This window comes from Ictalurus punctatus, chromosome 9, assembly GCF_001660625.3.
Source record: "Ictalurus punctatus breed USDA103 chromosome 9, Coco_2.0, whole genome shotgun sequence".
NCBI lineage: Eukaryota > Metazoa > Chordata > Actinopteri > Siluriformes > Ictaluridae > Ictalurus > Ictalurus punctatus.
In genome coordinates this window covers 31,777,314-31,849,402 of record NC_030424.2, presented here as the reverse complement: position 1 = coordinate 31,849,402, position 72,089 = coordinate 31,777,314, and the positions used below count along the sequence as shown (strand labels likewise).

Below are 72,089 nucleotides of genomic sequence, written 5' to 3'. Positions count from 1 at the left end.
TGTGTGTGTGTGTGTGTGTGTGTGTGTGAGACTCTTCAAAACGTTTGAGTCTAAAGAGGAAGTGCAGATTCAGTAATGAAGAGTAAGTAAGGGATGACATGTTTGGGGTTGTGCTGTTAAAGGAAACTAATCAACAACATGCAGGTGTGATGAAGCGGAGTTACTGTAACACCCTGAAGTTAGTTATTTTCCTAGAACAGCACATCCCTGAATGTTTTATTCCTCTTAAACCACAGCAGTTTACCAACAGTTCCAATGTTTTATTTATTTAAGAACCACACATCATACTTTTTATCCATTTACAGCTACATTCAAAGTTAGTTCCTGTTGTCACTTACGTTATAGCAGCTATTAACACTCGTTCCCTCACCATCCCTCTCTTTAATCTCTCTTTATTCTCTCTTTATTCCCTCTCTTTATTCCCTCTCTTTATTCCCTCTCTTTATTCTCTCTTTATTCTCTCTTTATTCCCTCTCTTTATTCTCTCTTTATTCCCTCTCTTTATTCCCTCTCTTTATTCTCTCTTTATTCCCTCTCTTTAATCTCTCTTTATTCTCTCTTTATTCCCTCTCTTTATTCCCTCTCTTTATTCTCTCTTTATTCCCTCTCTTTATTCTCTCTCTTTATTCCCTCTCTTTATTCCCTTTCTTTATTCCCTCTCTTTATTCTCTGTCTTTATTCTCTCTTTATTCTCTCTCTTTATTCCCTCTCTTTATTCTCTCTTTATTCCCTCTCTTTATTCTCTCTTTATTCCCTCTCTTTATTCCCTTTCTTTATGCCCTCTCTTTATTCCCTCTCTTTATTCTCTCTCTTTATTCTCTCTTTATTCCCTCTCTTTATTCTCTCTTTATTCCCTCTCTTTATTCTCTCTCTTTATTCCCTCTCTTTATTCTCTCTTTATTCCCTCTCTTTATTCCCTCTCTTTATTCTCTCTTTATTCCCTCTCTTTATTCTCTCTTTATTCCCTCTCTTTATTCTCTCTTTATTCCCTCTCTTTATTCCCTCTCTTTATTCCCTCTCTTTATTCTCTCTTTATTCCCTCTCTTTATTCTCTCTTTATTCCCTCTCTTTATTCTCTCTTTATTCCCTCTCTTTATTCCCTCTCTTTATTCCCTCTCTTTATTCTCTCTCTTTATTCTCTCTCTTCAAGTTAATAAGTTTAAAAAAACGTAGCATGTGGTGTTATTGAGAAACAGTAAAGAAGTGTAAACTCCTCTATCCTGAAGATGTGGGAAAACTTAAAGTTACAGCTTTACCTCTGACACTGGAGACTCCTTCCATAAATGTTACATAAACACATTTCTCCTTACAGAAAACTTCATAGTGCCAATGATTACAGGGTCCTCTGTACTTGTCGCTGTTACTATAGAAACGATAACATATTAGAACGAACATATTAATATAAACCTGCGTTACTGTCAGAGCTGCTTCACCTGTACCCCGCCCACTTTGCTCCACCTCCTGTTGCTGTAAATGGCTGTAACTCGCTGAAAACGAGCAGCTTCCGGATGTTTTATTGCATCTTGTTTCTGTTGGCGTGAATAGAGTCTCTCTCTCTCTCTCTCTCTCTCTCTCTCTCTCTCTCTCTCACACACACACACACACACACACACACACACACACACACGCTAAAAGCGTTAATGGTTTAAAAGCTTTAAATGTCAGACTGTTTGTTCCACACAATTTATTTATCCAGAGTAGCATTGTGAAGCTCTATTTGCGTGTGTGTGTGTGTGTGTGTGTGTGTGTGTGTGTGTGTGTGTGTGTGTGTGTTCTGTGAAATGTGTGAGTGTGAAGAATGAGCCATGGTTTGCTCACACAGTGTTGCCATGGAGATCAAACTAACAGGCTTTCACATGATACACAAACACAGACTTCTAATCACACAAACACTCGCCTTGTGTGTGTGTGTGTGTGTGTGTGTGTGTGTGTGTGTGTGTGTGTGTCTGGATGTGGTTTAAAGCTATTAAGCTGCATCTGATATTCATTTATTCATATTTATTCACATCCTCCTCCAGCCAGAAACTTTAAAGAGTTAACTCTAAAGAGACTTTAGATTAGTGGTGTGATGCATCGGTACAACAATAAACCACAATAATGAGATCAGAAATACTTATAACATCAAACATGAGTTGTGTGTGTGTTTTCTATAGAGCAGTGTATAGTTATGTCATATGTGAAATGCTCTCCCTATAATAATAATAAAATAATAATAATAATAATAATAATAATAACTCTCTCTGATGTACAGGTGAGGATGACGATGATGAAGAGTGCGGGGAGGAGAAGCTCCCATCGTGTTTCGATTATGTCATGCACTTCCTCACTGTGTTCTGGAAGGTTCTGTTCGCCTTCGTCCCGCCCACTGATTACTGGAACGGGTGGGCATGTTTTGTTGTATCAATCATCATGATTGGCGTGCTGACAGCGTTTATCGGAGACCTGGCGTCTCACTTCGGCTGCACCGTGGGACTGAAGGACTCTGTCACTGCCGTGGTGTTCGTCGCTCTCGGCACCTCCGTACCAGGTCAGTGTCGAATGGGAGTGAGACGGGCGAGAGGGAGAGACAGATTCCACTTTGTGAGAAAACGTGTATGTACAGTATCTAAGAGATACAGAAAGAAACAGCATATCGTTATGGTAACAAGCTAACAGACTAAACTAGCTATATGCTTTGCTAATCCAGTGACAGCCTCACAGTGAAACATTAGCCAGCTAACAGTTTTTAACAACTTATGTTATGGTGCTCTTATCTAGGATTGCGTATGTTGACTAGTTAGCTAGCTAACTACCGACTTGTTAACTAGCACCCAGCTGTTTTTTAAAATATATATATTTAATTTTGTCCTCGAATGACACTCCATAGTTTGTGAAAGTATTTACAGCCAAAACGTAAAATTCAGCGTGACATACTGTAGTTACATCAAACAGTCAGATGGTGGCGCTGGACTTAACACCGCTCCTCACTCGAGCCGATATCACGCAATTAACATCCGCTTAAGTTCAAGATCAGAATCGAGCGTAACTGAGACACACCTCTGTTTTAGACAAACTCCGCCCCCATATGCGTAACTCGCGTAACTTATGAAAAGTCAGTACTTATGTCTGAGCTCTGAATACTGATGCGTGTCATTTCAGTATTAAATCCTCACTGCATCAGTCGAGCTGATAGTGTAATGGACCGGCCCTCAGTATGGCAGAGATTCAACAGAGGAGAGGAATGTGGGCTTTAGCAAGGAATCCAAAAGTCTATTATGATTGTGTGTGTGTGTGTGTGTGTGTGTGTGTGTGTGTGTGTGTGTGTGTGTGTGATGGATTGTTTAATTCACAAAGTGTGACCAACTGATTAGCTTCATCAGTCATGACACTCAGCAGAGAGTGCAAACATGCATTTACACACAAACACACATGCACACACACAGAGTAAGAAATGGGCTGTAATATATGGCTGCTGCAGTGTGTGTGTTTATTAGTCCCGGCACGTAGTGCTGAGAGAGCAGGAAACAGCCCAGGGGTTTAGTCCCACCCCCTTTTATTTCCCTCTTTTTCCTCTCTCTCTTTTCTTCTTAGTTCACACCTCTGAGGTTGATGGATTTTTCGAAGAAGGAAAAGAGCGTGTTTTTTTTCTTTGCTGTAATAGGTCTGAACATCTCCTCACTATGCACTTAGCTAAACTCTGAATACGGCCCTTCAAATGTCCATTTCATGATTTAGACATGCAGCTTACACCATGCTAAAATGAAGGCTTAACTTCCACTGTGTTAGCTCCATTAGCTTTTAGCTCTATATTAGCTGCAATGCAAAATGAAAGATTCAAACCAAGGACACCAAATATGACTTGGCTGCTTGTTACCATTTGTGGACATTTTATTTTTGGATGAACTGGTATATTTCCAAATCCAAAAGTTTATATCTATATGACTTTTGCAAATCCACACTCTGTATCTATCTGTGTAACTATTCAATTCAAACTTTATTTTTTTAAACCCTAACTCACAGTAACAATAGTCAGAAGGCGGTGTAGGTGTATAATTGTGAGATTTGGCACTTTCAGATCTGTAATTGTTTTGAAGTGGTTGGAAGTCTGAGATCTGTGAACGCTGACGGCTCTCCCGCAGGGGATCGTGGGACGCGGCGCTCGTTGCCACAACGCCTACATTACCGTTAGCAGCGATAGCGGACCGTCTGGTCGAGACTCGGCCCAGGATCACCATGGTAATGCCATGGAGACGGTGACGATAAATGAGAAATAAAGGAAGCAACAGATTGGAAATGCTGGTGTTGTGAATCAGAGATGGCAGCTTTTATTGCCTGCTGAATTCTGTGTGCTTGTGGTACTTCTGTCCTCTCTGTTCATAGTGTAATCGTAATAGCATTCATAATTTACCTCATAATTTACTACCTGTAACACAATATAACACACTATTTTATATATAACACACTTTATTTACCTCAGTGTAACTATAACATACTTTATTTACCTCAGTGTAACTAGAACACACTTTATTTTATACATAACACACTTTATTTACCTCAGTGTAACTATAACATACTTTATTTACCTCACTGTTACTGTAACACACTTTATTTACCTCAGTTTAACTATAACATACTTTATTTACCTCAGTGTAACTAGAACACACTTTATTTTATACATAACACACTTTATTTACCTCAGTGTAACTATAACATACTTTATGTACCTCACTGTTACTGTAACACACTTTATTTACCTCAGTTTAACTATAACACACTTTATTTTATACATAACACACTTTATTTACCTCAGTGTAACTATAACACTTTATTTTATACATAACACACTTTATTTACCTCAGTGTAACTATAACATACTTTATTTACCTCACTGTTACTGTAACACACTTTATTTACCTCAGTTTAACTATAACACACTTTATTTTATACATAACACACTTTATTTACCTCAGTGTAACTATAACACTTTATTTTATACATAACACACTTTATTTACCTCAGTGTAACTATAACATACTTTATTTACCTCACTGTTACTGTAACACACTTTATTTACCTCAGTTTAACTATAACACACTTTATTTTATACATAACACACTTTATTTACCTCAGTGTAACTATAACACTTTATTTTATACATAACACACTTTATTTACCTCAGTGAAACTATAACACACTTTACCCTAGTGTAACTATAACATACTTTATTTTATATATAACACACTTTACTTACCTCGCTGTAACTTTAACACACTTTATTTTATATATAACACTTTATTTACCTAAGTGTAACTGTGACATACTTTATTTACCTCGCTGTAACTATAACACACTTTATTTTATACATAACACACTTTATTTACCTCACTGTAACTATAACACACTTTATTTACCTCAGTGAAACTATAACACACTTTATTTACTTCGGTGTAACTATAACATACTTTATTTTATATATAACACACTTTATTTACCTCGCTGTAACTATAACACACTTTATTTTATACATAACACACTTTATTTACCTCGCTGTAACTATAACACACTTTATTTACTTCACTGTTACTGTAACACACTTTATTTACCTCAGTGTAACTATAACATACTTTATTTACCTCACTGTTAATGTTAAATACTTTATTTACTTTGCTGTAACTATAACACACTTTATTTTATATATAAAACACTTTATTTACCTCAGTGTAACTATAACACACTTTATTTTATATATAAAACACTTTATTTACCTCAGTGTAACTATAACACACTTTATTTTATATATAACACACTTTATCTCAGTGTAACTATAACACACTTTATCTACCTCAGTGTAACTATAACACACTTTATTTTATATATAACACTCTTTATTTTATATATAAAACACTTTATTTACCTCAGTGTAACTATAACACACTTTATTTTATATATAAAACACTTTATTTACCTCAGTGTAACTATAACACACTTTATTTTATATATAACACACTTTATCTCAGTGTAACTATAACACACTTTATCTACCTCAGTGTAACTATAACACACTTTATTTTATATATAACACTCTTTATTTTATATATAAAACACTTTATTTACCTCAGTGTAACTATAACACACTTTATTTTCCTCAGTGTAACTATAACACACTTTATTTTATATATAACACACTTTATTTTATATATAAAACACTTTATTTACCTCAGTGTAACTATAACACACTTTATTTTCCTCAGTGTAACTATAACACACTTTATTTTATATATAACACACTTTATTTTATATATAAAACATTTTATTTACCTCAGTGTAACTATAACACACTTTATTTTATATATAACACACTTTATTTACCTCACTGTAACTATAACTATAAACTATAACACACTTTATTAACCTCAGTGTAACTATAACACACTTTATTAACCTCAGTGTAACTATAACACACTTTATTTTATATATAACACACTTTATTTACCTCACTGTAACTATAACTATAAACTATAACACACTTTATTAACCTCAGTGTAACTATAACACACTTTATTTACCTCACTGTAACTATAACTATAAACTATAACACACTTTATTAACCTCAGTGTAACTATAACACACTTTATTTACCTCAGTGTAACTATAACACACTTTATTAACCTCAGTGTAACTATAACACACTTTATTTTCCTCAGTGTAACTATAACATACTTTATATATAACACGCTTTATTTACCTCAGTGTAACTATAACACACTTTATTTTATATACAATATGCTTTATTTACCTCAGTGTAATGATGGTATACTTTATTTACCTCAGTGTAACTAGAACACACTTTATTTACCTCAGTGTAACTACAGTTTATTTACAGCCCACTATTCCTTCTTTACTATTATGCAGTTGTAAAATTGAAAGCAACATTTTTGGATCCCCTATCTGAAAGTGTGACTTTATGCAATGGATATAACTGTTATGCAATTTTTCATGACCGATGATATAAAACTGTGGATGTCACTGCAGTATTTTCCACTAGAGGGCAGCATTCAAACCTTTCAAAGTCTTCCACCAGCTTAATGTATGCTTCTCTTTCTTTATTTTTTTCTCCAGACACCTTCGCCAGTAAAGTGGCTGCGATCCAGGACCAGTATGCCGATGCGTCTATCGGGAACGTGACGGGCAGCAATGCGGTGAATGTGTTCCTGGGCATCGGTGTGGCATGGTCCATCGCCGCCATCTACCACCAATCGAAAGGGCGTGAATTTCGTGTGGAGCCAGGCAGCCTGGCCTTCTCAGTCACACTCTTCACCATCTTCGCCTTCATCTGCGTGGCTACGCTCATGTACCGGCGCCGACCCGACATCGGTGGAGAGCTGGGAGGCCCGAGGACTGCCAAAGTGCTCACAACCATGCTCTTTGTCAGCTTGTGGCTGATCTACATCTTGTTCTCCTCACTCGAGGCTTACTGCCACATTAAGGGCTTCTAAACACACACACACATGCGCATGGAACCACACGCACACACACTCATACCAACACACTGATGTCCATATGAAGATGCGTACGCTCACACATTGTCACATATACACACACACAGGTTATGAAGAAGGACGGGTGCTAACATGAAGGAAGCTACATCAGACAGGACGTGGATAATTTATTTTATTTTCCCCATTTCAGAGTATAGATAGCTAACGCACAGGAAAATGATAAGAAAAGAATAAAGATGAATGAATGAGGGGCTAGTAACAGCAGAACTTTGCTAACCTCTGCTAATAAGATTTAGTTATTTTTGTTTCTTTTTTGTCGTGATACAACAACTGAGGAATGACTGAAATCGAATGAGAAAGAAATGAGCTATAACATGCTGTAAAATGTCCAATTTTATTTATTTCCTCTCTGCCACCTCACGCTCCTCTTTCAGTGCCTCAGGCTGAAAGACTTAATCTGATTGGACGCTTGTTGGCTGGTCAAAGATCCCCATTGGCTGTGAAGAGAGGGTGTGATTTTGCAGAGAATAATATGTAAAAAAAAAAATAATATGAAACTTGACAACCTTGATGACAAGCCAGTACTAAAACACTTTACGTCGTACATTAGCCCAGGTTTCAGGAAATGCTGGATTTGAGAGAACGGAATTCTGGGTAGCGTAGTTCTGATGACTGTATTTTATGAAACATGCACTACTACCCTCCTTCTGTGGTCTTTGTGGTTGATTTGACGTTTAAACTCTGTAAAGTTACGTGCTAAAACTTACTAAAAGTCCGATAAGTAACTGCTAGCTCACAACAGGCTAACATACTAACACGTAGAGCATGTTTATGGTGTTATTGCTAACAACAGAGTGAGAAAATCCTGGGAAATTTTATTCACCTAAACACTACAATAACTCTGACAACAAGATTATTTATAAGTCAGTCCTAACGCACCTTTAGCTAATCAACTAATTTGATTGTAACTTCATGTGAATGTAAAATCATTTAAAAAAAAATTATGAGCTACTAAAAACGTATACGGTTGCACAAAGTAGCATAGTTTCATTAAACGTATCTTTAACTTATAGCTTACAAATATTGTTCAGAAACTGTTGTAAGAAATCAGTTAGTTAAAGGATCGCTGGAAAAACTTGACGGAAAACAGAATACACCATCTGCGCTGGTGAAGAGGAAAGAGAGAGAGTTCACAAATCACAAATGATTCAGTCTTTTTGAACAAGTCATAAGGTGAATGAATCAGTATCGTTCACTAGACATGATTCGTTTGTGAATGAATCCATATTTTTTGAACAAATCACTGACGTGAAAGGATCAGGATCGGCCGTGTTCGGATCACAATTCGGTCTTTTTAAACGAATCACTTCAATGACCGAATCTGTACCAGTCACTAGACATGTTTCATTCATGAATGATTCCGTCTTTTTGAACGGATCACTGAAGTGAACGAATCAGTATCATGCACTAGACATGATTCGTTTGTGAACAATTTAGTCTTTTTAAAGGAGTCACTAAACTGAATCAGTATCGTTCACTGCCACGCACCGAGTCATTCCTTTCGTTCAGTTGCTGCTGATGGGCTTCGCTATTGCAAACCACAAAACTGAAACCTGAAGCCAAACCACTACATTTCCAGAGATTTTTTTACATAGGTTTATGTTATATTTTTAATCCGTCAGTGTTTTGTAAAAGTCTGTGAATTGTGTGGGTCATATGTGTAACAGCGTGTGTGCCGAATCTTTTGGTCACAACCGAGATTCGTTCAGTGAGTTATTGTTGACGTTCCAGAAAGTTCTGTGACGTTTCCTCGCTCAGTTCGTCTTTACGCTTTCGGATAAAGCTAGCTAGTCCGTCTCAGCGCGTAGCTAGCGCCCATTCTCTGTGTCCAGTGTGTGTTTCTTCCCCCATTCAGTCCATTCAGATGTGTTCATTAAATTAACAAACACGCCCCACATCGAATGGCTACACATTAAAATCTTTGTTAAAGATCATTTTTTGCGTCGTTTTGTAAAACAAGTCCGATTGATTTTTTAAAAAACGTTTCTTTGGCTTTTATTGACTTTAAACAGGACAATTTTCAGAGACTGATAGGCCTCGTTAGATTAGTGTGTTATCCTGTGTGTTGTTTCTGCCCGAGTTTACACTGATGACTGTTACACACACACACACCCGCAACACACACACACACACACAGTGGAGTTTACGAGGGCGTGCGCTCCCTCCAGTCCTGCTGAGATTATATAAGTAAGGCTAACACTTTAGCAGATTAGCATGGTTTTAGACACAGCCGCTCGATTGAGTCTGGTTTTAAGCTTGTAGACTAGCCCGGATACGACACCGAACGTAGCTAGCATGTTTTCTTTTTTTAAAATTAAAGAAGGTAAAGATTTCAGATTAGACTGGCTTTAAAAATAAACAGAGTTTTTTTATCTAGTTGTCCTTTTAAAGTCCAGATTTTCACGCTAATCTAGAGTAGACATGCTAGCAGTTAAGACTCGATACACTTAGATTTGGAATAAATGCTAATTGTAGTTTAGCTTGATGATAAGAAAAAATTGCCAAAGGGAAAAATTGTAAAATCGTTTCTAAAACACAATTCTAGCGATACGACTGGGTTTTGTATTTGATGCTAACGTTTTTTTACCGAAAGAAAAGAATTAAAACGTAAAGTTTGAAAAATGGCTTTAGAGGGCTTTCGTACGAGAATTTATACAAAATCTACAAAACTCAAGTGTTTAGTGCTAATTCTTAGTGAAAATATCAGGATGTGTGATAGCTGTAGTTTAATGCTGAAGGAAAAAGGCCAAACTAGCCGTCCTTTTATTTTTCCTTTTCTTGTTTTATTTCGTTTGTTTTGGGTTTTTTTTTTTTTTTTACAAAAATTTAAACGGTTCCCAGATGTTTCTTTATGGAGATGAACGACATGGACGGTGTTGCAATACAAAGAAAAAACACACACTCACACACACACACACGCACACACACACACACACACACACACACACACACACTCACACACACTCACACTCAAAACAATAAATTAAGAAAAAGGACAAAGACAAAGACACAGAGCCTTGATATTCCTTGAAAAACAATATAAAGAAAGAAATAAAAGCAAGAAGATGAAGATGAGGACGGTGGATGCGTGTGAATTACAGCCATAATCTGCCGCAACGGACTTCCTGTGGGCGTGGCCTCCTGCTGATCGCGGCGCGTGTCTCAAAATGTGTCTACATCTCAGTGTGTGTATGTGTGTCGTCTCGGTCAGTTGGACGCGTCTACAGCGTGTCGTCACACTCCGGTCCTGGAAGGCGACAGCGTCGGGTTTATAAATATGAGTGCGCTAGCAAAACTATCAATCAGGTGTTAGCCGCTAGGAGACAGCGCTAACTAACATTAAATGAATGGATAATGCTAGAAATTCTAACACTATATTCAGAAACTGCTACAATCTGCTCATGTTTTATTTCTGAGCCTGTAGCATATTAGCATAGTTTCCTAAGCTAGCTGTAACGTAGCATACATTTATCCTTAAAACTTTGAACCGAGTGGTAATTTATAATAGGATTTCATTTCATACATGCCGCTAACTAACAGATTAGCTAGCTGCGTGTTTAGCAACATTTTTTTTTTTTTGTCTGAAATTACACCTTTTTCTTTTTATGCACTTAGGGGAAAAACACGGCTAAAATAGCTACATTTACACCAGTTTCACAGAAAATGTTCAATCTAGTGCAATATAATCGTATTGCGCTGTGTGACATTATGACATTATCTCATTTTCCTTTTATCACAAATTGCACGTTTTCTTTATGATTGTTACTCCTCAATTAATTCAAATAAAAACACTAGTACTTAAGGGAAATAGCTCATGATAGCTTGATGATTAAAAGCTAGATTTGAATTTTTACGCCAATTGCTGACAATATTGTTAATTTCGAGTTTCATTTTTAAACCATAACGAGTAGTTATGTCGAGTTATGCGATGTTATGTTTATTTAGTGACTATTATTACCCAGATTGCACGTTTTTTTTAGTAACTGTTACTTAGATTCAATGAATTCTTGATAAAATCTTGATCATTTAAAATAATAAATAATTCTGCATGTTTACACGGTTTTTAATGATCGTTACAACGAATTATAATAAAAAGCACCCGTGCTTCTGAAAAGGCCCATTTTAATCCGATCATCTAAAAAAGAATAATATAACAGGATCTTTTATCTAGATTTGTGTTTTTACGTCAATTTAACTGAAAATGTAAAATATATACAAAATAAGTAAAAATAATAAGAAGAAATAGTTTTTGCTAGTTCACTCACACTTTACTCCTAACCCTGGCTACGTGTTCGGGATCGGAGTCCGACGGCACGTTTCTGCGTCTCAAATTTTGTCCGCACCAATTGTAGGCGGTCTTGCATTTCAAAGTCCCTCCCTCTTTCCAAAGTACCCATTCCCCAAACCCCGCCCCTTGTTTCATATTTGGAATGTTAACGTGCTAGTTGTTGACACTGTGCATGGATGCTAACCTGTCTGTATATAGTACGCAGTAACTCAATGTCGTCGATGAAAGGTTTCGAAAGATGTAGATGTTTGTGTAGATATATTTCGATTTTATTTGCAGTTTTATCTTGCACATACGTCAAAAAGAAAAGAAGAAGAAAAGGCAGTATCTGTCGTTCCGGACAGTGCTCTGAGGATTTTAATGACGGGGAATGCATGGGTACTTGTACAAATAATAATATTAATAACAATAATAATAATAATAATGATAATAACGATATTAATGATGATATTAATAATAATAATAACAACACCTCTTCTTGCTTGTTGCCATGGTTGTATTATTATTATTTGACGATAGATTATTCTACATGAAAGGTTATTTTGTCATTGCGAGTTTGTGTGTATATAGTGTACAGTGAAATCGAGGCGAGTGTGTTACGGCCTCGGCGTTATCACATATTTATTTTAAACCCTTTAGTCAACTCAAGAATGACAAATATTGCCTTTTAGATGTATGTCTAATTTCCTTCACTGAGCAGTGTGTGTGTGTGTGTGTGTGTGTGTGTGTGTGTGCGTGTGTGTGTGTGTTGTCGTCGTCATTTCCCCGCCTTTTCCCCCCGCTGCTCAGATGGACTCGTTTTTTCAGGGGTTTAATAATATCTTTGATAATGTTGTTTTCTCGTTTGATTCTCTCTCTCTCTCTCTCTCTCTCTCTCTCTCTCTCTCTATGTCTCTCGACCATCGACGCCTTGCGTTATCATCAAATTTGAGTTTTTACGGCACACAGAGAAAACTCAACTGGATTTCTTTGATCAGTTATCAAACACTAATATGATGATATATGTTTGTTTTTTTGTTTTTTTTAATTTTCTTCACTAATATAATGCTGTGTTTAAATAAAGACATGTTTATGAGAAGCTCCAACACAACGGCCCGCTTTAGCAATAAAATACATCATATTTTTTTACTAAGTGCCATTCACTACAAAGCAAGCTAGCTAGTTAACAATCCCAGATTTATCATTTAGCCTAAATTGAGCTGGTTAAACGAGCCAAAACTTAGCATGCTAGCTAATAAAAAAGGCAAATTGTAACTAGCTAGTGGACGAGACGAAACTTGTTTCTGTCGCATTTCCTCCGTCACTGTTTGCTAGCTAGTCAGCCTGAGGTACTAGCAAGCTCCTGTTCTCAGTGTTTATATTTCCTAGCTGCCTTAATGAAACGTTAGCTGTTTAATAATATATCAATATATTTCGCTTTGTTAGCTGTAACTACAGCTTTTGTTCATGTTGGTTTAATATCCATGTTTATATCAGGTTGTAATTTCAAACAAACTGCTGACTATCAGTCTTTTCTAAATAATTGAGTGGATTTCATTTTTAATGTCCTAGTTGCCTAGCAACAGTGTTCCCAATAGGAAGCGTATCGTGTGTTGAAAGCAGCAGGGATGATAACGCCTTACACATGCTAGCTGCTAGCATGCAGAGTCAGGATTAGCTGTATGCTAATAATCCGTTGTGTGTTATGTACAGTATGCAGCGTATTTTGAAATTAGGCAAAATCTAAATTCAAGAACGAGTCTAAAAGAGCTTCACGTATAAACTTCTCATTTATAAAGTGGACTCCGTGATTAGTCACGTTGGAAATGTTTTAAACGTTCAACTTAAAGTTAACCGTGTTAAATAATAATAATGAACTGAGTAACACTGAGTATTAATGTTTGATAACTGATCAAATTTGAATCTATTATTCCATGATTTGCATAAACAAGCATTACAGAATCAAACTTGGGAATGTGATTTATCGCTGTGGTGATGAAAAATTTCAAACTAACACCACTGTTTTATTAAAATACACAAACGTTCAGACGCAAGGTGTCATGAATAATTTCTTTGTTCACTCCGTCGCGCTCCATCTCTCTCCGGTTCCTCTCTGAGCTCTGACGTTTAGGCTTTACTTTAATGATGAAGAATTGAAAATGCTCTTTTTTTCTTTTGCTGATATTTACGTTTGCACTCAGACTAATAAGAAGGAAGTCCACTAACTGTGATTGCCCCCATGGTACACCTCTACACAGGAAATAAAGTTTGGAAATCCTGTTTAGAGCTCACTGACTGCTGTGTGTCTTCATTCACACACACACACACACACACTCACACACACACACACACACACACACACACACACAATGCGGATTGTGACAGCTAGAATTCAGAGTCTGTTATTGCTGAATACAATCAAGTGCAAAATTGAAGAAAGAATGTATAGCGACATTTTCTTTATCACAGGTAACAAAATGTTAAATTAATAGGAAAATCAATAATAATAATAATATATCTGTCCTTTATGTTTATAACTGCTTTAAACCTGAATTAATAATTCACTAATAAAATACACTAATAAAATAATTCACTAATAAAATACACAATTTAGCAACCAGAAACTGAGCAATCTGGCTATTTAACAATCGAAAACTTAGCAATCTGGCAATTTAGCAACCAAAAACTTAGTAATCTAGCTAGTTAACAACCAAAAACTTAGCAATCTGGCAATTTAGCAACCATAAACTTAGCAATCTGGCTATTTAACAATCGAAAACTTAGCAATCTGGCAATTTAGCAACCAAAAACTTAGTAATCTAGCTAGTTAACAACCAAAAACTTAGCAATCTAGCTAGTTAACAACCAAAAACTTAGCAATCTGGCAATTTAGCAACCAAAAACTTAGCAATCTAGCTAGTTAACAACCAAAAACTTAGCAATCTGGCAATTTAGCAACCAAAAACTTAGCAATCTGGCTATTTAACAATCGAAAACTTAGCAATCTGGCAATTTAGCAACCAAAAACTTAGCAATCTAGCTATTTAACAACCAAAAACAGCAATCTGGCCATTTAGCATCCAAAAACTTAGCAATCCAGCTATATAACAACCAAAAACTTAGCAATTTAGCAACCAAATCTTAAGCAATCTAGCTAGTTAACATAATAGCAAACATAGCAGTCTTGTCAACAACTGAAACTGTAGCAATCTAGCAATTTAGCAACCAAATACTTAGCAATCTCGGCAGTTACCATGGTAAAACATGGCATTCTAGTTGGCATGGTAAAATGTAGTATGCCAGCTAGGTTGCAGCCAAAAACATAGCAAGCTACCTAGTTAGCAAGTCAGTATTTAGCCAGATTGTTTTACCTTTAGATTGATGTTGTGTTTCAGGACATATCCCTACTTCGTGTTTCATTTGTAATTCTAATCACACATCAATTTAAAAACAAGGTACATTTTTATTTATGTCCATTAAAAACCATTAGGGGACACAAACTTTTACACTCAGAATGAGTGGATGTGTTTTTAATATGTACATACAGTATCATCCAGCAGTTTTTCACCAGTTCATAACAACTGTTACCATCATACCATCCCTGCTAGATAATTCATGCCAAAATAGTTAAAAGTTCATATGTTCAGTTAAAATGAATTAAAGCAGGATGTGTTTTAGCGCACGCTAGCATGCTAGCACAACACGTTTATGCTAACGAGCACACTGACGTTTAAACAAGGATAAGAAATCATCTTTCTAGATTTACACCAGAGTCACAGTTTACAGAGCATCTTTTAACACACACACACACACACACACACACACACACACACACACGTCCTCATACAGCTCTGGATCCTGATTGGTCAGAAGATGTTGATTAGTTCTCTATAACAGCGGCTCTGACAGTAGCGCAGGTTTATATTAATGCACTCGTTCTGATACGTTATGGTTTCTATAGTAACGGCTCGTTCACAGGGACGTGTACAGCGCACGCTCCACTGATAATAAACAGATTAAATAATGTGTTTTATTCTGTAAGGAGATGTTTGTGTAAGGTGTACGGAAGGAGTCTCCAGTGTCAGCGCTGTGCAACAGTCAGAGGTAAAGCTGTGACTTGACAAGCGATTTTTTGGCTTTTTAACATCAAGAGAAAAGTCAAGAGAGCTGCATGAGGACAGGGATCGAAATGTGTGTGTGTGTGTGTGTGTGTGTGTGTGTGTGTGTGTGTGTGTGTGTGTGTGTGATTGCTCAACTGTCAGTCACAGAAGTACTAAATGCCATCTATCAGTGCTAAGTAGTGCATGCACGCACACACACACACACACAGACACACACACACACACACACACACACACACACAGCTGCTCAACAAAGCACTTAGCATTTGTGACTTTTTTTTAGTAGCAGTTATCAGAAAATGTCACACAGCATCTAGTAATTGCCCTGTTTGCTGAATTTGTGCTTTGGTGAGTGGGTGTGTGTTCGTGCATGGAATGTGTGTGTGTGTGTGTGTGTGTGTGTGTGTGTGTGTGTGTGTGTGTGTGTGTTCGTGCATGGAATGTGTGTGTGTGTGTGTGTGTGTGTGTGTGTGTGTGTGTGTGTGTGTGTTTAGGTCAGACAATACCATAGAAAAGTCAAATGATGACGTGAAGTGTTTGTGTGGGTGTGTAACTGTTGTGTTTAGTGGTGTAATGTAAGCAACGACAGGTAAACACGCACACACACACGCACACACACACACACACACAATACAGATCGTGACAGCTAGAATTCAGAGTCTATTTTGCTGAAAAATAATCTATTGAAGGAGGAAATAGGGCTAAGGGATTTATTTACTTGATTAAATATTTTTGTTGAATTATCCTCAACTAATCACCGAACTACAAACCATGTCACATGACCAGTCACATGACCATATCCCCAGTCTGTAGGCTGAGAAGAAAAGATAAAGAAAAATGTTTCTCTTTTCCTAAGGGAGCGGATGTGCTGGACGTTATTGAAGATTATTATTATTATACTGAATATTATTCACTGTATCAATGAGGTTACCATGACAATACTGTTTATCTCACACGTTCCAATTTTATGTGTTAAAACCTCCATTTAAAAGTCCAGCTCACACAATACCAGGCTTCTAGACGTTGGTGAGGTGGGATGCCGTGTTTGATTGACAGGGAGAGATCTGGCTGTATTCTCACTCCAGCTTTGATTCATTTCGATTAGGTTTTGCCGAGTCATCGTCCGTCTTTGCTATCGGCTAGTCCGGTCTGCATGCAGAACATCATTTGTAGAACCTTTGCCTTCACACTAGCAGGCGACGACTTACTTACGTTCCTTACTTAGTTTGTCTCTTGTGGGCGTGGCCTTTTCTTTTCTATAACTTCTAAAGCTAATGAGATGAACACAAATTAAATATCGCACGAATCAGTGTGAGAATCGAATCAGTTGTGTGTTTGGCTTCGTTCTCAGATTAGATTAGCAAAGCGAGCTAACTGTACGAGCTACGTACGCTCACTACAGGCACCAGCGATCTCTGCCACTTCCTTCCAAGCTTTATATTTCTTCCTAACGTCTCTGTACACGTTTACGACATGTATACTCGTACACGATAGGAGAAGATTAAACTACGCTGAGAAGTTTTTCCGCCATTTTTTTGTGTAAACAGTAAACAGGATCTAACTGCAGGTAGGAACTACATGTTGCTTTGTCGCTTGTTAGTGTGAACGTAGAGAATCGTTCCTGATCGCTGTGTCGTCGACTCTTTTTCTTTCTCTTGCACATAAATAGTCATAGCTGTCTGTCCACAAGAAAATTAACAGTGCTTTAAAATAAGTCTTAAAATTCTCTCTCTCTCTCTCTCTCTCTCTCTCAAGATTAAATAGTTCCCTCTCTTTTTTCTCTCTTCACTCCTTCTCAATTGTCATCTCTTCATTCCATTCTGTTGTAAACGACTCTCTAATTGCTTGCTAATGAGGCTGAAATCTCCTGCCGTCCCACTCGCTGAGTGAATAATAGTGTTATTAATGTGACTTTCGCACTCCAGCGCCTCTGCTTTAGCTTGTAGAGGCGCAAGCTCTCGTCTCTGAGAAGAAAGTGGGCGTGTCTCGGGTGACACGTGATGTCAGGTGGAATTAGAAACGTTCATTCGATAAACGTTCAGAGTGGTGTATCAGTGTCCAAGCTTGTTCTCCAAGAAGGTAGTTAGTTAATTAAATTGAGGATCAGCGATGTGACGATGTAATATCGATCATGTGATCAAATATGTCACAATATGCTTTTCTGCAATACTGAATAGATATTTATTTATTCATTTATTTATTTATTTGAATAATTACGGACTGACCGGACGCAGCCGATTCGTGTCACGTCAACACCGAGCCTTAAACTTTAATCTTCACAATCTTCACATTACACAGCCTACAAACATGGCCGCCGAGGACTGCAACGTCCAACCACCACCATCTTACTGATCACATACACCTGTGCACGATTACTGCCACACTATTTAAACACACACACACACTCTCTCTTATACGCACTTACGTGGTGAAGTGTACGCTCTGTGGTTTAGTTTCCAGTCTACACCAAGCCTGGCGGTCTACTGTATTGTTAGCTGGTTTTCCATCTCGTTTCTGTTTTGTTTTGGTTTGTTTTTTTGTTTATTGATTTCATGTTGTTTGTTAATCACCTGACCATTTCCTGTTTCCTGGTTAAACCCGAGTTCAGGTTTTATCAGTAAATCTTCCTGCTGCCTGACAGTCTGACGTTAAAATTGCACTTAATCTTTAAGATTGTTGCGTGTTAAACTGTTCAGTTTTCGTTTCATCTTTTCAGTGTGATATATATTCTATTTCTCCGTCTGTCGTGGGGGAGGTGGCGTCATCTTTCTCTGGTTGTCCCACACTAAGATCGTTATGAGCGTGAGATCTCAAGAGCGAGCGGTCGGATGTTTGTAGGACTTATATGGAGTTATCGTCATGGCGAGCAGATGAACTGGTGAGGGGCGTGTCTTGATCGATGAATCAGTACGTGAGTTGAGGCTCACTACATGTTGGGACACTGATGACTACGTACTCGCGTTGTAAAACGTCACCAAAAGTTAAAAGCGTAAAAATATTTAAGTGTTATACGTCGTGTTCATTTGCTAGCGTAATCGCACGTGTTTCTGTCATGGTAAGAAAAATCTGTCATGGTACTTCAAGCAGGATCGTAGGCAAGCTAGTCAAACCGTATAGAACATCAAATAAAGTTAAAAATCGCTAAAGTGAGTAATCACTTGAGCGCCACAACAACGATAACAAGCTACTTAAATTTGTAGACGAAGTCGGCTGAGAGTTCGTTCCCTGTTTGGTTTCGAGCTGAGATCCTTCCGAAAACATGACATCATTTCCAGTAAGGAAACGTGGTGAGCATCGATGCTCCCTGGGTCTCGCGGTGCATTGTGGGATTTTTTCCGGGAGCAAACGTTCCAGTGCAGTGGAAAGATTTTGCGATTGAAACAGCCCTTAAAATGGCCGACACCCTGATCAGTGCCCTGACTACTGAACTAAGGAGCTGAGACACACCCTAGATTTTGTAACTGATCCACACAGGGTCAAGGTCATGTAGAGGTCAAATGACTGAAATAGTCTTTCTTTTTGTATTTAAAGGGTATTTAAGGACATTAGTAACCAGACGTGTTAGCAGCAGAGGCGTCTCTATCCTTTGTCACTGAGTTGTACTTGTTATTTATATCATTTATATATATATTTTTTAAATTACTTGTTTTAGACATCAAATAAAGTAAAGTTTTTACATACAGCTAGTGTTTGGCCGGCAGTTTGTTGTACCGTGTGTTGTTAAACGGCTTTGAGAACGGTGGTGTGATGGCTTTTCATTTTAAATAAAAAGTTTCTAGAAGTTTTATATTCTTCAGTTTGAGGTTTGATGAAGTTTGGGAGATGTTCCGTCTCTCGGGAGCTTCGTGAGGAATCTGAGCTGCTTCTCACACAATCTGGAAGACGTCCCACATGCTGAGGAGTCACATGCTGCTTTTCCTCTGTTCTCAAATTAAAACTGCTGATCTAAAATAACTCCAACTTTTTCTTTTTTTGGAACATACATAATCCTTTAGATCGACATATCCTTAAGGTCTTAGGATTTGAACCTATACTTTCTCATCTACAGCTCAGAATCTTTAAAGTCAAAGTGAAATGTTAGTGGCAGCTCCACTTACAGGTACTAGACTTTTATTAACATACAGCAAAATATACAAATAAATATACAAATAAAATGTACAAATACAAAACATACACAGGACAAAAAACTTATTTAACCATTAAATCTGTTTTGCAGTATACTGTTGTATATGGTAATTTTTTTAAACCCTTTATCTACTTGCTTTTTTACTTTCTGCAACTTAACAATATATATATATATATATATATATATATATATATATATATATATATATATATATATATATATATATATATATATATATATTTAAATTCCAGCATAATTTCACCATTTTAGACATAAAAACTCCAACACAAGCTGGAAGGGTAATGTAAGAAACAATAAGCGTGTCATTCCAGTTCCGACCACAAGGGGCACCTGATATGTTTCCCCACTTTAGCCTTCATAAGTGTAAAAACAGTTCTCTCAGGTCCCCACAAATACACAATACACGAATGTGTGTAAATTACACTGCTGGCATTTGCACTAGAGTGCTTTCTCTTCTTTCTCTCTAATCCCCCATCCCCCCCTCTCTCTCTCTCTCTCTCTCTCTCTGTCTCTCTCTCTCTGTCTCTGTCTCTCTCTCTCTGTCTCTCTCTCTCTCTCTCTCTGCACTGTCAATTTTTCAATTTCAAAATACTTTATTGGCATGATTGTTTACATATAATATTACCAAATTATCAGTATAGATAAGAAAGGAGAATAAAAAACATAAATAAATAATTAATAATAGTATAAAATAGGAAGAAGATTAATTTTTTTAATCTCTCTCTCTCTCTCTCTCTCTCTCTCTCTCTCTCTCTCTCTCTCGCTCTCTCAGTAGTGTCACAGCGACTCCTGCTGGACATCCACTGAAGTACAACCTCTTTTTTCCTTCTGCTCATTCATTTTTCCTTCTTTTCCCTCTTACAATCTCTCTCTCTCTCTCTCTCTCTCTCTCTCTCTCTCTCTCTCTCTCTCTCTCAATCGCGGTTTATTTTGTGTTACTATAACCAACAGGAAGTACCTGAGCTAATGAATGAATTGTTGTTGTTTTCTCCTCTCCTTGGTTCCTCCTGCATCATTGTATGGAGCATAAAGTTTGGAGAAGAAAGAAAGCGCAGCAGTACAGAGCTATAGATCATGTACACCATGGTGTGGCTCCTCAAACAGCAGCAGCGCTTTAGCTTCAGGCTCATGGCTAATTATCCAGCTGGAAGAGGATGAATGTTCTCTTTCTGCATGGATGAGTTTAATAGCACAGACCGGGGGAGGGAAGAAAGAGGAAAGAGAAAAGAGAAAAGCACATGGATCTCCAAAAAGTCCATTTACACTTCATGATTATATATTGGATCTGTGCAGCTTTCATTAAAGCTCATTAAAGCTCAGGAACTTTAGAATGAGCTGATTACAGAAGAATGAATCAGACTTCATTAACAGAAAGCAAGCAGGAGGTTCAGTTTTACTCATTTGGGTTAAACAGCATGAATTCATAAGTCCAGTGATGTAGAATAAATAATTAAGACTTCACAGAAATGTGCTTAAAAGTTCATCCTTTATCTAATGTATTATTATTATCATCATCATCATCATCATCATTATTATTATTATTATTATTATTATTATTATTATTATTACGCGAATAATGTCTGTCCTAACTAGCTAACCACCGGGAATGATATGTGATAAAATATAACCTATTGCAGAATAATAATTTAATTTAATTTAATTTAATGTAAGTGATTTACACTCCTCATTTATTTTACAGACTGATGAAATGGTCATGTGGTTGTAAGTGAGCTCATGAACTTTTACCTGAGAGTTAAAGTTCTTTAACAAAATGTCTGACTGAATAAAGACACTTTCAACTTAAACATAAAGACTGATTAAACCATAAAACCTTCTGATTCATTGACGATTGTGAATCAATTCCCCCCAACTGTGAGCAAATAGCGAATGAATCATTTTCTTCCAAATGATTCTTTAATGCGAATTGACACAAGCACAAGGTGTTTATTTTTGATTGTCTATTCATTCTGGTGTCAACACACCCAAAAGCAAAACGGTTAACATACAGACAACTGGAAAATAATAATAATAATAAGGTCTTCAGAGTCCCATCTCTACCTCCACATGGTGTTGACCAGAAACGTTCTCGCACATATCTCGTTAAACCTTGGGTGCCCATCATGCTCGGGAGAGATATGATTTAACCGAGAACGGCATCAAAGTACACAAACCATGAATACACGCAATAAAAGAAACAAGAAAAACTGCGTAAACGGGATCGTTCCAAATGGAGAGAGCGATGTCGCGCTCGGCAGGGGACTAAAGGAGGTGTCCCAGCTCGTCACCCAACGAAACCCTCGTCCACCGACTAAAGTCAACGCTCGCAATAGTTCAGACAGTACTCAGAACCGGACCCCTTCTCAAACTGGCCTATCTGAAGTATCATCATTATCCGAATCAACTCAAAGAAAATCAAGACAACAATGGACAACAGAGCAGTGTAAGGATCTCGAAGAAGAAGAAGAAACTAACTGAAGTCGAGCTTGAACAAATCAAGGCTGATGTTAAACAAAAACTACATAATGAAACCTTGATGGTCTTCAATAATCAACAAAAATCTGATGCAACAAAACAACCGGTCATCGAAACCAGCACAGCCAGTCACATCGGTGAACATCATCATCCAAAAGCTGACGTCGAAAGACTTTATATGAAGAGACGAAATGGTGGACGTGAACTAAATGAACTTGATTCATCCATCGCTGGCCTAAGCAACTACATCGAGTTAGGCAAGAATAAATTCATGAGACTGCTCAGAGATCATGATGCCGGAGAAGATAAATATTTTCTCCAGAAGGAGGCTAAGAAGATGAGAGAAAAATATCTCAATCAAGAGACCGAAGCTCAGAAGAACATCAAGTTACGACTAAAGAACAGAATCGAAAAGCACAAAAGAGAATTTCTGAAAAGTAAACCATTGCATGGACAGTTGTATCGAGACTTGGAAAGACCATTTGTCCACAAGAAAACATCAGTACAGTGGGTACGCCGTTCTGGTCCTAAAGGAGAGACAAAAAGCACAGGACCAAGCACTCAACACCAGATATCACCAAAAGAGCATCTTAAAACAGCCAGTAGATAGTAAATGTAGACTCTGCAACAACACACACAGCTCATACTGTTGCAGGAGGTAATGGTCTGAATACACCCACAGACACAATAACGTAGCCTGCTATCTTCACTGGACCACGTGCAAGCATGTAGGTGGACAAGTGCTGGAAAAGTATTATGAACATCAACCAGGAGAGGTTGTGAACATGAAGGATATCATGTGGGATGTTCCAATAGTTATGTATTATATATAGAACCATCTTAGCTAACCGACCAGATATAGTGCTGCCTGACAAGAAAGAGTAAACCTGCCTAGTGATCGATATACAGTCGCCGTGCCAGAGGGTTTGAACATCATGCTTAAAGATACTGAAAAGATCAGCAAATACAAGGACCTGGAAATCCAGATCAGTAGGATGTGGAAACGTAAAACTAGAAGAGTGCCCGTTGTACTAGGAGCGTTAGGTACAGTAAAGTGGGCTCTGCAGACATCCTTCCAAAGGGTGGAGGTGCTAGAGTTAATCTCTCTCATCTTTTGTTGAGATCTGGGTTTACCAAAAGGCTGCCAGTAAATGGCAAGAAGAAGATAGTCTTGAATAATAATAATAATAATAATAATAATAATAATAATAATAATAATAATAATCATGAAGTCACTTTTATTTATATAGCACATTTAAAGACACAAAGATAGTAGGGCAAAGTGATGAACAATAAGATTATCTAATTCTAAATAATAATGCAATAAAATACAAACTACATTTTGTAAATCAATCAATGAGTAAAACAATTAAAAAGCATTCAAATACAAAATCACCAATCAAAAGATCAACAATAACAACAACAACAACAACAACACCAACAACAACAACAACAACAATAATAATAATAATAATAATAATAATAATAATAATAATAATAATAATAGTAAATATTTAGGAATTAAATATACATTTATTTTTCACACCACAATGTAACACAATCACTAGGACTGAAAAATATCTGTGTTTGATTATATTTAAGAAATATGTATTTATTATTATTATTATTATTAGTAGTAGTAGTAGTAGTAGTAGTAGTAGTAGTATTGGTATTAGTGTTGTTATTATTATTAGTAGTAGTAGTAGTAGTAGTAGTAGTATTATTGGTATTAGTGTTGTTATTATTATTATTATTAGTAGTAGTAGTAGTAGTATTGGTATTAGTGTTGTTATTATTATTATTATTATTAGTAGTAGTAGTAGTATTGGTATTAGTGTTGTTATTATTATTATTAGTAGTAGTGGTAGTAGTAGTAGTAGTAGTAGCAGTAGTATTGGTATTAGTGTTGTTATTATTATTATTAATAGTAGTAGTAGTAGTAGTATTGGTATTAGTGTTGTTATTATTATTATTAGTAGTAGTAGTAGTAGTAGTAGTAGTATTGGTATTAGTGTTGTTATTATTATTAGTAGTAGTAGTAGTAGTAGTAGTAGTATTGGTATTAGTGTTGTTATTATTATTAGTAGTAGTAGTAGTAGTAGTATTGGTATTAGTGTTGTTATTATTATTAGTAGTAGTAGTAGTAGTAGTAGTATTGGTATTAGTGTTGTTATTATTATTAGTAGTAGTAGTAGTAGTAGTATTGGTATTAGTGTTGTTATTATTATTATTAGTAGTAGTAGTAGTAGTAGTAGTAACAGTGTGATTATTAAAGCTTCTAAAACTATATACGGAAAAATCAAACGAATCCAAACCCCACTCAGTTCGATTCACTAAAGTGACTCGCAATGGCTGATTCACAATAAACGACTCGTTTAAAAAGAACCGATTCTTTTAGAGAATCACCGTTCACCGGTAACCCACAGGAAGTGATGGAGTATTTGTTCTCCTCACGCGCCCGGTGTTGTTCTCCTCCTGCTGGAGTACAGGTTAGAGTGGAGTGGTGACGGACTCGGTACCGGATCTCTCTCTCTCTCTCTCTCTCTCTCTCTCTCTCTCTCTCTCTCTCTCTCTCTCTGAAGATGAGTTTACAGGCGCTGCACGAGCCGCTCGGTGAGTCACAAAACTCTCTCACTCACGCGCCTGCACGGTAGTGCACATGGCAATTATTATTATATTATATTAAATGATTATGCTGTAAGATTATCATGTGTTCAGTATCAGTACCGGCCAGCTAATGAGCTAACGGTAGGATTATTCCATGAGAAATACTATTAGCTTAATAATGCAGTAAGTAATAATAATAATAATAATAATAATAATTAATTAATAAATAAATAAAGATAATAATGAGAAATAAACTGCTTTTTTGTCAACAAAGGCACAATGATTGTGGTGTGAACAAATGAATTTATATTACATTTATGAGTGAGTTCTTTTTAGATAAAAGGTAAACATATGATTTATTATTGAATGTGTATTAAATATGTTCATATTTCTGAAGATTAAACTCCTACAGCCTCATTAAATACTTTTATGCTTTGTTTCTTAATTAATAATCATCATCATCGGAAATAATAATAATAATAATAATAATAATAATAATAATATGATCTCTGTAATACTGCTGATTATTTTGTACTTTATCCACGTGTGACGTGATAAACCGTCCTGTCCTCTGCTCCGCCCCTGAGCACGGGGCAGCACGGGGCAGCACGGGGCTGCACGGGGCAGCACGGGGCAGCACGGGGCTGCACGGGGCAGCACGGGGCAGCACGGGGCAGCACGGGGCAGCACGGGGCAGCACGGGGCAGCACGGGGCAGCCTGGTTCCTGCCCTAATGGCCTTCTATTAGTGCTTATTTGTTGCAGTTCCTATGTTTTAGTACTAGGCAATAATAACTCTATGGAGCTAAATGTGGCAGTGAGCGCGCTGCACCACCGTTACACAACATCTGGAAAGACGCACAAACCACAAGAACATCAGCTTACATCTGTCACATTTTTTTAAATCATGGCTCGTTCAAAAGAGGTCATTAGTATTTAAACAGAAATGAATACTGCCGCTGTGGACGATCTGCCACTGCAACAGCATGACAACACCTTCTACTTTTTATCCATTTATAGTTACATCTAATATTCATGAAGCGAGTTAGTTCCTGTTGTCACTTACGTTATAGCAGCTATAAACACTCGTTCCCTCACCATCCCTCTCTCTATTCTCTCTCTTTATTCTCTCTCTATTCTTTCTCTCTCTATTCCCTCTCTCTGTTTTCTCTCTCTATTCCCTCTCTCTATTCTCTCTCTCCATTCTCTCTCTCTATTCTCTCTTTATTCTCTCTTTGCTCTGTCTTTCTCTTTACTCTCTCTCTCCTTATTCTCTTCAACATTTACACACAATTTTAGTCAGTTGCAGGAACATATAGAATAAATCTATAACACACACACGCGCACACACACACACACACACACACAATACTCTGAAATACGTCTAGACTGAATACAGAATCGTTATTATGAGGTCTCGGTGAAACCTGAAATCTGAAACCTGAAGTATTCGTCTCTTCATGTCTTCAGAACTCAAAAGAAAATCATTTACATGCCGAGGAACACCAGCGGGAGATTCGTTACCTTCAGAGATCCTCTCAGGGTTCTGGATATTTAGTTCTATTAAGGGTTCTATATACAGTTCTTCTGGGGGATACTCAGCTGTAGGGTTCTACAGAATAATAATGACGTGTTCTTAGCTTATTAAAAAGGCTTTTAGGTGACGTGATGTATTTTCTGGTAGTGAAAGACTCGGTGTAGGGTTCTACACTGTCTAAGGGTACTTTATAGACTGTAGTTCATGGTTCTTACTGAAAGGGTTCTGCTAGGAACAGTCAGAGCTAAAGCTGTAAGTTTTCAGGACAGAGGAGTTTCACTGTTTCTCGCTGACATGATGAGGTAATGATCATCGAGTACGGACCTGTCTGACAGATGTTCCACCATGTTACATGTAGCTATAAATGGATAAAAAAATGACGTGTTGTTCTGTAATAAATAATGAATGAGTAATAAAGTGCCGTGGTGTATGAGGAATAAAACACTCGGGAGCGTGCTGTTCGAGGAAAATAATCAGCTTTAATGCTTTTCGCTCTCTACAGTAGTTTGTGAGAAGTTTGCGTATTTAATAAGATATTATATCACTCCATACACAATATCTTGTGATGTTTACTCTGATTATATTACATTTCCAGACCTGCTAGGGCCAGGGTTAGGGGTTGGGATTAGGGGTTAGCATTAGGGGTTAGTGTTAGGATTAGGGGCTAGGATTAGGGATTAGGGTTAGGGCGTAGGAGCGCCACAATTTAAGGTCGGAGTACGCTAGTGCGAGTTCTCACTCAGAAATACACCGTTCACTCGATACACTTTCCCTCCACAATAAAAACAGCACACGAGCCAATCAGCAAGTGAATCTGGATTGACTGACAGTTACTTACATGTTGTAAACTGTCCAATATTAACCGACCCACTGGAAGCCCCGCCCCCTTCCCCCTCGCTCTCGCTTTCTGTCACGGAAAATGCCGGATGTTTTGAGGTTCATAATTGTGAAATAAAATCTGTCAGTACACTGTAAAAGCTTTCAGGTGTTTAAACTCAGAAACGAAGGGTCACCTGCTGCCTTAAAAACACGAATAAAGTCAACTTGAAGATCAGCTCAGAACTCAAAAACTCAAGAAAATGGATTACTTTCAGTAAAAACGTTTTGAAAACTTATAAACTTGAGTTCAGTGTCCAAAACTTCTCATGACAGCCGAGTTAAATAGAAGAAATGAGTGCATATAACTAACGGAGCGATCGTGTTTTACAGTGTATGTGTAACACTTAGCCAACACTAGCTAACGTTACGCTCGTACAAAACGAACACCGGTCCCATGTATTCATTACCCGAAAACCGTAACGTTTTTTTACTGAAACACTGAAGACTTTCAGATCGAACACTTTACACATAATGTTCATGGTGATGATAATTACAAAGTGATTAAATACCTAGTTCTTTACTGGCATGCCGGTGTTGTGCCGAGTTCCGGGGTCCGACTCCTCTCCATATTGATTCTCCGTATTTACTCTCCGAAATAACCCTCCGTACTGACTCTCCGTACTGACTCTCCGTACTGACTCTCAATATTGACTCTCCATATTGACTCTCAATATTGACTCTCCGTATTGACTCTGCGTATTGACTCTGCGTATTGACTGTGCATATTGACTCTCCGTATTGACTCTCAATATTGACTCTGCGTATTGACTCTGCGTATTGACTCTCCGTATTGACTCTCCGTATTGACTGTGCTTATTGACTCTCCGTATTGACTCTCCGTATTGACTCTCCGTATTGACGCTCAATATTGACTCTGCGTATTGACTCTGCGTATTGACTCTCCGTATTGACTGTGCATATTGACTCTCCGTATTGACTCTCCGTATTGACTCTCCGTATTGACGCTCAATATTGACTCTGCGTATTGACTCTGCGTATTGACTCTGCGTATTGACTCTGCATATTGACTCTCCGTATTGACTCTCCGTATTGACTCTGCGTATTGCCTCTCCGTACTGACTCTCCGTATTGACTGTGCATATTGACTCTCCGTATTGACTCTCCGTATTGACTCTGCGTATTGACTCTCTGTATTGCCTCTCTGTATTGACTCTCCGTATTGACTCTGCATATTGACTCTCCGTATTGACTCTCCGTATTGACTCTCCGTATTGACTCTCCGTATTGACTCTCCGTATTGACTCTCCGTATTGACTCTCCGTATTTCTTTTGTTTCTGTTGTTCTCTTGGTTGACGATTAAATCGTTTATCACGATTTATAGAAAACGGTGAGCAAATCAATATCACACAAGTCTAGTGACAAAAGAGAGAAAACTGATGTTTGCTTTAAGTTCTTCCAGACGGCTGGTTATTTAAATAAAAAGTCTACGTTCTGCAGTGAAACTCTGCACCACGGCGCTGCTGAATTCTGACATCAGGAAGTGTTGATTAATTTTCCAGAACAGCAGCTCTGACAGAAATGCAGCTGCACATCAGATCACGCCTGTTTCAATACGTTATCGTTTCTATAGCAACAGCTCGTGTGTAATCGTAGATGTTTATGTGACGTGTATGGAAGGAGTCTCCAGTGTCAGCGCTGTGTCAGAGGTAAAGCTGTGACTTTAAGTTTTCCCACATCTTCAGTACAGAGTTTACACTTCTCTACTGTTCCTCTGTAACACGACAAACTGCGTTTATTTCCATGACCCGTGATTATAAGCTCCGCCCCCAAGCGAGCTCGGAATCGGCGTAAAAGTGCGTGAATATAACAGAAGGATATCGTTACCCGTGTCAGAGAGGAGTTCTTTCGTTTATGCGATACGATCATGAATAATAGGTTTGAATAATTATTTAATAGTTCTTTAAACAAGCCACACCCCTTTATCATCCTGCACGTGCAGACTGTCCTTCAGGACATGTTGGTTTTCATGACTGGACCAGATAAAGTGTGAGCACAAACCCAAGCGGTTCAGAGTCGGAGTCAGGAGGTCACAGAGGAACCCTGAAGGCTGTGTGTGGTTCTAACACACCGTCTGCTTCCCCACACTTACTGTAATGATCTCTACGCCGTCTCCGTCTGACCTGGAGATCCGTCCTGGGGTTTTGTCTGTGTTCAGCGCAGGATGGAAGCGAGAGCCAATCTGATTTAATGCACACATTTGAATCTCCTTCTCGTTCTTTAATCCAGAGTCAGTTCGGCTTCTGCGGCAGAGAAACTGTGAAGGTCTCGTGTTTTTATGAAGCAGGAGGAACTTTGTGTTCGTTTTCACTTCCATAAACATCTTCTAACCATCTCCAGGTTCTGATCTACAGACCTGACACACATTACGAGACTATACTCATGAACTTCTCTGTATAGCGAAGGGGCTCTCTGTTCCCGATAGAGCTTTAAACGGGCAACCTTTATAAAAATACAATTAAAAAAGAAAGAAAAATCTGGAAGTCTGTTCCGAGCTCCAGGTCTGGAGGATTTGTTTGTTTGTGCATCATAAAGTGAAAAAGTGAAGATAAAACACCCGTATAAATAATTTTCAGGTTATAAAGCCACAGATAAATCAGAGTCAGGTGTAGGATTGAGAAAATGTGATATTTTTGTGAATCTGTCTTTAATGCACGCGTTCTCTCGCTGTCTTGAGGCTGATGAAGGAGCTCTGTGTGTACGATGACCGGACGGTTCATAATTCACACGAGCAGAACAGCTCGAACATTTTCTGTAATCGCAGTAAAAATTGGCGCCTATTATTAATGCACACATTTTTTCTTTGTCTTTCCTGTAACTGGGTGTGTATGGGTGGTCGTGCGCGCGTGTGTGTGTGTGTGTGTGAGCGCACGGGCAGCCTCGCAGTCGTATATTATGATGTGGTTTTCATTTCATCTCCTCAAGTTCATCCTGAACACGCTGCTACACGCCGCCTGCATTCCCTGCACCTCGGAGAAACAATGACGGCCTGATTTCAGGAGTCACGATTCATCTGAGAGGCTTTCTTTAAACACAGAAAAAAAGACCAGTCCATGTCTCATTTCGGAGATGAAACGGGTTGTGTGTTTTCTGTCTCTAGCTAAAGCATGCTCAGAAGTTCACTAGAAGTCACCTGATGACGATATTCGCTCATTTGCATATCCGTTTAATCTTCATGATCATGTTTCTTACAAATGTTTGCCTGGATCATTTTTAAAACGTCACCGTGGATGCTGTAGAACATTAATATCAGCTGTTATGATAAAGATATCCCGGCAGCGCGTTAGTGAAATTTGTCTGATGGTAAGCCTACGCAGGTGGCAAATAGAATAAGGATGATGAACCAAACCAGTAGAACTTGATGGGAACATCTCCACCACCACCAACCAGTCTACTCCTTCTTCTTAGTAATGTGTATGCCAGAAGTACTTCAAACAGGAAGGAAGCTATTGAATCTCAGACATTTGACCTTGCTGTGACCTTGACCCTGTTTGGATCAGTTCTAAGGTTCATTTGCAGGTTAGAATGAAGCTCCAAATAAATCCTACAAACGTTCATCCGCTCGCTCTGGAGAAATCACGCCGAGGAGAATCTCGGACGGACGACTCGAAAATATAACACCTCCACTGCCTAATGGCCGAGGCATATCCTGGTCCGGGTGGAGGTCTGATCTGGAGTCTGAAACCTTAAACACCCTGATGTGGCTCCGGTCTGTCATCACACACTCATTCACGCCTTGATGAAAATTTACTTACTAATCTACCTACTGCCATGTTTTCTGGAAGAAGGTTGGAAGACACTGAAGAACCCTGAGGAAACCCACATGTGGAGAACATGCAGCGTAACGTGAGATCAGGATGGAACCTGGGAAGACCGGGAAAGAGTGGAGAGAGAGAGAGAGAGAGAGTGAGAGAGAGTGAGAGAGAGAAAGAGAGAGTGAGAGAGAGGGGGAGAGAGAGTGAGAGAGAGAGAGAGAGTGAGGGAGAGAGAGAGAGAGAGTGAGGGAGAGAGAGAGAGAGAGAGAGTGAGGGAGAGAGAGAGTGAGAGAGAGAGAGGGAGAGAGTGAGAGAGAGAGAGAGAGTGAGGGAGAGAGAGAGAGAGAGTGAGGGAGAGAGAGAGAGAGAGAGAGTGAGGGAGAGAGAGAGAGAGGGAGAGAGTGAGAGAGAGAGAGAGTGAGGGAGAGAGAGAGAGAGAGTGAGGGAGAGAGAGAGAGAGAGAGTGAGGGAGAGAGAGAGAGAGAGAGAGAGAGAGAGTGAGGGAGAGAGAGAGAGGGAGGGAGAGAGTGAGGGAGAGAGAGAGAGGGAGGGAGAGAGTGAGGGAGAGAGAGAGTGAGGGAGAGAGAGAGAGAGAGAGAGAGAGAGACAGTGAGGGGGAAAGAGAGAGAGAGAGAGAGAGACAGTGAGGGAGAGAGAGAGAGAGAGAGACAGTGAGGGGGAGAGAGAGAGAGAGAGAGTGAGAGAGAGAGAGAGAGAGAGAGACAGTGAGGGAGAGAGAGAGAGAGAGAGACAGTGAGGGAGAGAGAGAGAGAGAGAGACAGTGAGGGAGAGAGAGAGAGAGAGAGACAGTGAGGGAGAGAGAGAGAGAGAGAGACAGTGAGGGGGAGAGAGAGTGAGGGAGAGAGAGAGAGACAGTGAGGGGGAGAGAGAGAGAGAGAGAGAGAGAGAGAGAGAGTGAGGGAGAGAGAGAGAGAGAGAGAGAGAGAGAGCAGGAATAAAGCTGCTGTAGGTTCCAATGTTAGCGAATATTTTCCTTTTTACAATTTCTTACAATGGCAAAGATACAGGACGGAGCTGAACTGAAACACATGACTCTGTGTGTGTGTGTGTGTGTGTGTGTGTGTGTGTGTGTGTGTGTGTGTGTGTGTGTGTGTGTTGCTCTATAAACACTCCACCGCTTTGTTGTTAACAGGGAGGATCGCCTCTGAGCCGGTCGAGGATGTCGATCCCAGCAGCTTCATTACAGACACGGTACGAGGTTTTACTAAATATATTTATTCATAAAACAGCTTTTATTTTAAAAAATCGTATTTATTTGTTTCCGCATCTGTTTAAATGAACCCAAACGTACAGTATTTATGTCGAGTTACCTGTTATATGTGCTGCATATGTGACGTAAATGTTATGCTTGATTAGTGACCACTTCCCCGCTGAATCCTGCACTCTGATTGGTCAGAAAGTTTTCTAGAACATCGGCTCTGACAGTAGCGCTGCTTTATAATAACCTATAATATTAACACGTTATGGTTTCTATAGTAACAGTGACACATTTGAAAAACATTGATACGGTAATAAGTTTTCTCAAAATTAGGAAATGTTTATGTAACATTTATGGAAGGAGTCTCCAGTGTCAGAGGTAAAGCTGTAACTTTAAGAGAATATAGAGAGAGAATAAAGAGAGAGGGAATAGAGAGAGGGAATAGAGAGAGAGGGAATAGAGAGAGGGAATAGAGAGAGAGGGAATAGAGAGAGAGGGAATAGAGAGAGGGAATAGAGAGAGGGAATAGAGAGAGAGGGAATAGAGAGAGAGGGAATAGAGAGAGGGAATAGAGAGAGAGAGAGAGAGAGAGAGAGAGAGAGAGAGGGAATAGAGAGAGGGAATAGAGAGAGAGAATAGAGAGAGGGAATAGAGAGAGGGAATAGAGAGAGAGAGAGAGAGAGGGAATAGAGAGAGAATAAAGCGAGGGATGGTGAGGGAACGAGTGTTTATAGCTGCTATAGTGTAAGTGAGAACAGGAAGTAACTTAACATTATATGTAACTGTAAATGGATAAAAAGTATTATAAAAATTGTGACTGTTATAAATTACTGTGGTGTAAGAGGAATAAAACATTTAGGGGTTTGCTGTTAGAGGAAAATAATCAACAGTAACTTGTTACAGAAAACATTGTCTGTCGTTACTATAGAAACCATAACATATTAGTACGAGTGTGTTAATATAAACCTGCGCTACTGTCAGAGCCGCTGTTCTAGAGAACTCATCACCACCTTCAGCAGAATGATATAACGGTCAGGAGTGAAGTAAGGGGTGAGTCGAGGCGGTGAGTCGAGGCGGTGAGTCAGGTCTTTGTGCTGTGCTGGAATGGAGATGTGCTTCAGCTTGTCCTCACCTCATTAGTCTGAATGTGTCTTATCTGTTCAAATATGCCTCTACTCAGGGAAAAAAGAGGGATAAGAGAAATACCGAATCACTGTCAGGTGTGTGTGTGTGTGTGTGAGTGTGTGAGTGTGTGAGTGTGTGTGTGTGTGTGCATGTGTGGAGTCTCTGCATGATGAATAAAAAGTGTGACACTTGTTTCTTTTCTTTTCTCTCCCTCAGTCTCGCTCTCTGAAGTCCAACTACCCCGTTCAAGTCACTGATCCAGACGGTAACGCGGGATTTTACACCCACAGCCTCTTCCAACACCTCTGCCTCAGTCAGTTTTCATACAGATATTAAACATGGCGAGTGCTAGCTAGCACGCTAGTGCTTGGGTTCAATTACATGATATATATTACATAACCTAACATGAAGCTAAAATTGTCTAGCTAATAAACTCTAATACCTACTGCTAAAGAAATAACAAGTCAAATAAACTGAACACTAAGACATCATCAGTGTACTAGGTTTAGTTACTGAAACTAAAGAAAATACACTTAGTCAAAACTAGCTAGCTCCACTACAGGCTATAGACAAAGTAGCTTAAATACACTGAAAATTCACATCTTCTGCTAATTATAAATATGATCAAATCCCCAAACAAATTGTCTTTATTGACAATCAGGGCATGTTAGCAGCCTCGAGTCTGCAATTATAAATATACATTGTATGCTACGTATGTTAAGAAAGGAGTCTGCGTTTAGCTAGCTAGCATTGTGGGTTTTCTTTAATGCTAGTTTGTTAAAAGTGTTGGCGACATTATCAATCATTATCTGGCTATGTTTGAGAATGTTCTCGAATGTTAGCTAGCTAGCTAGCTAGCTCTACTTTGGTGTATTCTCTCTAATACGTACATAGCTAGCTTGATGGCTAATCTTCAATGTTCGCTACATCTTTGAGGTTATTCTCTAACATTACTTTGCTAGTAGATAAATATTTACAACTAGTTTCTCAGTCTGCGCACCAACATGAAATAACCTCCTCCTCGTTAAGCTAGCAACTCTCAAGGATTAGCATAATAGCTTACAAGCTAGCCGGGAAGGTAGTATGAGGCATATTTCTTTTGGAAAGTGTTTAAATTCCGTGTAAGCAGATTTAATCAGTTAGTTTGTTGTAATCAGATGTGGATCAGGATTTATTTCCTTCATGGACTTTATGTCACTGCTGCTGTCTAATCAGCGTCATTTTTAAACATCGTCAGTTCATTGTTCTTTCCACAAACCTGCTCATGATAATTTATTCAGTATGGCAGCATCTTATAGATCAACATATTACACTATAATTATATTTATAATTATAATTATATTTCACTGCAGATTTCAGTTTATCTCGCAGATTCTTAACTGGCGACTCTGTACTGTGTCGTAGTCAAAGTTTGATCTGCGTCAATTTAGTTCAAATTAATTAATAAATATTTACAGGATTACACCAATGAATAAAAACATATTTTGGGATTATGACAATTAATAGTTCATTTTTGGGATTATGCCAATGAATAAAAATCGGTTTGTAGAATTAATACACAATGAATACAATTCTTTTTGGGGATTTTGCCAATTAATAAAATTTAATTTGGGAAATTGATCTTTTTTGTGTGTATTATCATTTTCTTTAAAATCTGGAATACGCAATTTGTAAAATATATTTTTTTTTTCAGATTTCACTCATTAATAATAGAAATCATTTTGGAGAAACGCCATTTAATAAACCATTTTCTGGAGCATTTACTCAATTAATAAATTATTCTTTTTTTTATTTACACCAATGGAAAAAAACAACAACAAAAATTTGGGGATCATATTACATAATAAAAATAAATTTTAAGGATTACTCTAATTCATTTTTGAAAAAAAATTAAATAAAATTTGGGATTATACCAATTAATAAAAATGTATTTTATTGGATTGCACAGATTTTTCTCTAAATACCCATAAAATATTAACTTTACTAATATGTTTATTTGTTTATTTAAGTTTATTTAAGTTATTTAAGTTTATTTAATTTGATATTGTAGTGAATCAGGAGCTAATTACTGTGATAATTAACAAACAATATATTCCATAGCCTTAAAATTTGTCCATTTTAACTAAAAATATGACATTATTTTTTTTAAATAATTCCATAACAGAGGTTAATAGAGAAACCTTTAACTCTATTTAACAACAGTAACCTGAGTGTATGAGTGGTTTAGGATATTACAACACTAATTTAATAAGATTGACAGTTTAATGACTCGGCTGTTTATTAAAACCTCGGCTCTAAAGTCTCGCTGTCGGATCTCGGACCTGCCTCATGCCTCAGACATGTAGACGGTCGTTGTTGACACACGGTGGTTCCTCCCTGTACTGCTGAGACTGTCTTTTCTGTTGTTAATCTTTACACTCATCACCTATTGAGCAACAAAATACCCCGTGGAGTAGTCGGGGGGGGGGATCTGTGAGTGGGTGGAGGGGGGTATGTGGGGGGTATGCAGGTGTGGTATGACAGGTAGCGCCTTTAATTATTCTTTCCAATCCTTCTTTTCATGGAGGATCTAAAGCTGTTTGAGGGTTGAACAGATCCACGTGCAAACTGAAACTGGAAATCCAGCGCTGTTTATCTAAAAGAAAGAAATGTATTTAATAAAATCTAATCCTAATTATTTATTCACATGATCAATTACACACAAGACATGGGGTGTTAGTTTCAGGGGGAAAAGTTTGTAAGAGAATTCATTTCAGCCGTTTATTCGTAACGGAGGAGTGAGTGTGTGTCTGTAGTAGCCCACGCTCCGCAGTGGCTGAGCTGCATTAGTGGAAGATTTAGTGCTTAGGAGGCGCTCTTTCACCGCTCAATCACCATTTGATCATTTCCAGCTCTCTGTGAGCTTTATGGAGGCTCTTGTGGGCACGTGTAAATGTGCCGTGAACATGCGAGGTAATTCACAGCTGATTGGTGTTTATCAAAGTACACACACGAGAGTACGGAGAAAATCTGGCGGGAATTTTTTGTTTGGTTTGTACACACAACTTTAATAAAAGAATGATGAATGAAGCCCGACAGGAGCAGGGAATTACTATCAGTAAAGTTGAGTATGAGTAGTTTGTGAGTAAGTGCTATCGTTTATTATCAATTTTGTAGATAACGTGACTCTACAGCTGAGCTCAGTGCCTCCGGGATACCTCACACCTCCCATGGACCGAATACAGCAGGTGAGTGAATTGTCTCATGAAAAGTAACTATAAATGGATAAAAAGTGTGATGTCCTTCTTTCATAAGTAAAAAATGTTGCTGAGTTATCAGGTCAGTATTTTCATAGCAGTCGGTTAGATTAAAACATGTTCTTTTTCTCTGCTGGAATTTGTAGAACTTCAGTTACAAGTATCACTGAACTATTGAACTTTTTCATGTTTTTATTTTCATGTAATATTTAATTTTTTAAATTAAAATATATTTATTTTATGTGAACACATGGTAACACATGAGAAAGATAAATTTAGAGAACTGGCAGAAGTCTTGCCTCTTCTGCTCATCGTGCTGATCAGATATTGTTCAGTGTGTGTATACAATATATATACACACACACACACACACACACACCTTCTACACATTTCTACATGTGAAATGATGTATTGTTTTTCTCTCATTTTAATTCCTCTTTGTGACTGCTGTGAAGTTTCCTCCTCCTCCTCACCAGAGCTGTGTGATCACACACCGTTTACTACACTTCATTTCCTGCAGGAAGTTTATTCTCAGACGTGCCAAAACCCCACACTGCAATTACTTTCTCTGGGTGTTATGAGTGTACGTGTACGTACATGTCACACTGAACACTCTGTTTCTTTTCTGTGTAGGGCCGAGGGCTTTAGCCTTTTTGACACTTTTTAGTCATTTATTTTCATTTTCAGACCAAGTTCATTGTAGATTAATGTGTATGTGTGAAATGCCGGGACGATAACGAGGCTAATTGGTGTCAGGTGATCTCATCAGTTCAGGTGTGAGGCAGAAACTTATAAAAAACTGGACCACAGCACAGAGCTCTGTTTTAACTGGATTGTGGAAAACTGGTTTCAGAGAACGTTGGAGTAATGTGGTAGCAGATCTTCTGAAGAACCTTTTTGTTTTTGTCCCCCCCCCCCCCATTCAGCTGCAGTTTTGTCATTTCCTGTAGCCATTCAGTTCTGATTGTTTTTAGATCTAATAACTTGGTAAAAAATTTTAGTTGACTATTTTTAGGGACCCCACAGAAATCAGAAGTTTTCTTTGGTCATAAATAATCTGGGATAAATTTAGAAAGTCCAACAATTTGCTGAAAATCAATAGAGAACTTTTAAAATAATAAAAATGATTTCAGAAATAAGTACCCTATTAGAAAAAAGAGGTTCTCAAAGAGAGACTCTTAGTTCCAGGGTTCCACAAAGAACTTTTAAATCTCTCCCACAGGAACAAAAACCCATTTGAGGTACTAAATGGACCTTTTTTTTTCTTAAACTGTAGCTACATGCCTAACTATTATTAGTTTTAATGTGTCTTAGACAAGGTCATGTGCAAATGTTTGTGTCAATTTGGAACAAAATTAAGAAGCCAGAGAAATTTCTAGCAATAAAACATTTAGTCTGTTTGGTTTCACAGATGCTCTTTTATTATCAAAGTAACAAAAACTACAACACAACCAAATTGCGTATGTGAAAAAGGTATATGTGAAATGTACCTGTGAATAAATTAATAAGAATTTCATATTGCATTAATATTCTCCGAGTACGTCTGATCAGAATTGTGTTAAGTTCTCAGGTGTTTTTAGACCTAGTTTGAGTTTTCTTTCAAATTGTCCCTGCTGCATGTTTAGATGAAAGTGAACCAGGTGATATGTAAAATATCAAATACAATTTATTTATTTATTTTTTTGGAAAAGTTCTCAAAGAGAACTGAAAGACAATTCATGCAGTTTCCAGAATTAACAGGATCATTAAGGTGATTAAGAACAGCGTGTTTTCATTAGAGCTTTGAGGTCAAACCACAACTCATGCTGATTCACATCGGGCTTCAACTATAAGCTTACAGTCTGAGGAAAAACGTTTTCCTGAAGGGTTCTTTGGATGGTTAATGGTTCTAGTTGTTAAGACAGTGTAGGATAAATTTAGAAAGTACGGTTCATCAGCAAGCCTAACACTTCAATCAGATCTATAGGGAAGTTACTGATAAACCTTAAAAAGATCAATAACTATAAATAACTCCCAATTGTAGGGTTCCACATATAAAATTCCACATAAAGGTTCCTCCTGAGGAGCTAACTGAAAAACCAGCATGATTCATGCTCCTTATGCATGGAGCTTCAGCAGTAAGCTTACAATGTGTGGGAAAACGGGTTCCTCAAAGGTTCTTTGCATGGTCTTGCTTTCTTAATCATTTCTACTTGGGATTGTTTCTAAAAAGGAAACCATATGCAGGGTTCTACATGGAATCTTATTCCCAGAAGAACCCTTTGGGGTGCTAGATGAAACCATTTTCCAACATTGTTGATATTTTGTTTGCTTTTATTTATCTTTTACTTTGTGCTGCAGCATCCGTGAGAAAAGTGATTGTTCATGGGAAGTTACAGTGGACGGAGATGTGTGTGTTTCTGGAAGTTTACACAACATTTAATGCTGCTCACCACAGCAAAAACTCTGGAGAGAATGTGTTAGTGTACAGCTGTCTCATTCCCAGTTTTCTCACAAGTGCAGGCCTGTAGTGTCACATGATGATGGCGATGTTTATTGTTGATTTTATTTTAAATAAAACACGAAATTGACGCTGTTCTCTTGTGCGGCAGCCTGTTGAAAATGACGCAAGTGCATTTATCTGTCCAGGATCCATTACTCCAGGTACGCCTGACACTTCTCCCTCCTTGTATCGCTTATTATTAATATTATTATTATTATTATCAAAGGATTTCACTCGTTATAACCATCACGACTTCTCCACCTCAGAGTTCACCCAAGATCTCCAGTGCTTGTCAAGCTCCTGCGAGAAGTGCCTCTGCTCCATTCCACCTCCCAAAATCAGCGACCTTCTGGACGATGAGGACCTTCTCTACACGCTGAGATTGAAGCTCGACCCTGCGCACTACACCGTCAAGAACTGGAAGAACTTTGCCAGTCGCTGGGGCATGAGCTACGACGAGCTGATGATGCTGGAGCAGCGGACGCACGGCTCGACCTCCCACAGTCCCACTCAGGAGTTCCTGTTCCGCTACAGCCAGAAACCGGTGACGGAACTCACCAAGCTCTGCCAGTTCTACCAGCGTATTGATGTACTGCGGCTTCTTCAGCAGTGGGTGGAAAACGACTGGCCCTCACGGTGGAAGAGAGTACATTAGTAAAATATATATATATATATATATATATATATATATATATATATATATATATATATATATATATATATATATATATATATATATATATATATATATATATATATAATATGGACAGCTAATAAAAGAGGGACACGAGGCTTGTGCTTTTTAGAGCCAGAGTGGAAGATGGTAGGCATGCACGTGGTCCATACGTGCTGCTGGATTCTGCTGTTTTTGGACTTTCTGGAGTATCTCTATTACACAACCTGATTTTATATTTCTTTTTGAAAGCTTCCGAGTTTTGTCGAGCCCGAGAACGGATAGTGAACTGGTTTAATTCGTTTTAACCGGACGATGCAGAAAATGAACACCTGTGGCCGTGGTGATGTTTATCAGTAAATCAGTGACTGTAAATAATAATTAAAACGCGTAATGATAAACACATACAGCATAAAACATGCAGACTCAACCTCCTCTTACAACAAGAAGAGTTTTTACGGATTGAACACCGCTCACTGAGAAACCCCAACAGATTACTTGATGTATTTGCGCAGTGCATGCTGGGTAATGCAGTGACGGAGCATCCGGTGATATAAACGCAACAACAATACAAAATGAAAAATTCTATTGAAACGCTGAGGCTGACGGTGTAATACTGAGATCCGTTGTTAGAGATAAGGGTTCCTCAGGGTTCTTTGGATAGTCCGGCTCGGATAAGGAAGCAATCTGTTGTCAGGTTCTGTACCAATGGTTCCTTGAGAAGGTCTGGATTTATGGATCTATGTTACTACATTACATGGACAAATTGAAAGATCCTGTAGGGTTCTACTGTATGCAGAACCCTACATGCAGTACTTTATAAATAGAGGTCCCTCTGTGGTTCTTTGGATGGTGTGTAAAGGGTTCACTTACAGATTGGGTTCTACTCAGAAGTCTCTCTTTTAAGAAAGTAATTTGAGGGACAACAGAACAAAAAAAACTTTGTGGTTCTTCTTACTTTATTGGTCATGTTGCTGTTTTGTATTTTGCCCTAGAGTTGGGTCACAGTTGTGCTCATGCTGCTTTCTGAAAAGGACGATATTTTCTCTTAAATACTGTGATATATCATATACCGGTTATTAGCAAATGCCTTAGACGTACCCCAGGTTCACGCTAGCGAGAGACGAGTCACTCGGGTCACTTGAGAAACGGTGGTAGTTATTTAGGACTTCTAAAGCTAATTCAATAACACACTTATCAGTATGGACACCGGTTGTGTGATTTACGTTACGTGCTTCATACTAGGATTAGATTAGCAAAGCGAGCTAACTGTACTAGATACATATACTCATCAGAGGTCCAACAGAGGTTCCATCCAGTTTTTATTTTTCTTCCTGACATCTGTGCGTGTTTAATGAGAGTCCGGATAATAAGCCGCGTTCATTCTTCATTTTGTGCATCAAATAATAAATGGCAGCTGAATGCAGGCAGGAACTAAAGTTGTGAGGAACATCGGACCACGCGCGGCATACGATTGGTCCGAGGATTCAGATTTGTTCCTTTATCGCATCGCAGCATAGAATTTTTAAAAAAATCTCTATTCAAATGTCATTCGTCGCTTTGTTTCTCGCTAGTAAAGGATAATAACCAGTTAGAGGATAATAATCTTTCACCTTGCACTTGAAATTATGAGATTATTTTGGAAATGTCCCACAAATAAAGTAGCACTTGTCAAAAATAATTTCATGTCCCTAACTTAATGTTTTTAAGTTGTTGGTTTTTTTTTTTTGGGGGGGGGGGGTTGAGTTTCTTTAGGAGGTCGTAAAACAGGCATTACAGAAATCTAAGGGCTTTATGAGACATGGACCATATTGACAAGAAATATATTAGTTAATGTTTTGGAGAATTTCACGATCATCATAATCAGTTTGATGAAACTTTTATGATCTTTTATTTTTTAAACAATAGGTAAACAGGTTCCTGAGAGGAACAAAAAGTTTTTGGAAATAATACACAGAATAAGCAGCGTATTGATTAAACTGTCACTGCGAATATAAATCCATCACTCTTCATTTAATAGTTCTCTAAAATTTGCGTAACATGAATTGCACTTATCCGTGTTTGTTTGTTTGTTTATTTGTTTCTTGTATTTTTAACTCGAAATTGCAAGTCAGAAATCCTCGATATGATCCACCCAGCTTTTTATAGCCATATACTGTACAGTAAAGTTACAACAATGAGACCGTTGTACAAGTGGGCCACTGTGTGTGTGTGTGTGTGCGTGTGCGTGCGTGCGTGCGTGCGTGCATGTGTGTGTATATGTATGAGTATGTTTAATTTTTCATAAATAAATTTGTTGATTAATATTAGCTCATGAGTTGTAATTTCAAAACAAAGATAATTCACTAAAGTCCAAAGAAAAACTAAACATCGTAATCATGAGGTGGCGAGTAGAGGAGGAGGAGGAGGAGGAGGAGGAGGAGGAGGACAATAAACAAAAATTCAAGTTAAAATTTGTATTTATTGAAAAAATACACAGTGGTATACATGTAAATATTTTACAGTGAAAGAAGAGGGAAGTTTCTTACAGTTTCTAATAGCATTGTAAATAACCAGTTTATTTCCCATTTGCAACAATACTGATAAATAAAATATGATGTAATACTTACATGGAAAGGATGTAAGTATTATGTAATTTAAGATCTTCAGTATTTATATTAGTTTTAATTGCACATGCAGTAGTTTATATTCTAAATAAAATGGTAAATGTTTTCCTTCATATAATAATTCTTGTGAATATATCGTGTTTGACATGTCGGTGAATGACCTACCGACACTTTATACAAAATAATGACAAGTTTTATAATTATATGGCAAGATATTAAACTTCACCCATGTAAACGTAAACTTTTTTTTTTTTACATAATTCTGTAAAAGTCCGTGAACAATTTCTTTATATTTATGTCTAGTGATAAAAAAAAGACACCCGTAACAGTAATGTAAACAAAAGAAATATAATAATAATAATAATAAATTTGTAATATTATAAAATGGTCAAAATTTAGACTTGCAGCTAATTTTCTGCATCTGAGCTGTTGTTCAAACCGAGCATGTTGTTAAGACTCAGAGAAAGTTTATCTTTTTTGCCAGTCGAGTTCACTAGCGGATAATCCTTTTCCGAGTCAGGATCTATCACTTTAAATGTTCCTTGTCTCACATTTGTAGGAGTGTCTGGGAGTTCAGAGCTCGCTGGATCAGACGGCGTCGTGAGATTGTACATGGAACGTGTTGTGAAAAGCCGTAGTCTTTCTTTGATGTCTATAGATTGTGAGTTTGCGTTGGAATGGAGAGTTCCTGTGGATGATTTCCACCCAGCTCTGACCCTGGGAACAGTGGGAACTGAGAAGGTCGCAGACGGTGATTCTGTTTTAATGGGGTTGGTGTTCAGGTCAACAGAGTCAACAGCATCAGTAGCGTCTTGCAGATCATCAAATTTGCTGTTGGGAAGTCGGTGTGTCTTGAACATGGGCAAACTTTTTTGAAGTTTCACATCCGCGTTAGCACTGACCTCACTGTCATCCATGTTTGCATCGACGGTATCTAAGGTTGCTCCAATGGATCCGTGATTTGAGCGTTTGAACGGCCACTTTATTTTACTCTTAGACCCATCGACATTGAGATCGGGAGATTCGACATCAACCGCTCCTTTGGGTAAACTCAGATCGACGTTAGGGCTCTCAACTTTGGGGGCCGACATGCTCAGGTCAGGTTCATCAAAACTAGGAGATTTTACTTTTGGACTAGAGAAATTTAATCGTTTTAGTGTTGGAAATTTGAGCTTTCCTTTAGGGGCATCTATATCAACATTGGGACCTTCGAGATTAGCTGTGGGCAAGTTCAAACTGGCATCTGGAGCTTTAATATCTGCATCAATTTTTGGGGCTGACAGACTGAGGTCTGGATTTTTAACTGATGCGTTGACATCAACTTCTGGTGACTTTACTTTAGGAGTAGATGCACTAATTTTGGATTTTTTGAAAGTGAAGAATTTAAACTTGCCAGATGGGGCGTCTATTTCTGGAGTTTTAACATCCACATCTGGAACCTTAACATCAGCTTTGGGCAATTTCACATCAACATCAGGTGCACTGACTTTAGCCTTTGGTAGATTTAGATCAACATCTGGTGTGTTCAGTTCTCCATCAATCTTAGGAAGAGAAACATTCAGATCTCCACTGGCATTCAGGTTAGGCTCGTTGACCTTTGGTCCAGAGACGTTAAATTTGGGCATATTGAGGTGTGGCATCTTAAGCTTTCCAGAAGGTGCATCAATGTTGGCATCTGGGACGTTCAGATCTACATCAGGGCCTTGAAGACTTCCCTTTGGCAACCTCAGGTCTACATCTGGTCTAGAAAGATCAACATTTGGTGCACTCAGGTTAAGATTAGGTCCTTTGAGATCTGCTTTAGGTAGATCCATGTCTATATCTGGTGCATTCAGGTCTGCATCAACATTTGGCCCTTTGACCTTTGGTCCAGAGACGTTAAATTTGGGCATCTTGAGGTGTGGCATCTTAAGCTTTCCAGAAGGTGCATCAATGTTGGCATCTGGGACGTTCAGATCTACATCAGGGCCTTGAAGACGTCCCTTTGGCAACCGCAGGTCTACATCTGGTCTAGAAAGATCAACATTTGGTGCACTCAGGTTAAGATTAGGCCCTTTGAGATCTGCTTTAGGTAGATCCATGTCTATATCTGGTGCATTCAGGTCTGCATCAACATTTGGCCCTTTGACCTTTGGTCCAGAGACGTTAAATTTGGGCATCTTGAGGTGTGGCATCTTAAGCTTTCCAGAAGGTGCATCAATGTTGGCATCTGGGACGTTCAGATCTACATCAGGGCCTTGAAGACTTCCCTTTGGCAACCTCAGGTCTACATCTGGTCTAGAAAGATCAACATTTGGTGCACTCAGGTTAAGATTAGGTCCTTTGAGATCTGCTTTAGGTAGATCCATGTCTATATCTGGTGCATTCAGGTCTGCATCAACATTTGGCCCTTTGACCTTTGGTCCAGAGACGTTAAATTTGGGCATCTTGAGGTGTGGCATCTTAAGCTTTCCAGAAGGTGCATCAACACTTGGGGCATTTAGATCCACATTAGGGCCCTTGATATCTCCTTTTGGTACGTTCAGATCTACATCTGGAACAGAGAGGTTGAGCGCTGGTGATTTTGCATGAAGGTTAAGATTTGGATTCTTCAGCTCAGCTTTGGGCAAATCTATATCTGGACTGGCTAGAGAACCATCAATCTTAGGTGCTTTTAGGTCCAGATTAGGCCCTTTGAACTCACCTGATGGTAGGTTCACATCTGGTGTTTGCAAATTTGCATCAACATTTGGTGTTTTTACTTTTGGGCCAGTGAGACTAAATTTAGGTAGCTTAACATGTGGCTTCTTTAGTTTTGCTGATGGGGCATCAATTGTGGGAGTTTTCAAGTTCACATCTCCATTGACATCAACATCTGGGACATTAAGATCAGCATCTATATCTGGTCCTTTGACTTTTGCACCAGAACCAGTAAATTTGGGCAGTCTGGGTAGCTTGAATTTAATGGGTCGAACTTCAGCATCAATTTTGGGAGCTTTCAGGTCTGCATCTGGAGTTTTCATGTTTAAATCTGGTGTACCGATATCACCTTTTACTTTTGGTGCAGAGAGTTTGAGATCTGGTGCTTTGCCATCTATGGTTGGCCCTTCAAGTTTAGCTTTGGGCAGGTTCATGTCTACATCCATGTTTGGTGCATTGATGTCTGCATTCATTTTGGGGGCTGACAGATTGAGTTCTGGAGTATTCACATCTGCATCAATGCCCCCTAAACTTCCTTTCACTTTTCCTTTGGGTTTCTTAAATTTGGGCCATTTAAATTTAGCAGATGGGCTGTCAGTGTTAAGATTTGGGGTATCAATGCCAAATTCAGGACTGCTGAGCTCGGCATCAGGTAAATTCACATCCACACCTGGGGTCTTGATGTCAGCTTTGAGATTTGGTACAGAAAGGTCAGCATCTGTTGATTTCACTTTAGGCTTTGAGAGACCCCAGCTTGCCTTGGGCACTTTGAATTTGCCAGAGGGTCCATCAATGTCAACATCTGGGAGTTCTGCATTAAGATTTGGGCCTTTCAGTTCAGCATTTGGCAAATTCACACCTACATCAGGTGTATTGAGGTCTAAATCAGGGGAACTACCCTTAAAGTTCGGCATCGTGAATTTAGGAGTTGTAAATGATGGTTCTGGAGAGTTCAGTGTTGGAGAAGACACACTGCCGTCTAGATTAGCACCTTTAAGTTTCGGCCCTGTCATGCCGAATGTTGGCATCGTGAACTTGCCGCCGTCCCCGACGGTCAGCTCCGGTGTAGAGCCCTTCAGTTGCATCTGTGGGAGTTCTCCATTCACAGATGGAGCTGCGAGGCCACCTTTGACACCTGGGAGACTTAAATTCCCATTCAACCCATGGATGTCAGCTGATGGGGCTTGAAGATTTGGAGCGTCACCCTTCAAAAATAAATCACCAAATCTCTATGGAAAGGAAAGGGGGGGGGGAGTCAAGAATTGATTGCAGCATATCGTCGGTATATTTAGAAACCTAAACAGGATGTATTGTAGCTCCTTTTTAATAAAGGAGTTTCCCACCCAAAACAACAAATCAAAACACTGTTGATTCAGTTAAACAACTGAATTATGTGTTAAAAATTTATTTTAGTATATTTGCATGGTTTAGATTAAGACGTTGCTTACCACTCCAGCATTTGCACTGGCTTTGGTCTTAATTTCAAGGTTCTCATCGTAAGTATGAATGATCTTGAGTACTTCCAGCGCTTTATCTTTACTGAGGTGATCCAAGTGAATCGTGGCACCGACGATCTTTTCATCTATGGAACATCCATTGGTGGTTAGTAATCATTTTTCCAGCAGTGAAATCAAAGTTCCCTGATGTTTCTTCATGGCTTTTAATAAACTTGAACTGTTTCCTCATGGTTTTATGATAAAGCGTGATCATTACCTTGATTTACGTTGATTGCAGGTCCTTTGATTCCAGTGTTTAACACATCACTGGCTGAGAGGGTCGAGGTCCCCATTTGCCCATTCTGAAAGTGATCATTAATAGGACACAGGATTATTTATGAATGTTTAAAGTAAGGTTGGAAAACCAACACATTTCCATTGAGTCAACCGACAACGAAGCAAAGCACTCACGTGGTGAAGGAAACTTGCCATTATCTCTTAATTATGTCTACAGCTGCATATCACGGAAGAATTGTAAGGTCCTGTAATCTGTCAAGACAAAATAGGAGATGTCAAGAGAAAATCAGCTTTTAATTAAAAAGTCTGAGTCACTAAATCAAATTTAATTGTAGTGCAAAAACATATTCAGCTGAAATTCAGATACAGGACGTTTTTCTATATGGAAAACTTTGCTGTCATGTGCTATACAGGTTTAGCCACACTCGAACGCTTAGCATGCTTTCGTCCAAGTGCAGGGAAGAATTTTTGTTTAGCAATGTCGCATGACCAGTTGTTGAATAAATAAATAAATAAAGCCTCATTTGCGTGTGTTGTTTTTCACCCTGCCACATCCCATTAAACGAGGAAGAAACTTCTGTTTGTGGCACATGATGAAGTTTTCCTTTTAAAGATAAATTGTTGATATGTTGATATTTTACACATGAAAGGGGAAAACGGGTATATTTCCTGGGATCTAGGAAAAATACATTTATATATTTATGTAAAGCTGCTTCATGACAATGTCCATTGTTAAAAGTGCGGTAGAAATAAAACTGAATTGAATTGAATAGTTAGTTATTTGCGTTAACTGCTAGTATACCAATAAATAAAAAACATGCATGTCTCACTGTCTGAGTGGTTAAAATAAATAAATAAATGATCAGTTTACTGTAATAAATAAGGAAATTCACTTTGACTACAGGGCCATTCTAACACTGTTCTACGATCGAAACTGTTTTTAAACCCTAACCCTCTTTTTAAATGTCAAAAGAATAAAACATTCAGTCGTCGCTGTGCAAGTACGACGAGACTCGGTGTGGAGTTCCCATCAGGCTGTGCTGCGTGTGTCAACGAAGGAGAAAACTATTTCTACAGGTATATTAAATAAAAAAAAAGAAAGGAATACAATACAATTACTTTTACAGTAATGTTTAATTTACTGAGTTTAATGTGAGTTTATTTACAGCACACACAGTGTGTGTGTGTGTGTGTGTGTGTGTGTGTGTGTAATATGTGTAGATAAACGAAAGGAAAAGAAAGAAAAGTAAAGAATGTACTGCAGCACAATGTCGGCGCGTTTAGAAATCTCAGTAAGATAGATTATAGGTCACTTTATTTTCACTTTACGTCCAGTATGCTGATGTTTAGTAGCAGGTTTCAGCGATTTAACTGAAATGTCTTTAACTTAAAAAAAAAATTTAAAAATAAAAAGGTTTTGGAGTTTATAATCCTTGTTGTAATCCTGTAATCTGAAAGCAGTTTTATTGTTGTGTATCCGTGTTCAATTGATGAAGTTAACGATTTCAGAGAGTAATTACACGTCCAGTTATCCATACAGCACATATAAAATAATCCTGACGTGCTCTACAGTGACAGCAGCAGTAAAGTGCTGAAGTGTAGTACACAGCCTTCAGAGAAACATGGTTTAGATGAAGGTCCTTCATCAGTTCTTTGACTTTCATCAAAAAACACATTGTGTTTCTACTGTCTTCACTGCATTTAAACTAACTATCATCATCACGTTTCAAAATATATGAAATGCTTTCATTTTTGTATTTTTTGTCCTGAGAAAATATACAAAACGCTGCCGGTTCATAACGAACACACGTGTAGCACCTCAAAAACCTGTTGAGTCAGTGCAGACAGTCGTGTGCAAAAGTTTTCACACCCCGCACTCTTTCTGTTATGTTAGCACACACGATTTTTTGTGATAATTAAGTAACAGCTGTGGAGCCGAAACACACTCATCATCACACTCAGTGTGTCATCGGTGTACATTAAAGCTCTTTTCTCTTCACACTCGATTATGTTATTTCTTTAAAAAATAAATAAATAAGTAGATAAATACGGTGTATAACGACTGTCACCTTTTACAGTTCTGCATGGACTACCCACGTGATGAGGATTTTGCTTTGGGTTCTGTTTTGTTGTTCCTTATTAAAAGGACTCTGATCGATTATTAGGAAGCGTGTATTATGGGATGTTTGGTCGATTTTTAGAGGAAGCTGGGTGAAACTTTTGAAAGATTGTGGTGCACCATGCACATCATGCAATTTCGATTCAATTCATGAGAAATGTTGATCTGTTTACATATATAGTTTTTATCCAGATGTTAAATGTTTCTTGCGGGCGTGGTCTGTCCAGTGTTTGTTTTAGTTCCAGACGATCGTATGGATTTGTCACTTCTTTACAGCGTCATAACTCATTTGCACAGAATTGAGAAAATCTCCGATGGAATACGGCTGAAATCGCAGCTCCGTGTCGCACGTGTACGTCTATCGCTTTGCCACAGAACAGGAGCTAATGGTTTTCCTCCAGAGCCTAACAGCGACTCCTTATCAGTCATGGGATTTAAACTCACAACCTTCTGATTGCTCAATTTAACCCGCTGTGTTCCAGGTGAAACCTGTGACATGTTGGGAGGATTTTAGGAGAATTCCTTCACTGGATTATACACAAAGCTGCGCAACACAAACACCCATTAAACCCTGAGCTTCATAACTTTTAAAACAGTCATTATCTACAGTGTGTGTGTGTGTGTGTGTGTGTGTGTGTGTGTGTGTGTGTGTGTGTGTGTGTGTGTTAGTGATGCACCAGCTCATGTCACTGGAATTTCAAGCATGGTGTTGGGTTTTTGGGGTAAAAGGTGCAAAACCCGTCGGTTCAGATGAGTGAAGGCTGGCATACCTGATCCTGCTGCACACACACACACACACACACACACACACACACACACACAAACACACCACACACACACCTCTCTTCATCCATTCCATAGAGTATAGTCATATTCATGAGTCTGTTTGCATCTTATTAACAGGGTGTGGCTAATTTCTTAATTTTTAAATTTAAATAAAGTTCTAAACTACTCAGCGTAGTAGCATCACAGAGTCACAGAGTCAGTGTTCCTGTCACAGAGTCATAGAGTCAGTGTTCCTCTCACAGAGTCACAGAGTCACAGTGTTCCTCTCACAGAGTCACAGAGTCACAGAGTCAGTGTTCCTCTCACAGAGTCACAGAGTCAGTGTTCCTCTCACAGAGTCACAGAGTCACAGAGTCAGTGTTCCTGTCACAGAGTCACAGAGTCAGTGTTCCTCTCACAGAGTCATAGAGTCAGTGTTCCTCTCACAGAGTCACAGAGTCACAGTGTTCCTCTCACAGAGTCACAGTGTTCCTCTCACAGAGTCACAGAGTCACAGAGTCAGTGTTCCTCTCACAGAGTCACAGAGTCAGTGTTCCTCTCACAGAGTCACAGAGTCACAGAGTCAGTGTTCCTGTCACAGAGTCACAGAGTCAGTGTTCCTCTCACAGAGTCATAGAGTCAGTGTTCCTCTCACAGAGTCACAGAGTCACAGTGTTCCTCTCACAGAGTCACAGAGTCACAGAGTCAGTGTTCCTCTCACAGAGTCACAGAGTCAGTGTTCCTCTCACAGAGTCACAGAGTCACAGTGTTCCTCTCACAGAGTCACAGAGTCAGTGTTCCTCTCACAGAGTCACAGAGTCAGTGTTCCTCTCACAGAGTCACAGAGTCACAGTGTTCCTCTCACAGAGTCACAGAGTCACAGAGTCAGTGTTCCTCTCACAGAGTCACAGAGTCAGTGTTCCTCTCACAGAGTCACAGAGTCACAGAGTCAGTGTTCCTCTCACAGAGTCACAGAGTCACAGAGTCAGTGTTCCTCTCACAGAGTCACAGAGTCAGTGTTCCTCTCACAGAGTCACAGAGTCACAGTGTTCCTCTCACAGAGTCACAGAGTCAGTGTTCCTCTCACAGAGTCACAGTGTTCCTGTCACAGAGTCACAGAGTCAGTGTTCCTGTCACAGAGTCACAGAGTCACAGTGTTCCTCTCACAGAGTCACAGAGTCACAGAGTCAGTGTTCCTGTCACAGAGTCATAGAGTCAGTGTTCCTCTCACAGAGTCACAGAGTCACAGTGTTCCTCTCACAGAGTCACAGAGTCACAGAGTCAGTGTTCCTCTCACAGAGTCACAGAGTCAGTGTTCCTCTCACAGAGTCACAGAGTCACAGAGTCAGTGTTCCTGTCACAGAGTCACAGAGTCAGTGTTCCTCTCACAGAGTCATAGAGTCAGTGTTCCTCTCACAGAGTCACAGAGTCACAGTGTTCCTCTCACAGAGTCACAGAGTCACAGAGTCAGTGTTCCTCTCACAGAGTCACAGAGTCAGTGTTCCTCTCACAGAGTCACAGAGTCACAGTGTTCCTCTCACAGAGTCACAGAGTCAGTGTTCCTCTCACAGAGTCACAGAGTCAGTGTTCCTCTCACAGAGTCACAGAGTCACAGTGTTCCTCTCACAGAGTCACAGAGTCACAGAGTCAGTGTTCCTCTCACAGAGTCACAGAGTCAGTGTTCCTCTCACAGAGTCACAGAGTCACAGAGTCAGTGTTCCTCTCACAGAGTCACAGAGTCACAGAGTCAGTGTTCCTCTCACAGAGTCACAGAGTCAGTGTTCCTCTCACAGAGTCACAGAGTCACAGTGTTCCTCTCACAGAGTCACAGAGTCAGTGTTCCTCTCACAGAGTCACAGTGTTCCTGTCACAGAGTCACAGAGTCAGTGTTCCTGTCACAGAGTCACAGAGTCACAGTGTTCCTCTCACAGAGTCACAGAGTCACAGAGTCAGTGTTCCTGTCACAGAGTCACAGTGTTCCTGTCACAGAGTCACAGAGTCAGTGTTCCTCTCACAGAGTCACAGAGTCACAGTGTTCCTCTCACAGAGTCACAGAGTCACAGAGTCAGTGTTCCTCTCACAGAGTCACAGTGTTCCTGTCACAGAGTCACAGAGTCAGTGTTCCTGTCACAGAGTCACAGTGTTCCTGTCACAGAGTCACAGAGTCAGTGTTCCTCTCACAGAGTCACAGAGTCAGTGTTCCTCTCATAGAGTCACAGAGTCACAGAGTCAGTGTTCCTGTCACAGAGTCACAGAGTCAGTGTTCCTCTCATAGAGTCACAGAGTCACAGAGTCAGTGTTCCTGTCACAGAGTCACAGAGTCAGTGTTCCTCTCACAGAGTCACAGAGTCAGTGTTCCTCTCATAGAGTCACAGAGTCACAGAGTCAGTGTTCCTGTCACAACAAGAAGTCTTTCTTTTCAGCTTTACTGCACAGACTGAACTGTACTTTTATATGCCGAGACTTTAAGTGTGATGATGATGGTGTGTGATGATGATGGTGTGTGATGATGATGGTGTGTGATGATGATGGTGTGTGATGATGATGATGATGATGATGATGAGGATGATGAGGATGATGGTGGTGTGTGTGTGGTGATGATGATGGTGTGTGATGATGATGATGTGTGATGATGATGTTGGTGTGATGATGATGATGTTGGTGTGTGATGATGATGATGTGTGATGGTGTGATGATGATGATGATGATGATGGTGTGTGATGATGATGATGATGATGATGTGTGATGATGGTGATGATGATGATGTGTGATGGTGTGATGATGATGATGGTGTATGATGATGATGTTGGTGTGTGATGATGATGATGTGTGATGATGATGGTGTGTGATGATGATGATGTGTGATGATTTTGGTGTGTGATGATGATGATGTGTGATGATTTTGGTGTGTGATGATGATGATGTGTGATGATGATGGTGTGTGATGATGATGATGGTGTGTGATGATGATGTGTGATGATGTTGGTGTGTGATGATGATGATGATGATGGTGTGTGATGATGATGATGATGGTGTGTGATGATGATGGTGTGTGATGATGATGATGATGATGTTGGTGTGTGATGATGATGATGATGATGGTGTGTGTGATGATGTTGGTGTGTGATGATGATGATGATGATGGTGTGTGATGATGATGATGGTGTGTGATGATGATGATGATGATGATGGTGTGTGATGATGATGATGGTGTGTGATGATGATGATGATGATGATGGTGTGTGATGATGATGATGATGATGGTGTGTGTGATGATGTTGGTGTGTGATGATGATGATGGTGTGTGATGATGATGATGATGATGATGATGATGGTGATGATGATGATGGTGTGTGATGATGATGATGATGTGTGATGATGATGATGATGATGGTGTGTGATGATGATGATGATGTGTGATGATGATGATGATGATGGTGTGTGATGATGATGGTGTGTGATGATGATGATGATGATGATGATGATGGTGTGTGATGATGATGATGATGGTGTGTGATGATGATGATGGTGTGTGATGATGTTGGTGTGTGATGATGATGGTGTGTGATGATGATGATGATGATGATGATGATGATGGTGTGTGATGATGATGTTGGTGTGTGATGATGATGATGGTGTGTGATGATGATGATGATGATGATGATGATGATGTTGGTGTGTGATGATGATGATGTGTGATGATTTTGGTGTGTGATGATGATGATGATGATGATGATGATGGTGTGTGATGATGATGTGTGATGATGTTGGTGTGTGGTGATGGTGATGATGATGAATGGTGTGTGATGATGTTGGTGTGTGATGATGATGATGGTGTGTGATGATGATGATGTGTGATGATTTTGGTGTATGATGATGATGATGATGATGATGATGGTGTGTGATGATGATGTGTGATGATGTTGGTGTGTGATGATGATGTGTGATGATGATGGTGTGTGATGATGGTGATGATGTGTGATGATGTTGGTGTGTGATGATGATGATGATGATGGTGTGTGATGATGATGATGATGGTGTGTGATGATGATGGTGTGTGATGATGATGATGATGATGATGTTGGTGTGTGATGATGATGATGATGATGATGATGGTGTGTGTGATGATGTTGGTGTGTGATGATGATGATGGTGTGTGATGATGATGATGGTGTGTGATGATGATGATGATGATGATGGTGTGTGATGATGATGGTGATGATGGTGTGTGTGATGATGTTGGTGTGTGATGATGATGATGGTGTGTGATGATGATGATGATGATGATGGTGTGTGTGATGATGTTGGTGTGTGATGATGATGATGTTGGTGTGTGATGATGATGATGATGATGGTGATGATGATGATGATGATGATGGTGTGTGATGATGATGATGATGATGATGGTGTGTGATGATGATGATGATGTGTGATGATGATGATGATGATGGTGTGTGATGATGATGGTGTGTGATGATGATGATGATGATGATGGTGTGTGATGATGATGATGATGGTGTGTGATGATGATGATGGTGTGTGATGATGATGATGGTGTGTGATGATGATGATGATGATGATGATGATGATGTTGGTGTGTGATGATGATGATGTGTGATGATTTTGGTGTGTGATGATGATGATGATGATGATGATGTTGGTGTGTGATGATGATGGTGTGTGATGATGATGATGTGTGTGATGATGATGTGTGATGATGTTGGTGTGTGGTGATGGTGATGATGATGAATGGTGTGTGATGATGATGATGTGTGATGATGATGATGGTGTGTGGTGATGGTGATGATGATGATGGTGTGTGATGATGATGTTGGTGTGTGATGATGATGATGATGATGTTGGTGTGTGATGATGATGTCATATTTCCATTCTGTAGAAGTGTGTGACGTTATGAACTAGAGTCGTCCTACATGATGAAACCTCTCTTCTAAGAGCGAAGGATGATTCTCATCACTGTTTGTAAAATGATATACAGTAATATTGTGTGTTATTAAAGTAACATTAACGAAATAAACTTGTGTACGTATTGATGTTGCGGATGATTCTGACGCACAATCTCAGCCCAGTGTTTCAGGATTAAATCCCTCGCCCTCTGCCTGAGAGTCGAGCTCGCAACCTTCCCTGGTCATGATCACCCCCCCCACACACACACACACACACACACACACACACACACACTGTAGTTCTAATCAGAAATAAAATGATTGTATGATTCTATTATATTTGAAGGTGTTTGATGTAACTTCCCTGAGATGAGGAGAGGCTGTTTATGGAGTACGGAATGGAGAGAACTGTCCACTGTGAGATTAAAATGATAATAAATAGCGGAACTGTCATTTTCTCCTTTTTTTCACGCATGAATGCAAAAGTATTTCCTCTCCGAACTTCTCCGTGCTCTTTGTTGAAATCTGTCATAAAAACAAAGCTGTGACGCTTCCTAGGAAACTAGGAATAGATTAACCATGTGACTTTGAAACAGAGTGAAGCTTCACTACTCTCTATCAGTAATAATAAGAAGAAGACAAAGAAGAAGAAGAAGAAGAAGAAGAAGAGGTTTTCATTTATGTCGTGCCTTTCTTCTATTTAAGCTCACATTGGAATTTTAGGGGGAAACACACACACACACACACACACACACACACACACACAAAAGGCAAAATAGTAATAAACAGTGGAGAGAAAGAAGATATTGCTCTACTGATCCCAGCTTTATATTATAAGTGTTAATAATGATGAAATGTTTTTATGATGCATTTCATTTCTTGCATTTTTACCATTTAAACATTCAGTGAAAGTGTGTAAGACACACAGTACGTTCTGTGTTTTTGGATTTATAGCTACAGAAGTACCGTGTGTGTGTGTGTGTGTGTGTGTGTGAAAGGGACAGAGAGAGACAGACACTGACCTGCTGATGATGCCGAGGTGAGAAGCTTCCACTCTTCAGATGTTCACTCGCCTAAAGTCCGACTGGATCTGACTCTTTCCTTCACTCGCTCGGTCACTCATAGAGAACTGATAAACACTAACCTGAGCAACCAAACAGGTTCCGCAGCATACACAAACACACACACACACACACACACCGAAACCTGAGAGACTGAGAGAAAAGATTTCCTAAAATCACACTTATAAATATATTCGAAATAAATCACACTCACAAAAATGTACCAAAAAAACCCCTTTAAGAGTTCTCCAGTTCTCCCACAGTGTCTTCTCATCCATCCATCCATCTTCTCCACCACTTGTCCTACAGGGTCGTGGGGAACCTGGAGCCTATCCCAGGGCACAAGGCGGGGTACACCCTGGACAGCGTGCCAGTCCATCGCTGGGCACAATCACATACACACTCACACCCATCAGCCTACCATGCATGTGACTGGGGGAGGAAACCGGAGTACCCGGAGGAAACCCCCGCAGCACAGGGAGAACATGCAAACTCCACACACACACAGTGGGAATCGAACCCCTGACCCTGGAGGTGTGAGGCGAACGTGCTAACCACTAACCCACCGCACGCCCACGTTTTATCCAGTGAATCCCCGGTAGAATGATATGTACCATTAATTAAGTTAAGAACACTTGGTTATCCAGTGAGGAGTTGTAAGAGTGTGTGTGTGTGTGTTAGTTTTTCAGGAGTGAGGAGTTTATCCTGTCGCTTCAGGGGTTCTTTAAGGGTCCACTGGATGATGAAGGGTTAATTAAAAGGGTTCTAGTTGGGATCATTTCTGTTAAATTCTCCCAGAGTTCTTTGTAATGAGTAAGGGCTCTTAGCTTCTTACCTTCTCTAACAGGGAAAGAGTTCTAGGGTTCTTTATTAAGGGTTCTAATAAATGAGATCGTAGTTGTATTTGCTGTGCATGAACCCGTGTGATAGTCTTCTGAAAACACAACGCGCTTGTTGTTCCACTGCGAAAATATCGGCTGTTGCTAAGCAACTGGGAAATACTGTACAGACAACGGGTATAATGAGTCAGCGAAGGTGACCTACTCCACAACTATGCTAAGCTATGGGTTTGTAGCTAAGGGTTTGTAGCTTCTATGCTTGCTAAGCTAACCCTAGCATACTAGCCCAGATGTCTAGTTTGATTAATTTAGAAAAGCAACAGATTTATAAATATGTTTATAAAAAGCATGGAAATATTTGGGAAGGCCTTCATTTTGATTTATATTTATTTAATATATAATATAAATATGAATGTATTTTACTCTGAAGGAAGTAAATATTCATAATCATACAGTATATATGCAAATACATCATTTATAGGTCAAAATGACTTATCTGATTCATTCATCACTGATTTTATATTCCTAATGAAAGCTAATATTTATTATTCGCAGGTCAAATGAGAGGCCACTTTCTCAATATGATGAATTTTATAAATATAGTATGAAATAAATTGCTTTTCCATTTGGGAAAAAGTAAATCTGATCCTTTTTGGGGCAAATTCTTTATTCCCATTCATAACCGGATATGTATATGTTCTTTTTCATGCAGGCCAAAATACGTTTTATTTATTTATTTCAAAAAGGAAGGAGGGTTATATGCAGTGAGTTCTGTGAATACATGCAAATCAAATATTTGCATATGTTCTATAAATATATTTTGAAATACACTGCGTTTCCGTATGGGAAATAATAAATCTGATTAAATAAGCACACATTTTGAGATGTACAATGAAAGATAAATAAATGATTTAGTTAAATAAATGATTTATAGTATATAGTGTTTTCTTTCAAACAAACGGGCCGATTTCTAAATATTATGAATTCCAGACCGTACAGAATATATATATATTTTTTTAATTTGCGAGGAAACGTGAACGGAACTCTACTGGAACTGACGAGATCGCACTCGCACGAGAGATTTTTTCGCAGCGGTGTTTGTTGGTAAACGAGAGCTTTCAGCTGTACTCCTGTTCGACGCACGCGAATGGATCATGGCTTCGGCTGAACGCGCGTCGTGATGACGTCACGTGACACGTCTCGGCCCGAGTCTGCGGGAACTCTGCTGTAATCCAGAAAAACCGCGGCTCCTCCGAACACTGCGGCGTTTCCTTGATTTTATGTGAATTTCTGCGATGGTAAAACCGCGAGACCCTGGAGAGACTGAGCATCCTGTAAATATCGCTCTTCTGTAGTTGAAATAAAGAAGCTGCACGTTTTTAACAGCTATATTCTGGAATATATTGCTTTTCCGTATGGGGAATAATTAATTTGGTGAATTTCTGGTTCTGTCCAGATTTAATAATGTAAAATAAAAGTGCTGACGTTTTGAACGGGTGTGAACTTTGACCTCCTCTCATGTCAGCAGATCAGGCGAGGGTAAAAGAGTTGGGTTGAGTGTTTTTGTGAGTAATGAAAGGCGTGTCTCTCTGCTGGTGATTGCGGTGTTCGGTGCACGTGAGCAGCGAGACGGTGTGATTGCATGTTTGTGTTCAGAGTCGAATGTGTTTCCATGGCCTGGGCGATGTGTACGGTCGGGTTTGTCCTCCTCCCTGCGCCCGGGGCGTTGGAGTCTCGTCCTGATCGCATGAGAACAGCAGCGGTGAGGGAGGAGGCTCACGGTATCACTCTCACTTCAGTTCCCCTCTCTTCTCTTCTGTTCTGTTCACACCAGCCAGTCAAACATCAGCATTCTCCAACATTCACACTGTTCACTGTTTACACTCAACTCCCTCTCTCTAAACTTCAACAAATAAACCTGTTTCTGTTGCACACGCGACGATGAAATGAAAACTTGGCTTGGGTTTCCCTCAGCGTTGTTTATAAGGATTGTGTACTTCAGAATGTTTAGGAGTGTCTCGGACCTCATTTTAATCCACTTAGTCACTTAGAAACAATAACAGAAAGAGACGAGGCTGTGACATGTTCATGCCTGTGATGGCTTTCATTTCATTACATCAGTGATCAACTTCAGGTCGGTGATCAGTGATGAACTTCAGGTCGGTGATCAGTGATGAACTTCAGGTCGGTGATCAGTGATGAACTTCAGGTCGGTGATCAGTGGTGAACTTCAGGTCGGTGATCAGTGGTGAACTTCAGGTCGGTGATCAGTGGTGAACTTCAGGTCGGTGATCAGTGATGAACTTCAGGTCGGTGATCAGTGGTGAACTTCAGGTCGGTGATCAGTGATGAACTTCAGGTCGGTGATCAGTGGTGAACTTCAGGTCGGTGATCAGTGGTGAACTTCAGGTCGGTGATCAGTGATGAACTTCAGGTCGGTGATCAGTGGTGAACTTCAGGTCGGTGATCAGTGATGAACTTCAGGTCGGTGATCAGTGGTTGTCTCCTCACTGTTGGAGACGTTTCTGAAGAGATCTGTACGGTATACGTGAAGCTTCTCTAACTCAATGCTGCGTGGACTGAATTTACATATCAGATATTACACATGATATTTTATTATGCAACAACATGAACGTTTTATTATTGTGACACAGCAGAGCTGCAGCCGTGACTCATTTCTCACTGATTCGATCAGACTGCATTTTAACAGAAGTCAAATTTACATTCACAGCACTTGGAAGACGCCCTTATCCCGAGTGACCTACATTCATCTCATTTATACAGCTGAGCAGAGGGTTAAGGGCCTCGCTCAAGGGCCCAACAGGGGCAGCGTGGCAGTACTGGGGCTTGAACTCCTGACCTTCTGATCAGTAACCCAGAGCCTTTAACCCCCACACCCCACCACACCCCACTCCACCCTACCCTGGATTCAAAATTCACACCTGCAGTTCACCTTTCACTAAACCTTTCAATTTTTTAGCTGTGATTACCACGGCGATCACCGCGTTTACATAATATCACTGAAAATCCAGCACAGGAAGTGAAGATTTGGAAGTTTGGCCCAGGAAGTGAAGGTCTGGAAGTTTATGCTCTGATTGAAGCAGAAATCTCTTCAGGGGAACATCTGGACTGATAGTAAAGTAAACGTGTTCAGTCTTTCGGTGCTTTGTGGATCTGAGTGAAGTGATCTGTGGAATCTTGAAAAAAAAAAAATGACCTCAGTGTTGAAAAATGAATGTTCGCATTCGGGTAAAAATTCTTCTGCTTCTGTACCGCTCTCTTCCCCATACACCAGCAGATGTTTATCAGCAGTGTTGAGGTGAGCACTCGCGTCCATCTCGGCTCCTCGAGTTTACACAAGTCACTAAAGCCGTCCTTCAACAAACACGAGCGTAAACGCCACTCAGACAAAGAGCTTCATCCCTGAGACGCAGCATGAGTGCTTATCCTAATGAATGAACACTAGAGTGTGTGTGTGTGTGTGTGTGTGTGTGTGTGTGTGGAGGTGATGGATGTGTTCCTGCATGTCTTCATCAGTGCAGTGCTTTAGCCTCCAGCAGCGATGTCAGAATCAAAGCTTCAGCTCTTTCCTCTATAATTGATCTTGCGTTTCAGGTCTGGTGTCTGGCCATCAGGTCCCGACTCGCCCTCTCTCTCTCACTCACACACACACACACACACACACACACACACACGCACACACACTTTATTTTTATAACCTTCTGAATAAACAGGTTACAACTTAAAAGTTTACATTAAAAAACTTTATTTACAATTTTAGGGGGGGAAAGTATGTGCACCCCTGACCATCACACCCATACGTGTGTGTTTCTTGTCACAAAGTCTGAAGCACAGTTTTGGAAGAAGGTAGAAGAACTCGAGTGTCCTGAACAGATCCCTGACCTCAACCCCACTGACTCATCACCTTTGGGATGAACTGGAACTGGAGTCTCCTTACATCACCATCAGCGCCTGACCTCAACCTCACTAACACTCTCGTAGCTGAATGAACACACATCCCCACAGCCACGCCCCCAAAATCCCCACAGCCACGCCCCAAAATCCCAACAGCCACGCCCCCAAAATCCCCACAGCCACGCCCCAAAATCCCCACAGCCACGCCCCGAATCACCACAGCCACGCCCCCGAATCACCACAGCCACGCCCCAAATCACCACAGCCACGCCCCCAGATCCCCACAGCCACACCCCAAAATCTAGAGGAAAACCTTCCCAGAAGAGTGGAGCGCATTATAACAGTAAAGGGGGAATACATCTGGAACAAAACATTCAACAAGGAAGCACATATGAGTGTGATGGTCAGGGGTGCACATACTTTTGGTGATATAGTGTATTGTAGTCATACTAAAATATAATGACAGCCCTGTGACTATTTCAACTTATCACTGTTTAACAGCAATGAAAGAAAAGAAAAGACGCCTAATTACAGCTGGAAGGATCGCTGTGTTTTGGTTTTTTTGAGTTTCCTGAAGAACAAAAGCAACTCGAGTGGTAATTTATTGAATTGTTCAGATTCCACACAAACGTTGTGCGATGTTGTTTGTCCGGTTGTAGATCATCTGAAGCGAGAGGGAGGTATTTTAGGAATGTGAAACATTTCTTACAGAAACAAGCAGAGATAAAAATTCCCAGTGTTCAGATTAGCTTCACTTCCTGTCTGAACAGATGTGATTCATCTATCTTACACTCCGCGTGTCACAGAACATCCTGTCAGAAATGTAATGACTTCCAGGAACATTATGCTAACAACATAGCTGTGTTTCATTTCAGCTAATCAGCACATCGTCAACGTTCACCTTCCTGATGCCTCTTTCCCTGCCCACTGTCATATTTTATTTATTTAATAAAGCACTTAATGGCTGTGTCTTAGCTAGCTAAACCTTAGCTTAACCCCAGTGTCCATATTTTATAGTTGCCTAGCAACAGTGTCCTCACCGTTAACGACACTTAACACTTACAACAAAGCGAGCGTATGTTAGCTGTTCAACGCTCTGTATCGTAATAATAATAAATACACCATTTCAGAACATTGTAAGGATTCAGCCTTTCAAAAAAAAGTTGCAGTAAAGGTTTTCCCAAATTGTTATATGATAATGTTTAAAGTTCTGCATAAATATCTCTCTCTCTCTCTATCTATCTATCTATCTATATATCTATCTATATATATATATATATATAAAATATAAACTTTTTGTTGTTGATTATCTAGCATTAAAATGTTCCAGAAATGATATCGTTTGTGGAAATGCAAGAAAAAGAACAAGGAAAAGTCAAAGGTTAACTATTTATCTAGCGATCCTGTAGCCAGGGCAACCAAACGTTCCTAACCACAATTTTTATCGGCAACATTTCTTTCGGTGTTTCAAAGCACTTAAAAATCGGTGAATATAATTCCCACTGCACACGTCAGTGCTTCAAACCCACGTGTAGCTGCACGCTGTTCTGCATTAACGCGTCGTCAAACACTGACTGTAATCTGATCTCACTTATCTGCGTTCTTCTCCTGCAAACGTTACTCCATCATCACGATGTTCAGATTGCAGCACCGTAATATCTTGTACAGAACTTGTATCTCAGATTTCCCATTCGCGAGACGGTTTGTCCGTAACACACGAAACGATTTCGATGGCGACGTCGCCAAACAGGAAGTGACGGACCGTCTCTGTGATGCTGCGCTCTGTTCACGTCACGATTCTAGACATTCCTAGACGTTTTGTCTACGTTCACTTCTAATTGATGCTAGAATTAACAGGAAGTGAGTCCATTTCTCACCTTGCCATAGCCTATTACCAGCATGACCTGACGCTAACAAATGAGCAGCTTAGCAATGCTACAGAGAACAGGAAGTGAGGGAATATCTCAGAAACGGCGTGATGTGTTGCCTTCAGTTCTACTACATTTAGTTCTGTGTCGTCTCATGTGGTTAGCGTGTTTTCTGTAGCACCGTGGTCCTGGAGGAACGCTGTTCCGTTCCACTGTGTACTCTACCAGCTGTATGCTTGAAATGACAATAAAACCACTTGAACTTGAACATCTCCTTGGAAACAAGTGCCGATGGTCCCAGTGGCTTCTGGTCTTCCTTCATCACTAAGCGGTGGTGCTTGGACCCTTAATCGCTACTTGCAGTTATATTTATTATTTTGTTTATACAAATTCTTGGTATTTCTATTTGTATTTTAGCTTTCTTATGATTGCATGTTTGAATATTTAATTATTTACATTTCATCTTTGGCATTTATTATTTTATTATATCTTGTTTATTTAATTATACATCGTTATTTATACTCATTCTAGTTATTTTCTATTTTTTGTATTCGTTTGTAGTTAATTTTGACTAATACGTTATATTTAAATTGATATTTTATCTTTAATTTTTGGTGTATTTTATTCATTTGTTGACCTCTTTACAGCAAAAATGTATTGGCATTTATTTTATGTTCTATATTTCACTAGTTGAGTAGAAAGGAATTGACTGTTTAAGTGCTCTATGAATTATTATTTATTATTATATCTCCAGTACGAGCTGTGGATCGGGATGAACAGGGAACACTGGGTGTGAGGTGGAAATACACTTCACCTGACACATTCACATCTAGATCTAATTTACACACACACACACACACACACACACACACACACACACACACACACACACAGAGATAGAGTGTGTGTTCCTGCCCACACTACACCTCGTCATATTAAATATCTGACCTGAGGGTCACTCGGTGTTGAGCTGGGCGTGGTGCTGCACACACTCTGGAACACAAATGTACATGACCGCACACTTCCGTGGAATGTCACTGAGCCGCATTGTGATACCGAGACTCACAAACACACACACACACACACACACACACACACCCCACCACAGGATGAATGCTCCACTGGTCCTGAACCATCAGCATTTAGTTACAGTTTGGTGTTTAAATACCTTTTGTTTACATCACCGTCACTGTGGCAAAACTCCGTTTAATCACGTGGTCAAGAACAGACATTAGCCAGCGCTAGCATGAGGAAACACGGACGCATCGTCAAAACACAGCTTCAGGTTGTTAAAATATTAACAAAGCGTACAGTATGTGCAACAACAACGCAAACACACACACCATTACAGTCTGACCAGAACACAACAGCACGACCGCATGGGTCCATTAATATCCGAAAACATGACTTCAGTAAATATCTGCTCTTCACTAGGACGCAGTTTAACCGTAACGCCGTGTACTGGATCGTCCACGAGGGTGTTGATTAGTTTTCTATAACAGCAATAACTCCTTCTAATACGTTATCGTTTCTATAGCGACGGCTCGTTCACAGGGTGAAAACATTAAAGGAAGCGTTCTCCAGGGTAAGGAGATGTTTATGTCACATTAATGGAAGGAGTCTCCAGTGTCGGCGCTTTGTAACGGTCAGAGGTGAAGCTGTGACTTTTGTGAAGTTCTAATACTTTTGTAAAAACGTAACTATTGAGGCGTGATCAAAGGCGACGACTCTGGATCAGAAATGTTACAATCGAGTGTTTTTTTTTTATCTCTTTTCTATAATCATGAAATCGACGCAAAAATATGCAAATTAGTCCGTGATGTCATTTCGCGACGCCTTGTGACGTTTTGAGTACGTCTTAGCTACTTTCCTGTAAAAAGAGTTCACGTTTGGAAAGTTTGTGATACCCGTACAGCCGAGACCTACAGGTTTAAAAGCTCAGCTGCCATTATTAATATGTTAATTAGATGCTAATTAGACATTAATCTTTTTATCTATGCTAGCATGCATGATTAGCCATGCTAATAATTCTTCTTGCAAGTTGTCGGTCTTAAGTCTGCAGTTTAATTAGCATTCGAATAATAAAGTGATGAAACAAAACGTAAAGCTAACATAGCTGTGACAAACATAGCCTTGTGATTAGCGCTCAGATGAGCTAAATGTTTTTCGTCTCACATGCTAACTGGCGTTTCTCAAAGGCCCGAGTTTTATTTTCAGAACCGTAACTCACGAGCGAACGCTTCCTATTTTAATGAATATTCGCTAAATCATTTCTGTTACCTTCCTTCCTCCTGAGTGATGAGTGAAAATGTGTCTTTAGCATGAGTGCTAATAAGGAATTCTTGCTGAATGCTAACACTGCACCACCTCTCTGGTGCTAAATGACATCGCGTTGATGTGTTAACAGAAGTGCACCTTAGTTCTTCTACCTATTTACCTGTTAGCACCTGCTGAAATTGAACATTTTTGTTTGTCGCCTTTCCCCCGTCGACATTCTTGTGCTGATGAAGTCACTGGTTTTTGTGGTTAAGCGAGACCAAGGCACTCGGAGAATCTCTCAGTGGCAACGTTTCTACTGCATTCTACTTCAGCATGCCAGCAGATAACAATCACTCATCACATTCCCTCTGTACTGAAACAATACCCTGGTTTCACCACACACAACACACACACACACACACACACACACACACACACAAACACACACTCTACAGAAAACCTGAGCACAAAGTTCGTTATACTGCCATTAAAAGATCACTTAAATATCCACAAAACAGTTATAAAATGTACAAACACGACCACAACATATGATAAATCTACCTGCTAGCATCATGCTAACTGAGACGACTAACAATAATTAACCGATTGTCATGTCTGTATTTCTGTGCTAGAAATGTTAAATATAAAGAAGCTAGCTTAACTTTACGCTAAAAAAGGTTGCTAGCGTTCATTCTTTCTTGGCTGTCGCAGTGCTTTTTGAAGATAAATACATAAAAATATGAAATTTCTAAGCTTCACTCCTCGTTAGCCATGTCGAACCTTCCAGGGATGAATAATGAAAATAACTAAAAATGTATAATAAATGTGCAAGTTAACATGATTTTATGCAACACTTTCTTCTTTCTTAGCCGTGTCAATGTTTTTTTGGGATAAAACGATAAATAAAAATAGACGATAACTAGCATAAATTCATGCTAACTCAAACTGTTAGCCTGCAGTCTTTGTTAGCCATGTCAATATTCCATAAATATGCTAGTAACTTTTTGCTAACCAAAATTACTAGTCTGCAACCTTTTGTTAATATTTTGGTGGTAGAATTTTTTCTGTCTTCACCAAGCTGATATTTCGTTGGCAAAACAAGACATCAAGGGACAATTTGACCAAAAATAAAGACAAAGAAAGTAAAATTACACAGAACTGGTTTCATGGTAACGAAGTCATTCCTGATTATATAGCACTGTCAGTTGGCATTACTAGCATTCTTTGTCAACCATGTCAGGAATTTAGTGACCTCACCCCAGTCGGTTAGCATTTTTATTAGCTGAATTAGCATTTTCTGGCTGCATTCCTGACCTGCGATCACAATGAAACTCACATACGCGCTGTTCATCCATAAAGAATGCAGGTTTAGTGTCTTTAATGCATGAATTAGAACAGAACCATGAAGTGAACCAACAAACCAAACCTTTGTGTGAGGAGACATACTGTGAGTACCTACCACACCCAGATAGGCCACGCCCACCACAACTGTCCTTGAGAGCATTAAAGAAGAATGCAACAGACCCAGGAAATTTATAGATATTTTATTTCATTATTAAACTAAAAAAAAAGAAAAAGTAATGAACATACATAGTATGTTTAAGACGTGTAATCACCGCATGGAGCAAAGTTCTCTAGCTTCAAAAACATGCTAATGGAGGGAGAGAGAGAGAGAGAGAGAGAGAGAGAGAGAGAGAGAGAAAGAGAGCGAGTGCTCCAAGTGATGCTCGTTCTATCGCCCTACAGCTTTATTACACCAGTGTACACACTCGTCCTGAGGTGGCGCTGTTTCATTACTGCACGTTGTCCTTCACCGGAGACATGGGCTTACCTTTCTTACAGGGGTTTAACTTTGGGTTCTCCCTGAAACACACACACACACACACACACACACACACACACACACACAGAGGAAATTAAGACAAATGAATCAAGGAAAAAACCATGGTCCAGCTCTATTAACAATTAGAGATATTTAATCATTTTAAATAATACAGTTAAAAAGCCTGACATTAATAAATAAACAAAACAAATCTTAGTGCTGACACACACAAATATAGAGTAATGATTGGCCTGGAAATGCAAACTTGGTGAATGACGTGTTTTTACATTATTACCGTCTACTTACCGTTCAGTAATTTACCAAAATAAATGAGTAAATAAATAAATAAAATTAGCAAATTCATTCACTTGCAACAGAGTTGTGTACTGTAGATTTAATAGTGCAGATTTAATATTGTAAATAAATCGTCAGAGCTGGGGTGAGCTGAGGGTTCAGTAAATAATAATAAAAATGATAATAAAACTGGACTGCTGCAACGCACTACTCTCGGGCCTCCCAGCAGCTCCATCAAACCCCTTCAGATGATTCAGAATGCTGCAGCACGCCTCGTCTTCAACCAGCCCAAGAGAACCCATACCACACCCCTCTTCATCTCCTCCACTGGCTTCCTGTATCCGCCTTCATCAAATTCAGGGCTTTGATGCTCACGTACAAGACCTTGTCTGGAACAGCGCCCCCTACCTCAACTCTCTCCTCGAGGTTCATGTTCCCTCACGCAGTTAACAACCGACGCCTGGTATAGTTCCTACTCAGCGAGGCACGAGGTCCCTTTCCAGAACCTTCACACTGACTGCCCCTCAGTGGTGGGAAGAACTTCCAACATCAATCCGGATCGCAGGATCCGTCACTATCTTCAAAAAACAGCTAAAGACCCACCTCTTCCGTCAACACCTAACCAACCCCTAACTTATCCCCACTCCAAAAATAAATAAAAGTCTGCACTTCCTCTGTCTCTTACACCTCGACTCTGTGCACCTTGCTTCTCTAGAACTCAAGTATAAATCTAGTCCAGTAGAACTACTCGTATTGTTCTCCACTTAATACATCACTTCGCTTAGGATAAAAACCTCTGCTACATGAATAAATGTAAAAATAATAACAACAATAATAGTGTGGTCGATATTTTACAAGTCCGCTTGTCATTACTTTAAATAAATGACTTTATATTAGCGTGGGTTAGTTTGGTTTAATAAACCGGTTTCAGGCTGCACCCCGCAGTACCCGGACCCCGACTCTGGGAAGAGCACAGTTACGCTCGCTCAACTACACGCAGCTATTGTGTTGTGAAAAGGTGTGTATCAGCTGTGTAAGTTTAGGTGTGTAACCTAACTCCGCCCAGTTTTACTGACAGATCCTGACAGTTAATGGTGCAGAAATAATTCATGTATAGATTATTACTAAGTCTATCACATTCAGAGACTCATACCGAGTACAATGGATCGAAAGGAAGCTGCATTCCTTCTATAACACGGTCAGCTTGAGCAGAAAGAGAGCTTGAGTAATAGATGAGAGTAAGGTGTGACTGGATTAGCAGCGTTAACTCCTACACACCTATTAAAGCTGAAGTTTTTCCACAGGCCGCTGATGGTGGCCTGCAGTCCCGGGCTGTTCTCGTTCGTGACGGCCATTTTCTTCCCCGGAGCCTTCTTCCTCAATCCACTCGCCCTGGCCGGAGCACAGGGCCGGATCTTACTGCCCTTCTCCTGCTCGCTGGGACTGATTCGGGACAAACCGGACACCTGGTGGAGGAACAGGAAGAGGAGGAGGAACAGGAAGTATGAGATGAACACAACACACGACTGATAGTGGAGCGTGAGGACGTGCCGAGTCGTCGTCTGGTTTAACGGTGCTCACCTTCGTCCTCGTGGGTGTAGATCTGACCTCCTCCGTCACAGACACCTCACCGAGACTCACCGAACATCCCGAATCCCTCCACGTGTCCTTCTCCTAAACACAGCATGGAGAAAACGTCACGCGTTTATTTTAACCCCAAAAAACCTGTCTCAGTTATCATTAAAATCTCAATAAAACCTGTTCATTGACAAAACAAACAGTGAAATTAGTTTTTATAAATCAGACCAGATTTAAAATAGTACATTATGTTAATTGTTCAACTAGCAGTTAAATTAAAATGCTCGTTTCTTTATGGAAATTAAGCCAAATGTTACATTTTCTTCTCCGTCTTTGCGGTCATTACGTTTACCCCCAAAATTGTATATATTTTTTTATTGTTTAATTTTTTTTCTTTACTCGTAATGAATTCATTTTTGTCCGTTTTTAATTTTGTATTAATGATGCTTAAACCAAATGTGCTTCTTTAATGTATGGCTTTAAAGAGGAGTTTAATATAAATTAAATTATATACACATACTGTAGAAAAGTTTAATTTTTTAAAGCTTTGAATTTTGTTTAATTTATTAATGTAATATAATATTAATATACAAAATATTTAGACACATTATTATAACTCTTCACTCTCTATCCTGTCCAATAAAAATAATTATATATACACACACATATATATAAAATTAATAATTATAATTATTAATATTATGATTATTATTTATAGCACTATTTATGAAAAAAAAAACCCCAATATTTAAAACTCTACAATTGTGTAATTAAATATAGAAATATTACTGCAAATGTATTATTATTAAAATAAATATCAGTTATGGCTAAATGTGTGTTTTTATTCCGGGTTCATGAGAACCTGTAGAACCTGTGTGTGAGAACGGTGCACTACTCGGGATGAAATATTTAGTAATTGGTTCCCTCACCGTTTCGGGCGAGGTGGTTACGCTCTGAGTGCCGGTGGTCGAGTCCTCCGCGGCGGAGTGGCTGCTGTTGGGCTGAGAGAAATACGCACTGTCCTGAGACGGAGGAGAATCAGGAGGCGTTTCAGTATCAACAGCGCCCTCTGTAGGAGAGCAGGGTGTAGAGCGCTGAGGAGATTCAGTCTGTCCCCAGCTGAGATTCTCCTTCTTTCTCTGGAACTGCTGCAGGACAGAGAGGCCCGAGGGCATGCTGGGAGTTCTGGTTCGGTCCGACGTTGCGGATCCGGGTCTGGAGAGTTCTGTGGAGCTGGAGCTGCCGGACCAGCTGAAGGCGCTCAGGCTGGCGCGCCGTGGCGGTGTCTCCGTCTCTGCACCGAGCGTTTCTACAGCTAGCGACGGGGCGTGGTCTGATTTCTCAAAGTCATCAGATTCTTCCTTTGACTCATTCGATTCAGATACGCTCAGATCAGAGCTCGCGAAAAACCTGCAGGAGAAGCCCGACGAGAGCAAACACAGGACTGAGGCTGCACCTTCTGGGAAACTGTTTTTATACAACGCCTCCTTCACTTCTATGTTCTTATTCATCAGCACCTATAACAGTCATGTGCTCCTCACCACCGTCTATAAACAAGCTCAGGTGACAGCAAAAAACTAAACTGATTTCAATATGTAGTCATTTTCCCCCAAAACTAAACCAACATTTAGAAACCAGGCGGGAAAATAAATAAGTACACCCTCCCCACTTCCACAGTCGTTACGAGAGAAGTGTTACTAATGAAATGCACAAGATTAGTTCCTCATCTGTATCGGTCATTTATTCTGTATATTTAAGATCAACATCAGCTCAGAAAATCACTAGAACTCACATCTTTTCTTCATTTAATGTAAACTGGGACATCATGTCCTCGAACACTGCGTTCTCTTTACAGGGTTTATTTACTGACGCATGGAGCAGCTTCTCTGATCACAACACGGTTATTCATTATTTTAATTTTATATTACAAAGTAAGGAACACAATTGTCTAAACTTTTTTTTTTTTTTTTTTAGCTATAACAAATTTAAATAATAATAATAATAATAATAATAATAATAATAATAATAATAACAACCCACTAAGGCGTGGCGTACCCAGTTTGAGAACCCTGGGCGTGGCGTACCTGCTGCGTGTTCCCTGTTCTCCATCGCCCTCCTCTGACTGGTTCCTCCACTGCAGCAGTTTGGCAAATCGGTTCCGGGGTCGAGGAGGCTCTCTTTGGGAAGGTTTCGTCTCCTTGGGAACGATGTGCTTTGTTTCCACGGTTACTATGCGCTGTTTCTTCGTACCAGATAAGTACTGTTCCAGCACGTCCTCGTCTGAGACAGCGGAGTCTGACAGCGGACAGGAAGGTTTTTAATATTCACTTTACGTTATTTATCATGGCCCGTGTGTACCTGTGTACGTGTGTGTGTTCACCTCGGGGTCTCTTGACCTGTGGTTCTCTGTTGGGCAGTTTGAGACCACGCAGGGACATGACTCCCTCCTTGCCTCGGGTTTGAGGAGGTCTCTGAGGGGACGATGGAGTCTGGGGTTGAACGCTGCTGGGTACATAACCTCTGCTCCAGATGCTGACTCGAGGCGAGGCGGTGACCGGTGCAGGGTCGCCCCAGCCTCGACTGCGAGGGGCTTTAACAGGCTGAGGGGGAAACGTGAGGGTTTAGAATGATTCAACTCAAACCAACAAGTAAGAGCTGTTTTAATTCCATTAGCATCATATTTCACGCTGTTGTTAAGAACCAATCAGAAATGTTCTTCCTTCATTTGATCATTTATGCATTTGAAGGTAACACCTACAACATTACCTCAGCAACAACGGATGCAGTTCTGTTTGCTGCTTTGGGGACAATGTCCATTGTTAAAAGCACTATACAAATAAATAAAACTGAACAGTTCCTCCTACTACATTACCCCAGTAAGGTTCCTCCTACTACATTACATCAACGACGACGGTTCCTCCTACTACATTACCTCAACGACGACGGTTCCTCCTACTACATTACCTCAACGACGACGGTTCCTCCTACTACATTACCTCAACGACGACGGTTCCTCCTACTACATTACCTCAACGACGACGGTTCCTCCTACTACATTACCTCAACGACGACGGTTCCTCCTACGACATTACCTCAACGACGACGGTTCCTCCTACACCATTACCTCAACTACGACGGTTCCTCCTACACCATTACCTCAACTACGACGGTTCCTCCTACTACATTACCTCAACGACGACGGTTCCTCCTACTGCATTACCTCAACGACGACGGTTCCTCCTACTACATTACCTCAACGACGACGGTTCCTCCTACGACATTACCTCAACGACGACGGTTCCTCCTACTACATTACCTCAACGACGACAGTTCCTCCTACTGCATTACCTCAACGACGACGGTTCCTCCTACTGCATTACCTCAACGACGACTGTTCCTCCTACTGCATTACCTCAACGACGACTGTTCCTCCTACTGCATTACCTCAACGACGACGGTTCCTCCTACTGCATTACCTCAACGACGACGGTTCCTCCTACGACATTACCTCAACGACGACGGTTCCTCCTACTACATTACCTCAACGACGACGGTTCCTCCTACGACATTA

The 72,089-nt window shown here is 39.6% G+C and overlaps 4 protein-coding genes across 7 annotated transcripts in view; 2 read left to right on the top strand and 2 right to left on the bottom strand.

The window, feature by feature from the left end:
- slc8a1b (solute carrier family 8 member 1b) overlaps window positions 1–14,096 on the top strand; it is a 74,711-nt gene extending 60,615 nt beyond the window's left edge. For all 3 annotated transcript variants that reach the window (XM_053682556.1, XM_053682557.1, XM_053682558.1), the window contains 2 exons: window positions 2,252–2,527; window positions 7,099–14,096. In XM_053682556.1, the coding sequence (XP_053538531.1) occupies window positions 2,252–2,527; window positions 7,099–7,475 (653 nt within the window). In that variant the 3' untranslated portion in view covers window positions 7,476–14,096. The remainder of the gene's footprint in view (window positions 1–2,251; window positions 2,528–7,098) is intronic.
- A 10,859-nt stretch (window positions 14,097–24,955) lies between these two features.
- On the top strand, window positions 24,956–40,071 carry edaradd (EDAR-associated death domain). The gene is made up of 6 exons (XM_017476451.3): window positions 24,956–25,158; window positions 32,495–32,553; window positions 33,902–33,950; window positions 36,842–36,912; window positions 39,513–39,564; window positions 39,670–40,071. The coding sequence occupies exons 1-6, from the start codon at window positions 25,128–25,130 to the stop codon at window positions 40,056–40,058; spliced, it is 651 nt and encodes a 216-aa protein (XP_017331940.1). The 5' UTR covers window positions 24,956–25,127; the 3' UTR covers window positions 40,059–40,071.
- Window positions 40,072–42,517: 2,446 nt separating this feature from the next.
- si:ch211-125o16.4 (neuroblast differentiation-associated protein AHNAK) lies at window positions 42,518–56,018 on the bottom strand. Its single transcript, XM_017476450.3, has 5 exons — window positions 55,905–56,018; window positions 47,269–47,346; window positions 47,075–47,159; window positions 46,810–46,943; window positions 42,518–46,590 (listed from the first exon to the last, which is right to left on the bottom strand). The coding sequence occupies exons 2-5, from the start codon at window positions 47,287–47,289 to the stop codon at window positions 43,090–43,092; spliced, it is 3,741 nt and encodes a 1,246-aa protein (XP_017331939.2). The 5' UTR covers window positions 47,290–47,346; window positions 55,905–56,018; the 3' UTR covers window positions 42,518–43,089.
- A 10,335-nt stretch (window positions 56,019–66,353) lies between these two features.
- Window positions 66,354–72,089, bottom strand: part of exo1 (exonuclease 1) — a 10,726-nt gene continuing 4,990 nt past the window's right edge. For both annotated transcript variants that reach the window (XM_017476448.3, XM_017476449.3), the window contains exons 8-13: window positions 70,899–71,118; window positions 70,603–70,813; window positions 69,448–69,928; window positions 68,522–68,614; window positions 68,219–68,406; window positions 66,354–66,687 (exon numbers count right to left, since the gene is read on the bottom strand). In XM_017476448.3, coding sequence (XP_017331937.1) covers window positions 66,618–66,687; window positions 68,219–68,406; window positions 68,522–68,614; window positions 69,448–69,928; window positions 70,603–70,813; window positions 70,899–71,118 — 1,263 coding nt within the window. In that variant the 3' untranslated portion in view covers window positions 66,354–66,617. The remainder of the gene's footprint in view (window positions 66,688–68,218; window positions 68,407–68,521; window positions 68,615–69,447; window positions 69,929–70,602; window positions 70,814–70,898; window positions 71,119–72,089) is intronic.

Bases quoted from the DNA above. Each gene is read 5' to 3' on its own strand.
- edaradd (XM_017476451.3), top strand. From the start codon at position 25,128: ATGAGTTTACAGGCGCTGCACGAGCCGCTCG. The intron at 32,554-33,901 runs GTACGAGGTTTT...TCTCTCCCTCAG, and splicing joins GCAGCTTCATTACAGACACG to TCTCGCTCTCTGAAGTCCAA. The intron at 33,951-36,841 runs GTAACGCGGGAT...TCAATTTTGTAG, and splicing joins TCAAGTCACTGATCCAGACG to ATAACGTGACTCTACAGCTG.
- si:ch211-125o16.4 (XM_017476450.3), bottom strand. From the start codon at position 47,289: ATGGCAAGTTTCCTTCACCAC. The intron at 47,160-47,268 runs GTGAGTGCTTTG...GATCACTTTCAG, and splicing joins TGGCAAGTTTCCTTCACCAC to AATGGGCAAATGGGGACCTC. The intron at 46,944-47,074 runs GTAATGATCACG...GATGTTCCATAG, and splicing joins TGCAATCAACGTAAATCAAG to ATGAAAAGATCGTCGGTGCC.